This window comes from Hippocampus guttulatus, chromosome 13, assembly GCF_054856545.1.
Source record: "Hippocampus guttulatus isolate MCC_2025c chromosome 13, RoL_Hgut_1.0, whole genome shotgun sequence".
Classification (NCBI taxonomy): domain Eukaryota; kingdom Metazoa; phylum Chordata; class Actinopteri; order Syngnathiformes; family Syngnathidae; genus Hippocampus; species Hippocampus guttulatus.
Genome location: NC_141273.1, coordinates 5,838,153 through 5,910,241, shown reverse-complemented (window position 1 = coordinate 5,910,241; position 72,089 = coordinate 5,838,153). Strand labels below are relative to the sequence as shown.

The 72,089-nt window shown below is 40.9% G+C and overlaps 2 protein-coding genes across 3 annotated transcripts; one reads left to right on the top strand and one right to left on the bottom strand.

Annotated features, from left to right (window-relative positions):
• The first annotated feature begins 7,716 nt into the window (after nt 1-7,716).
• On the top strand, nt 7,717-10,422 carry nkx2.4a (NK2 homeobox 4a). Of its 2 annotated transcripts, none has more exons than XM_086128214.1 (2): nt 7,717-8,246; nt 9,165-10,422. In XM_086128214.1, exons 1-2 carry the CDS (start codon nt 7,874-7,876, stop codon nt 9,827-9,829), a joined length of 1,038 nt encoding a protein of 345 aa, XP_085984340.1. In that variant the 5' UTR covers nt 7,717-7,873; the 3' UTR covers nt 9,830-10,422. The 2 variants fall into 2 exon arrangements, with proteins under 2 accessions (XP_085984340.1, XP_085984339.1); XM_086128213.1 differs by having other exon boundaries at nt 9,138-10,422.
• Nucleotides 10,423-33,048: 22,626 nt separating this feature from the next.
• On the bottom strand, nt 33,049-68,067 carry kiz (kizuna centrosomal protein). The gene is made up of 15 exons (XM_086127986.1): nt 67,905-68,067; nt 67,432-67,497; nt 66,934-67,096; nt 66,105-66,167; nt 64,233-64,821; nt 63,918-64,107; nt 60,847-60,966; nt 58,876-59,040; nt 57,926-58,070; nt 50,717-50,876; nt 50,244-50,306; nt 49,197-49,298; nt 48,642-48,699; nt 36,580-36,626; nt 33,049-33,214 (listed from the first exon to the last, which is right to left on the bottom strand). Exons 1-15 carry the CDS (start codon nt 67,976-67,978, stop codon nt 33,111-33,113), a joined length of 2,109 nt encoding a protein of 702 aa, XP_085984112.1. The 5' UTR covers nt 67,979-68,067; the 3' UTR covers nt 33,049-33,110.
• Nucleotides 68,068-72,089: the final 4,022 nt, after the last annotated feature.

Here is a 72,089-nt window from a genome sequence, read left to right as displayed (position 1 = left end):
TGTGTTCTGTTATTTTACTTCGTTATTTTATGTTAACGGTTCTGTAAAGCACTTTTTTTACATATAAATAAAGATGCATAGTATTGTATATTGGATTTATTATTATTATTATTATTTACATATTTTTGCTGAAGCGTTATGTCTTTATCTTATTTTGTTAAATAAAATGTTTTTCCCCAATTTTAGTTGTAGTTATTAGATAATTTTTAAAAAACGACATTACATGAATAGGCCTGAGCATATTGTTTCGTTAATACCTCTGATGTGTGTCAAACACTGCTGAGCATTCTGATCTATATCCAGACAGAATATTTGATACTGCATTTCTCATGCATGAAGTAAGAACAAATGAGGTGTCTGCTGGATTTAGAGTTGACCGTCATTTATTGGGGATATTGTTGCTCGACAATCCAATTGTGACCATTTTCACCAAAAATGATTTAGACCACTTTGCGAAAACCACTCTTGCTTTCCTGTCACCTGAGCAGCAGTCATGGTCGAGAGAGAGAGAGAGAGAAAGGCCCCTAACAGCGTGAAAGGGTTTTCCCCACTACTTTCTGATGGTTGAAAAGAAGAGGCCAGCAAAGCATTTCAAGTGGCCGAGCAGGTAGTGTAAGGATCAGCCAGACAAGATGGAATCAAGCCTCCTCAGAGATGGCCCTGCATATGCGGCTGACGTCCTATAAACGTGAAAAGAGCAACTGGAACAGTGTGTGACAAAAATAGCAAATAAGAGAGTCTCAGATAGACTTGACGGAAGTGGTCAGACACAAACCGAGATCAAGATGATTCAGTGCAATGGCAAGTGATGGACAGCATCATGATGGATAGTTCTGGAATTTTCCTTTAGAGGGCAAGTACTCTTGTGGACAAATAAACATTTTATTGGCTTTGCTTCCCAGTCCAAATGCTGCAACGCGGATCTTTTGAAGAATGGGGAAAAAAAACTTGCAATATATTTCCTGTTGTGTAAAATGTTGACATGGACTATTTGTATTTCATTGATATAGCTCACATTAGATTGTGCAAGTGTACCTAATGTTGTGGCATTTGGGTGATACTGCATGCAAAATTTGTGTTCCATTAGTTTAGCATGAACACCGAACAACATAATTAAAATCTTCAAAGGGTATTCGCTGAAATCAGCCACAATTTGATCTTGATACTAGCATTACTTTCAATTACTTATTTTCAGCAATTTTCTAATTTATATTCAGTTTTTTTTAAACAGTAGAAATGTGATTTGGAAAGGTTAAGTGTGATTATGTATCAACACAAACAAACCATTCTCCATTATAATTCTGTTAAAACAGATAAAAAGAGTCCACACTGCTCAGAGTAGATGCACACTTTATGCTTTTTATTCTGATTCACTTGTCAATGACAATCAGTGAAAAGTTGTACAAGATGAAGCACATAACTATCCATTAATTTTCTGATCGGCTTATCCTCACGGTCGCGGGCGTGCTGGATCCTCTCCCAGCTGTTTTCCCTCAGGAGGCAGGGGGCACGCTGAACTGGGCACACATAGACGAATGACCTTTCGCGCTCACAATCTCAACAAGTTAGAGTGTTCCATTAACCTGTCATGCATTTTTTTGAAATGTGGGAGGACTCCGGAGTACCCGGAAAAAACCCACGCAGGCACGGGGAGAACGTGCAAACTCCACACAGGAATGCTGGAGACGGAATTGAAACCTGCACCTCTGCACTGGGAGGTGGACATGCTAACAAATTGCTCACTGTGCCGCCCAGCACATAATTAATATTTTGAAATTTTGATTTACAGTATCTTTGGGAGCAGACAGTTTGAGTCTTCAGTGTATGTTCTAAATGCATTGTGTGTGTGTGTGTTTGTTTGTATTCAAGCAAATAAGGCACAAGCTGGGTTTTAAAGATATTAAAAACACTCGAGAGAAAATGACATGAATGGAATTGACTCTACAGGCAACCCACAACACGTGATTCATTGTGACCTTTGTGATTGCCCAGAATTATTGTTCAAGAAGATGAAAATGGCATAAAAATACAATTCTAAATCTGGGATACAACTTTGGACATTTACATTTCAGATAAATTGGAAAACTAGGAAAATGTGCACGTAATTAAAGGGGAACTATAATTTCGGTCATGTGGATCTGAAAATGGATGTTAAGAAATTCTGGTTTCATTAAAAGAAAAAAAACACACATCATACATGTCAAATTCAAAAGAGAGCACATGCTTCATTTTGTTATAGTTCATGCTGCTTTAGAACCCTTGTTGCTCGGCTGTAGATGTAATCATCGGGGAGAAGCCAAATTATTTTTCTGTGTATTTTCCTCCATTTACAGTCAAACTTCCTATTACAAATTATACAACATGAGTTTGTACGTCTATCGGTCAGGTTCAATACATTCATAGAGAAGTCATTTTGCGATGTGTTTATGTGAATTATAATGGCAGACTGCCGGTATGGTTTCCTGCATAAAAGCACTCAAACGTGGAGACAAACACAAGTGAAATATGCAGCTTCTACAGACACGGTTTGACTGTCAAATCATTTCAAGTTTCAATTCAAAACTGACACACAAAGTGCTCAGAAAGTTTGGACAAAAAGATGGAGGCCTGTCTCTTGACTGCTGATAGAAAAACACAAATTAGAATCTGGACACAAGGAAACACTTGAGACAGATTGCTGCTATTTGCATTTATTTCTGGTAGTGGGACCAATACGTTTTATTCTCAGTTTTCTTCAATCACACAGGATTTGAGGGAAAATATTGCAAAGTCCCAGGCTCAGCTGTTTCTGGACAAAAACAAAGAATGAAAGACAAATGGCACATGGGCCAACAATAAATATGTTCCATTTAATCAGAGTGTAGAAATCCGCGTATCCAAAATCAAAAATACACTTTGAGAATTTCAAGTTGGCAAGCCTTAAGCTTGTGGAATTTGATATTTCTTTCCTGACGATAGATGGATCATTTGAGGATGTGGCACCCAAACAGTTCATTACATCGCCACGGCTATTTACCATTGTGCAGCTGTGCAGAAACATTTTGCAATTTGAAGAATAAGTTGACCCAACTGAGGCTGAGTCACATGATACACTCAGTAAAACAGCTTTTGTTTACCTGGCCTCTCTGCTGCCGTGCACTATTCACACAGCCCACAAGTCCAACAAGCCATGCCGACACAAAACAAAAAACAAACAAACAAAAAAACAGTACATGGTGCTTGTGTGCATTTGCCATTTACACTGCTCTGAGTTTTTTTTTTGTTTGTTTTGTTTTTGTAATTAGCACAAAAAAAATTGTGCTTGACCCCACTGATAATTTAAATCAAGCCTAACCGACAGTTTTAGCCCTAAAAATATTTGGACTCTGAAATGTTGAGGCCTTGTTGTATTGTATTTCAATAAGTTATCAGAATGCAAGAGCCATTATCTTTATCGTACGCATTCACCTAACAATAAATTTAATAGTAACTTAATCAAGAAAATGAAGTGGTGGCCACGAACAATGAACTCACTAATCCTATTACACGATTTTGCATTCAACTATACTCGGCACTTTTCCCCGAAATGCATGATCAGCATCCACATATTCTGTTTTTTGGGGACCCTATTAGCATCATTTCTTCCATCAAGCCACATTAATTGTGAATGAATGAAAACTCCTGGAGAAGAATAAGGTCTTCAAGAGGCTTGTCATATACTTTCTCCACTTGGGAGGACCTTTAACCTACTTAGCAGAGGCACAGAACTGTTTCAAGTAGGCCAGCATGAATGATATGCACCTGCCCGCTTTTTACTCCCACATTGCTGGTCCGTTTGAGAGGTAGGAGAGAAAGCATTTGAGCTAAATGGGGCTCGGTCCACATGTGGAATTTCCTCGCTATTTCTCTATTTCCTCACTTCTTCCAAATGTGAAATCTTGGTTTGAGGAAAGTGTCAATCATTTGATTAAGGTTCACAATAAAAGCGGAAGGCTTGGTTTCGTTTTATATCCGCTTCTGCAGGTGATGCAGTACCATTGTGCTCGTTCGGTTATAGAGCTTTCAAATGTTTGGGTCGGTAAATAAAAATATGTCCGGAAACAATCTCTTTAATCTATTCGGACAGAATTATAATCCCAAAGAGTCGTTTTATTGTGCGGACTGCGTTTATACCTCAAAGCACGTTTTATTTATTTATTTAGTATTGGATTTTTTTTTCCCTCCGTGGCCTACCAAAAAAGTTGATATTCTGAAAATTAAAACATTTCTTTGCTCGTATTACTCCTTGCTCGTTTGGTTCCTTTGTGACGATATAACTCAAAAATAACAAATTAATGTCAAATATTGAAAAGTACGGGGCCACGTGTAATTTACGCACAAGACAGTATCGTATTTGAACAAATATATATGCATTAAAAAATGAAAATAAATACGGCAATATTCAACTTGACATTGTTTTCAAATCTTATTTCCACATTTTAATGTAGAGGGTAAAAGACATAAAAATCTTACCAGTTTTTTTTTATGTAAAAATTAATCCCATTCGCATTTGAAGAAGTGAAGTTGTGGTTTTGATGTTTACATGCCAAATATTTAAAAAATAAGGAACCGTCGCGTTATGTGGCATTTTTGCATGCTGGTGTGTGGCTGAGGTGGCAGGTCGAGACCTCGGCTCTTCAGTCGTCTCTTAACATCTCTCACGGTATTGAACCAGCGAGCATCCAAGTGATGGAGGAAAGTACTTCTAGCGCATTTCGTCCATCTGCTACGTTGACACCAACTGGGATTCGACGTCCAGCATCTGATACAAAAGCATTAATCGAATGGTATTTAGGTGGACCGAAACTGGCCCGGCGGAGCCCCTCAAATGGTGATTATGACAAGAAATTATCCGTGCGCAAGACGCGAATATATTTATTCGAGTCTTGTGTCATAAATTAAATGTATCACTGACTGATAATGACGGTTATTTTCTAGACCCAAATAAGGTGGAAATTGTCCTTAACTCCTCAAATTGAACAGTGAGGGTTGCTTTATTTTGTTCAAAAACAACGAATATACAGTGTATCACTGAAATTGACTGCAAACAGTCGAATTGTTATAGCGCCAGTGTTATTAAATAGTCTGCCGTATCGCGCGTGATCGAGACGAAATATTTCTCTACGGGGTAGTCCAGAGTGTGTGATTCAAAATAAACAGGCCTATTCTAAATATAAATATACTGTATGTCAAAATATTTTTTTAAACGATGGAATCGCCATCTTTGGTGATGTGTTGTATTAATGTCACGTTCGATTCCTCGGACATGGCACATTGTGTTTGAGCTCTCAACCAACCTTTCATGGGGCTTCTGTTGGTTCCGATCATCCTGCTGCAGCCTCCTGAGACACCCCCAAAATAAGAGTAACTCAAGTGAGATCTAGATTTCGAGGAACAATTGCTCTGAAACGCGTTGCACGGAGCCAACCAGCTCCAGATTTTTTATGACATCCTAATGTGGAGGGTCTGTGCTACCGGGTCCTGCTCTCTGACTTTGTAAGGCACAAGGTTGAGAGCTTTGCTTCATTTGCATATTATTCCAGTTCTTAGCCGAGGCCTCGCTTTCTGCTCCTCCAGAAAAAAACATATTACGATTGTTTTCTTTTAAACTAATGTTCATTTTCCGCGATTTGGTACTTCTCTTACTCTTTTTTTTAATATGTTAGGGTCATCTTTATTGCATTTCTGACAACTCCAGCTGTCGTGGAAGAATGGAGTGCGTGAGTGTTTGTATGTGCGTGTTTCCCAACTCCCTCGCAACAGTAAAATCCAAACACTTCATAATATATCCGAAGAGCAAATTTGTCTGCAAGCAGCATGTGCTCCAATCAGGCTAACCGGAGATTGTTTCGTGTTTCTTCACTTGTAGCCTTAATTGATGGCCGACCATGACACGTCTTCATTTGCTCAATTAGGCTAGGTAGCTCCTTTAGCTGCCCTGCCACGCTAAATTGCATTAATGCCTTGATGCAGACGAACTGAAACGAAGAAAGAGGCCCGTTCGTCTGCAAGGTAACCCGAGTGCAAGAAGCAGCACCAAAGCACCTGCTCCCATCGTCGCCTGCATTGAACATTCTAGCAAATTATGATACGATCTAATTTGAAAGTGAAGCTGACGAGACACGGATGAAATGAATTAACCGATTTTAATTAGCACAGTTCTGTATAACTTCTGCATTGTGACACCCCCCCTCTCCCGCGTGTTGTTTGTCCCCTTGCACTGATTCCTCCCCTGGCGCCTGCCGGTTTGCTGAGAGATTACAATGCCAGGTCAAGACTGCAACAAAGTGTCATCAATGCATGCTGGCTAGGCTTGAGGGTTAGAGGATTACCATGTCTCCAAATCGCATCGAGTCTGAAAGGCCCACTGGCGTTTCATAAAATCGTAGTCATGCAACTTTATAAAGTGTCGTTTTGCCCAAGGTGCAAAATCATGAGCTCGATTTCAAGAACTGTGTATAAAAATGCCTTGACAATGACAAAAATGCGCAGTTGTGATTGACACGGTCGGAGAGCACAGCATGTTTATTATTATGCATAAACTCAATCATGTGACTAATATCGTGTACTGTATCTTGTTTGGTCAAAGTCCGTTGAAATGATGGTTTGCGTCACGATAATAACACGTCTGCCTCAATCATCTTTTGTCTTTGAGACATGTTTTTTGCAACATCTGCATTGAATTAAAATGGAGAGTCATTTACTGCAAACATATGAATGAAATAAACGAGTAAGGAAGTTATGTGATTAGAGTGACGCTATTAAGAGCTCACCTCTGTTATCATAGTGTAAAGCCTGTGCGTTGTGCCTAATATTTTGGTTAGGATTCTGCTACTATGCTGGAGCTAAAAAAAAAAAAAAAGAATAAAAAATGCACAGTGGATTTTAAATGGATAGAAATTGATGTGCATACAATTTAGCTGTCCATCGTCCAGCCATAGTTTTCTTGTATTAATTCTAATTCGGTGATTCTGTATTTTAATCATGTGAACCAGTGTGCGAGTCCTCTCTGAGAAGTGCTTTGTAACATAGCATTCACTTCACTTACTAAATGTCATTGATTCTGGAACAATGACAATAAAGTTATATTCAGTGACATTTTGAACGCAGCTCAAAAGTGCAGTCATAAACTCCAAACATAATTAAAAATAATAATAAACACCACTCTAAAGTAAAATACACAACACCTGAATTGACGTAAATAGGCCACTTTGGATTATTATCTTTGCTATGGCAACATTTCTACCTTAGCTTTTGTGAGGCTGTACCTAATGTTGTGGCCAGTGAGTGAACAGTGCGTGCTGTTTAAGTGTAGATCCATACAGCCGTTTGTTTACAAAAAAAAAAATGCAGTTTGAGAAGCATGGAGCATGTTGTTGTACTTCATGTGCCCCTTTGATGATACTCGCTGGTCCAGTTTTTCTTCGGAGTGCTCTCAAAGTTTGTCCACCCCCTACACCCCAAAAAAGAAAAAAAACCCCAGCTGATGATGAATGGGTATTCTCCCTCTCCGACAAAATAAACCAAATATTTTTACTCTATCCCCGCGTCCTCGCCGGTGTAAATGAAAGTTTGTTTTCATGAATTATGCGAGTAAAACGTCAATGAGCATTGTTTGCCGGTTAAGGCGCGTGGCTCCGCCCCCCGGTGTTTGTCATAAACCTGGCTCCTGGCTCCAATAAACCCGGGCTAAGAGCGCCCTGGGCTCGCCTCCTTCTCCAAGGCGATCAATAGGATCTCAGGCGCACTCCAAGCCCTCTCTTACGTAGACACCCAACAAGGAGAGAGCCGATACAACAACACGCTTGATCTGCTGCAACACCCCCCCCAAAAAAATCTACCTGCTTTCTGAATCATGTCGTTGAGCCCAAAGCATACAACGCCTTTTTCCGTGACAGATATTTTGAGCCCAATCGAGGAGACCTACAAGAAGTTTAGTGCCATGGACGGCGCGGGGAACCTCAGCTCTCCGCTGGGAGCCTACCGGCAGCCGCAAGTGTCTCAGGGCGGCATGCAGCAGCACTCCATGGGCCACAACGGCGGCGTGGCGGCAGCCTACCACATGCCGCACTCGGTGTCCCAGTTCTCCCACAGCGCCATGGGGGGATATTGCAATGGAAGCATTGGCAACATGGGCGAGTTGCCGTCCTACCAGGAGAGCATGAGGAATAGTGCCGCTGCAGCAACAGGCTGGTACAGCACCAACGCTGATCCCAGATATTCCACCAGTAAGTGCGTGCGCTGCTGCGGGACTTACTCATCGCATCTTTTGGGGTTGTTGTTGTTGTTGTTGTTGTTGCTGCTGTTGTTTTTCCGACCTCACCTGTTCTCCTGCAATCGAAATACTAAAGCACGCTCACTTTACTAGAATTAAACACACAAGTTGAGCTACAGCATTTTAGTTTATCTTGCACACTAAACTTTAGGAATGACATTAATGGTCCTCGTCGCAAGTCTGACTTGATTATATTATTATTATTATTATTATTGTTATTAGTAGTAGTAGTAGTAGTAGTATTACGCATACGTTTCATTTATGTTTATAAATGTATAGATTTCACGTTTACAATTTATATGTAATCAATCAATCAATCAATTCCGAAATCTCTACGTATTTTTTGCAGTGATCGAATTGATCTAATCTCGTTTTTAATAATACATAAATAATAGAGAGTCCAGCATTTTTCTTCATATCGTAATTTTAGCATTGTCAATTATGGACCGTTTTTACTTTTTAATATTGTTTAAATGACACACGCGTGATATTAAATAAAAGAGCAGCGCAGTTATATTTTATATTTGTTCATTTACAAAATAGCTTTCACTTTTTTAATGGAAAATAATTACACGTCCATTACGAGTATTGAATTACGAAGCGACTTCATATCAAATTCTCAATTCCAACTTTACTCGATCTCACAGATAAACAATAGCGCATTTTATTAATGTCACGTTTAGTAATAGCAGGCCCAAAAATACAGCTTTACGTTAATATTTTAGAATAATAAATCATAATAAATGGTCTCTAGATTTCCGTTATTTCAAAACGAGCGTGAGGTAGTACGGTGATGTGCTCTGGCGTTGATTGAACGCACAATATATGTATGTATATTTTTAAGTTTCTAGATTCATGGGACCTTCCACAGGTATGAACATGGCGGCCATGGGGGGTCTGACGGGAATGGCGGACGCCTCCAAATCCATGCCGGCCCTGCACGCTGCGCCCAGGAGGAAGCGGCGGGTTCTCTTCTCGCAGGCTCAGGTCTACGAGTTGGAGAGGAGGTTCAAGCAGCAGAAGTACCTGTCGGCGCCGGAGAGGGAGCACCTGGCGAGCATGATCCACCTGACGCCGACCCAGGTGAAGATCTGGTTCCAGAACCATCGATACAAGATGAAGCGCCAGGCTAAGGACAAGGCGGCGCAACAGATGCAACAACAGCAGCAGCAGCAGCAGCAACAACAACAGCAACAGGACGGGACCATGTGCCAACAGCAGGCCCAGTCCCCGAGGCGCGTAGCCGTACCGGTTCTGGTCAAGGACGGCAAACCGTGTCAGAACGCCTCCAACACGCCGACGCCCAACCAACAAGCCGTGCAGCAGAATCAACAGAGCCAACAGCAGAATGGGGCCGTGGTGGTGCTCGGCCAGCACCAGAACCAACAGCAGGTAAACGATTTGGACCTGGAGGAGATGTCGCCCAGCCCCCCCTCCCTGCACAGCCAGCTCAGCATGGCCCAAATAGACACTTCTGCTGTAGATTACGCCACTAATATGGTCAGCTCGAACCTCCTATACGGCAGAACGTGGTAGGACCCAGTGCAGTCACTTTTTTTTTTCTATCAACCTGCGGATGATGAGCCCATTCCACACACGCGTATAGACGCAAAATACAATATATGGTCGGGAAGAAGGCAAAAGTGGGGGCCGCCGCCCCGGGCCACGCACACGCGAGTACCAGCTGATCAAGGCACATTTTCTTGACATCTCTAAAGAAGGGAGTCTATTTTTGAACATTACACACATGGCTGGCCCTTGAAAAGCAATCAAGACGCTTGGACCCCTTTTGTAATCTTTTGGACCTCTTTCGTGATGTTTTAATGTTAGTATGTTTGGGGGCGGGGTGGGGGGGGGCGGTCCGGGCGGAGGGAAGTCGATATAGAGAGCCGAAGTGACCAACATGGAAATTTTGTCATATGGATATTGTTAATCTAATGTATTGAATTAGAATTCTTCAACGACTTGTACATTTGGCTAACACGAGAATACGTTTAATTGTATAATAATCGTTATTTGCGTCCACTTTTATGTTTTCTTTATTCTTTTGTAAGTTAAAACGATCAAATGGAGCTGCTGTATATGTTTTAAACCCAAGTAAAAATGAGAATAAATAACTTGAAGTGTGAGAGCGATTTCTGAGGAAATTGTTTTTTAGGAAGCTGTTTTGAAGTGCATTTTCATTATGTCGAGACCGTGAGCATATTGAGAAAGAAAGCAAGGTCGATGAGGGAGCCACTAGGAGTCAGGTGACATTTTGGAGGACCGTCGTTTATACTTGATGTCATCATTAACCAGAAAAAAAAAAAAACTCCGGCCAACGTGTACATTAAAAAAAAAAAAAAACAATTTTTACTGAACTCTTTTACCTTGTTTGAGAAGGCGCTTTTCCGCCACAACCTAATTGGACAGTTCGATTGTGAATGAGACCTCCCGCGCACACTTATTATGACGCTATATTTGAAAGAGCAAAATTAATATATATTGATTATTTTCAAGTGATACATTGAACCTATATTAAATACAAACATAAAAGTAATGATTGCTAAATAATAAAAAAATATATTAAAAAAAATCGAGTGGGTAATACAGAAATGTAAAATTAAAAAATATATAAACTATGTATCTGAAGTACTGAATTTAAGCAAAGATGAGGCTGCAAAGACTTAACTGCTATGTGCATAATATCAGTTAATAATAATAAAAAAATATTAATAATAATAATAAATCATTTAGTATGTTCAAGTGTTTTGATACACCGCTATATCAGAATATTTTCATTTCAACGAATGGCACAGAATTCCTGGATTGTGTGCGCTTATTACTGTCCTTGTTCTTATATTAAGCTTGATAACGCAGTTCGGCGCCTCGTTTTCCGACCCTGAGACTTCCACGGGCGGACGCAAGCGCACACTCGCGCACACTGCCTCGCGCGCGAATAGACACAAGTATCATCGCGATCGATCTCTCGAAAAGATAAATGATTTGCGCAAAGCAACTCCAAAGTGTTTCAGCTCATCACTCGTGTTGGCGTGTCCTCCAAAAGCAGCGACTGATCTCGCATTTCATTTCCTGTGGTCATTTTAAACGTGTTTGAAAATGACTTGCGGAGCCCTCTCGTGTGATGACACCCCGCAACGATGATGATGGCTATCAGTGTGTCTCAATGGAGACCTCGGAGAGCCTCCATTTCCCCAAGCCCTCCACATACCTGGCAGCTGTATGTATATGTGCTATCATGCCGACACTCCAAGGGCGATCAGAGCCAATATGCACCTGACATTTGAAATTGGCCGCAACAAGTCTGTCTGGAGGGAGCTGGATAAGAGCATTAAACAACGACAAATGCATTCCTGGATGCACTTTGATGCTGCAAGATGTTTCGGATAGATTTTGTCCCCAAATTGAGGGCATGAATGAGCTGTCAACAAAGCTTTTGATGGTGGACCACATGAAATGAAAGTGGAGGTGAAGCCATTCTTTTCTCTTTTCAATGGCCATAGTTATGGCGCTCTAATAGGCTATGCTTGGTAATCACTGCCTATTGTGTCTGTTGCTTCTTTCACATCATTGTGAGGTGGACCTCTCTTTGGAAGGAAATATGAGTCTGACCCGGTACTGTAATTGCTGTTGGAAGCATCATTTCGGTCTGGAAAGTTTGGGGTGACGGTGTCACTTCCACACTTAGCGCGGTTCATGGACACACACACACACATACACGCACACACAGAACACAAATGCACACACACTATCTTGATGAAAATTCATTCCTCACACGCACATTCACAACTGAATGATACATTTCATCAAATTGCCTCTATTATATACAAAGCAGATATTTCCATAAAGGCCAGATGGACTCCATAGCTACATGCCTTAAATGCCACATTTAGGTTATTATAGAGTTTGATAAGACAAGGATAGTCTTTTTTTTCCACGCATGCAAAGGATTTTCCCCGTCTATTCTTGTCAGGTAATTGCAGGTTGCACTCCATAATGTGCACGTCGTTTCTGCAGCCCTGCAAGTCCCTCCAACCCCCCACCCCCGCCCCCCTCTCCAAGACTCTCCCTAACCCCCTTCCCTCTCTTTATTCTACTTAATATGTCAGAAGGTCTGATCACAGAGGAACCTTTTCAAGTCCTATTGATGTGTTCCTCAATTGACCGTGGCGACCTAGCAACCTAGTGAGCGCTAATTGGCAAGGGCTTAACATTATTGGCTCTATAGTTTACCTATCAACATCCTTGTTCATATATATATATATATATATATATATATATATATATATATATACTGTATATATATATTTTTTTGTGGTATTGGTCTTTGCTTGACAAAGAGATGCGAATATTGAGGCCGTCGTTCCCTCGAATAATTTCTTTCAGGCAGCTCCATTTTTGTATTATGTTCAATGAAAAGAAACATGCCGTATTAACTGCTGAATTAGCTGTTCATTATTCGTTTCACAAGTGCCAATTACGCTGGTTTAAGAACCTTTCAAAGGAAAAAGTGGTGTGTATTTTCTTATGTAGTTTTCTTGTAACTAGGTGACTGTTGGGACATTATGTGAAGGATGTTATCGCAAGATGCTACAAATCCATTGATGAATTGTTTCTTCCACTGAGATGCAACTAGGAATCAATACAATAATTTAATGTTGAGAATTCTGATTATTATGTATAATTGATATTTCTTGTCGCTGCTGAGGCCAGCGGAGTGCACTTCTGGGTCTAGTCTAGAGCCACACACACCTCCACTGATGTCATCTTATTCCACTATGTACAGGAGTTCAAAACATGCCGAGAGAGATTCTCCTCATCCAGCCATCGATTGAAGCAACTGCTGAGGAGAGCCAGTTTATGCAGGGCAAGTTAGCGTCAATATTTCTGCATGACTTCAACATCGTTTGCTGTTTCATGTTGACAGGGATGGAGCAGTAAGATGGAGCGGCTTGACTTTGTTTGATGTGGTGGCGGGGGGGGGGGGGGTGCATGTTGGATGTGAAGAGGTTGAATTTAGCCTCACTCAACTCTCTCTCAGCTGCTCTGTCTTCTGTTGTTGTTATAGTACAAGGCATTTAATAGTTACAAAAACTTTTCCTTTTCACTTTATATTCTGCCATCTAACGTTAATAGAAACAATAGCCTGACAACAATTCATTGATCATTCCTTTTTCATGTGACACTCCGATATGTGAGCTTTGTTGCTATTGGAATTTATTATTTTAATAGGATTTCCTTGTGAAACTTTATTATTATTATTATTATTTGGATTGAGCTTGATAGAGCTCATCAGTTTGTGCAGTTTTGCCTAATGCTGTGACGGGCGATTTAAGATTGACCTCATTAATGCAGCGTGTGCACAAGGGAATGGATTTTATGACAGGCAGGCAAAATTATTCACATTTAAGTGAAGGTGCTAAATTGGAAAGTTCTGATTTGAGAGCGTTATGTGCGTTCTGTTATTGAGAGACAATCTTTCATGCATTAAAAAAATGTTTCTTTATTATTTTTTTAAAATCCCGAATGTCTTAAAACGGGAAGGAAATGCGAGGCACATCATGAGAACCGATCAACTTTGCTACGACTCTCTGTATGAGAAACAGGCATTGGATGAAGGATGGAAGAACTGTGTCAAGAGTGTGTGTGCCATGTGTGGTCGAGGCGGGGGGGAGCATCCCTTATTAGAAAACCATGTCACAATCTCTTCTGACTCGCTGTAATGCCAATAATCCCCCCCTTGAAGTCTCCATATGCATGTTTTTTTACTTGGCCATAAGTATTTAAAGAAACTGTTTTCAGTTGCCACTAATAACTACTGACCTCCAGTGACACGGGCCAACAATGGGTTTGTCAGGCCTCAAACGCACAACCAAAGAAGCTGATTAGGAACTCAAGTGGTTTGAAGCAAGAATCAATGGCCGCTCTGTCCTGCCGTGGCGCTTCCAGCATGGTGCGGATGATTGTGGGACTTCCATTAGTTCTGCTTCATTAAGTCGCGCAAACTCTTCTTTAAAGAAAATGAGTTCAGACAATCCTACAAAAAGTCTTTTGGCGCCATGCGGCGGCGGCGGCGGCTCCTGCTGAGAAGCACGCGCGCTTGAGACTGAAAGCAATAATATGTGGAAACTTTGCATTAGAAAAGCTGTTTTAAAATTATGCGGATGTTTCACTGAGTTCCTTAAAATTAGGTGGGGAGTGTGTTGATTTTATTTTTATGGCGAACCCACATCACAAAATATTTATGGTTTATATGCTAGGATTACTATCAGTGAGTTTCACTGAGTGCTTGGATTTTTTTTTTTGACAAACTTTGCAGAATGGTTGGATACTAAAAGTATAAGTAATAGTTTTGCACTGATTCAAGATCTTGGTGGGCTTGCCTGGTTAAAATTTGCCCTTTAGGATAAAAGTGACCATTCAGTGATCTGTACAGCATTTATACAAACTATTGTATTGTATCATAATATTAATATAAACAAAACTTCACAAAACAAAATGAGACAAAAAGACACTGCTTTAAGACACAAGGCCAATTACATAAAAAAACATTCTGAGATTGGTTACAGCAAATTACATTGTTATTACTTCAGGTACAATATATAAAAAAAACAACAACAACAAGCAAAACAAAAACAAAAATCGCAAGTGAACGCAACTTGGAGACAGCATGTTATGGGCTTCCATAAATGGTGATATCAAGGTCCCGTCTAAAGAAAGGAAAAAAATCTAAAGCATAATAAGGCAACATCAAGTTAGCAAAAAATAAGCTTTCCTTCACACGGGATTGTACAATGTTACATAGTAACAAAATGAAGTTAAGAAACCCGCCCTCCCCAGCAATTATCGCAAACTAAAAAATTACCCATAACACCAAAACAAATAACAAACATATTATCAACAATTAAATTAATGACGAACTCCATAGTGGCTTTTTTATTTTATTTATTTATTTTTTACATTGTAATAAGGTGCATTTTAAATGGGGGTCTAGCTACAGTAAAGTTTGCCGTGAGGTCTTCCGTCAAGGTTCAGCGCCTCTGCAAAGAAAATTTCACAAACGTTTAACCTCAGAATTTGAAGTCAAACTCATTTCAATCAGGAATATGAACATGGCTTGCATTTTTACAAATGAAAGCACATTGGCCCGATGATTTCTCAAATGTCTGCAGCAGTTTTCAATCTGTCCTGTGGATAAATAGTGTGACAGAGTGAAATGGTTATTGACTGCAACCATGACTTTTTAATGTGTGAAGGACAAGTGTTATTTTTTTTCATGCGACAGATTTGTAATCCATTCAAGAAAAGCTCTCTGTGGTGCACTTGCATGATATAATTACACTCCATCCTCAGAATGGGTGCCAAGCGGTCCTAAACAATGCCTAGAAAACGTGAATTCAAGACTTTTTAAATACCAATTTCGGTTACCAAAGCTTTTCCATCATGCATACGAACATTTAGAGGGGGAAGGAAAAAAATAAGCTTAACACTATCCTTCACAACACTCCTTTTTCACTTGGAACCAGAATGCAGCCCCCCTCCCCAGACACCCCCCTCCCACTTACGGTTACCACGGTAATGGCCAGCTGCCAGTCTGCAGATTACTGGTTAATAGGGCCGGGCCTGGAGAGCAGTGCAATGGATACAATCCGTGTGCTTAGGTTGGGGGGGAAAAAACCCCACAAAAAACTTCGCCTTGTCCCAGGTGAGTGACCATTCCTTAAATCAACTGAGAGTTGCAGTCATTTGTCAACACACCCGAATGTCCAAACTAAAAAGAAAACATTTTCACAAGTGACTGAGTGGATTTCACAGCCAGCAGTCAGACATGGAGGCACACAAACAAAGATATTAACATGAATATCAACAGGCAAAGCGCTAGAGCAACCTTTCACTCGCTACGCCTGACTAAATGAAGCCCAGAAGGACATAATCATTTCTTCAAATATAACATTTGGCCCATTCAAAACAAGCCACAGTCTCAATCGAACTGTCCCGGAGGGCTAGCGGGCCAAAACAGGACCACCCACTTTCTTTTCAATTATCATCTTGCAGCAACCTGTCTCCACTCCAGCATTCAGCAGGAGACACTGACTGCTCTCCAGAGGGAATTACAATTAGACTGCTTCCCTCGAATAAACTTTCAGACTGTAGCAAAGCATGTGACCCCGAACACAAACAGGATTACATCCAAATCCCACGTTTCTTTACTCCTTCCTCTCTTCCTCTTGAGAAGCTGCAGTCAGGGGTCGCCCTCGGTCAGATTTTTCTAAAAATACAGCGAACAGATCCCACAAAAAGCGAGACTTTTACCAGGGATCTAGGATAGGTTGGCTAATACGATTTTTCACTATTTCAAATATGTTCCATACAAATGATATAATAATACACTTTTAGATAATAATGAAGTACAGTATTATGAGAACCAAAAAGGAAAAATACAAGATAAAAGGGCAAGATTATGATTAACCCTCCTGTTGTCCTCGGGTCAAAATGACCCATCACTGTGTTAAAAACGCCCCAAAACCCCCCTAAATGATATTTTTTTAACTTGAAATTTTATGACTTTTCCTAGATTGGCCCGAACTGCAGAAAAATTGAAATGTTGTTTTTATTCACATTTCCATGGAAGCTGTACAAAAAAAAGTACAAAGGTGGTCTTCGGGTCAAAATGACCCATGAGGCAAATAGGGTTGAAATCAAGGTCACAAAGTTATTTACACACCATAGAATGTTTGAATGTATTAGTTGTGTCTCAGATCAATTAGTAGAACACGTGAACAAGACAGTAGCAGACATAAACAATACAAGATAGGTGGCGTTCTCGTAGATGGCAGAACTCTTTTTTGTGGATTTCAAGGGGTTATAAAAGTGCTACAGATGACAGGACTCCGAATTCTCTCTGTGCTGATGCCATGAGTGTGCGTTATGACATTGAAGAGGCTCTAGAGCTGATTTTTTTTCTGCTGTCCAGCAAGACAACTGATACAGAAGAAGTAGAGGATGTATCAGAAGAAGATGGGGAGGAATATAACCCAGAGTATGATGAATCATCTTCAGACAAAAACAAATCCTTGAAGCTGAAGGAGAGACTTTCCTTTCAAAAATGGCAAAATAAGATGGTCCTCAGCAGCATACAACCAACAAGGCAGGCATGCAGAACAAAACGTACAGGAGCTCCTGAGAAACCTGATGATCCACCTTCCACAGCCACTTCCCCAGCAAGGGCAAGTAAGAAGAAGAAATGCCAGTTCTGCCCTCAAAAGAAGGACTGTAAAACACATACTGTGTGCTGTAGGTGAAAGAAATATATCTGCAAAGGCTGTGCACTTGCATACTGCACTACATGTGCTAAGTAGTTGAATGGGTTATCTTATTTTTCATATTTTTGTCTTGTATTGTATTGTCCTAAATAGTTTACTGGAGGAAAAGAAAGAAAGAAACTTTCGTCATTGGAATGAATACAAATGTATCACTAACTAATTTTCGCACGTTTTTTTCCTTTTCTTAAGCTATAGAAATCCAAGTGAAGAGGGAGAACTATATCACACATAATGTGGTGAAGGACAAGTTGTTTCTTCAAGTAATATGAAATTTGGTGTATAAAATTCAATTTAGCTGCTTATTTGGGGGGTTTAGAGAAGATGGGTCATTTTGACCCGGAGGACACAGGGTGTGTACAGGAAATGAGGACAACAGGAGGGTTAAATGCCAACGCATAATCGGACCAGATCGTTATCGGATTATCTGATTGCACGTACTGTTTATGGTCACGGTCATAATATTTTCACTTTATTCTCATGAATTGCAACTCTATTCATGGAATAACTTTAATCCATTAATAATACAAAGGAACAGAGTACAAGTAAGTCAAATCACAACTTTTTTCTACGGGTGGAAGGGTGGTTAGCACATCTGTCTCACAGTACAGATGTCGTGGGTTCGATTCCGGGTCCTAGCTTTCCTGTGCGGGGGCTTGCATGTTCTCCGTGTGCCTGTGCGGGTTTTCTCCGGGGTTCTCCGGTTTCCTCACATATTCCAAAAACATGCACGGAAGGTCAATGGAGCACTCTAAATTGTGTCTAGGTGTGATTGTGTGTGTGAGAATGGTTGTTTGTCTATGTGTGCCCTGCGATTGACTGGCAACCAGTTCAGGGTGTACTGCCTGAAGACAGCTGGGATAGGCTTCAACACGCCCCGCGACCTCTGTGAAAATAAGTGGATCAGGATGGACATATAGAGGGTGCACATAAAAATGTTGGTGTGGTTACAAAATGAGCATCGGAATATGTTGTCCAAAGACAGCTGGGATAGGCTCCAGCTCGGCCATGACCCACGTGAAGATCAGCGGCTCGGATAATGGATTGATGGGTTATTAATGTTGTTGTTGTAAAATTATGATTTTAATCTAAATAAAAGTATGACTTTTTTCTCCAAATACTACTTTGTACTTTATTCTCATTACATTGTGACACTTTTCAAAACTGCCATGATATTTATTTCTATGTTCTAATGTAAAACCAATGTGGTTTTACATTTGTTCGACAAGGAAGAGGAAGGAAGAAGTGCAATCTATTTCAATTCAATGTCAAGATGGAAAATGAAATCATAACCTCTTTGATTTCTGTTGTATGATTTGATGCTTTGATGATAAAATATTTATAGTATGCTTTGGATTCTTGAGAGAAGAGTTTGTCTCAGAAAGCGAAAGACAAGTTTTCCAGAGTTGGGGGTCCTTCTAATCTTCTTGCAAGACAACATTGGTGTTGTATTTACTTGTAATTTGTATTTTGTCTCCATTAAAACCTCATCAGTTCAAACAACAATTTGTCATGACAACACCAATTAGAGTCCAATCCACATGGGACAAAAGCTCTGTTTCGGTTGGGAATCATATAGCAACCAGTAGATCTGGAGTGTTTATTTGGCCCTCTGTAGCCAGCTGGTCATACGAAGACACAGAAAGGGTACATTGACTTCACCCCACAGGGGGTAGTGGCACAGCCAAAGAGAAATTGGACTCTTTTTCAGCTCGACTTTCCACAATGCAGCAGACCCAATCAAAGCTGCAGATCCTTTTGTGGGGGTGGTAGTGAGTAGACAAGAGAGGGAGAGAGTGGGAGTGAGTTGAGGCTTGCTGCCCCCAACCCTCTCTTTCCTCCACCTCCATCTCCTCCTCCTGCCACTGTCCTGTCTGTGCGGCCAACCACACTTCAGAGCTAATTAGTGGTCAGATCCACTGGGTCCTAATCAGCACGACATGTTAAAACTGCCCTAATCAGGCCTAATCCTGGTTTAGTGTCTCACACACATCAGCGTTACTGCTCTACTTACTCAGCTGTATTGACTAAGGCATCACTTGGAGGTTCCGTGGTCAATACACCAAATGTGTGGTGGGTTATAGCTGTGTGGATGTGCTTTGCATACTGTTGTAGGATGTCTGCTTTAAAAATGTAATTCTAACACAATCGTATGCGACACACACTGGCATTTTTGTCATTGAGACAAAAAAGAAGCGTCAAAACAGAGAGGAAATCAATGAATTAAATAAATTCAGGCATTAAGCTTAGCGAGTGGCAATGCAAGATGGCGGTCAGTGGCTTCACTCCTCGTTACGACAAGGAAGTGGCATCACATATCAATCCATAATCACAGAGCACATATACAGGTAGAACCATTTACATACAGACTGTCACTGGCTGGGACCCACACTGCCTGCACACCAGTGTACCGCTATAATACCATATACTGTGTGTGTGTGTGTACACACACAGACACAGTGTATATATATATATATATATATATACTGTATGTATGTATGTATGTATGCATATTAGACTTTGATGGTAATGTTGCACCTGCAAACATGGCCGCAGCATAAGCATGTCGGTTAGCTGGGCCGCTGCAGTGCACTTGCGTATCGAGCCTTAGATGATGACACACCGCGATCACAAAAAATGCATCCATCCATCCATTATCCGAACCGCTTATCATCATTGATATGGAAAATAAGCTCTTATATCATAACAGTACATTTATTATGAGGTATAAAAACATGATCACACTTCCCTGTATGTTGTTGTTAAAATAACCGAGTGTTGAGACTGCTGGGATCAAGATGTTTAAACATTATATGTAAACCTGACAGTCACATTTGACAAAAATCAAAGACTTGGAAGGTTAACCATTGAAATTCCAAGGATGCGCTTGGTCCACCTCACCAATGGAAAGTTGTAGTACTAATAAAAAACAATAATAATAATAATTACTTAAAAATAGATGAAAAATACAAATGATATCAAAGACAACCTATTTAAGGAATACATGGAAGATGAATCAATAAAAATGTTAAATGACAAACATGGACATTTTTTACCCCACTTCTGCATCGAAGGGTTAGTTTTGTAGGAGGGGGAAGGGGAGGTGGCTCTGAAAAGTATCCTTTGTGAACAAACGAGAACACTTTCTTTCTTAGTTATTTGATCTCAGCATTCAGTTTCAAGATTCATATTTCCCTACACGTTTACTAACGAGTTCCCAGATAATAACTTTTGCTACTCAGCATTCTGATCTAATTTAGATCAGTCTTTTGTCAGTTAATTGGTTTTTAATGTTAATTAGGTTTTAATGCAGAAACACTCGAAGATGGGTTTGAATATTGAGGTGTTCTTATTCATGCAGATTACTCTGTGGCCATCAACGAGTAATGAGACTGTTTGAGCCAACAGGCAGGCACACTCTGACTTTAATAAAGCTACCGAGTGCTACTTTAAAACATATTAAGGTTATTTGTATTAGGGCAAGTCTGCCACTCCTCATGTCAAATCACATCTATGTATTCCATCTGTGCCCGCTGCTCAGCTATTCCTTTGGATTCCATTCAGTTCGAGATTAATTTCATATGTTGCTAAAAATAAATAAATAAATTAATCAATAACGGTTGTCAACATTGACAGCCTGAACAAATTTCAATTCAAGTGCGACACGGAGAATGGATTAGGTAATTACCATGCTTTACAGCAATATAAAGCGATAAATTAAAATCTTCAACAACTTCTTAAGTGACGACTTATCTATTCAGGGACACAATCATAAAGGGGCCTTGATGTTTACTGATTGCTCCAATCAAAAATGGCTGCTTCACACACAGCTGATTGGTCAGTTTGCTCACTGTGCAGCGAGGCAAATGCTGAGGGGCTACTGTTGTGATTTGAAGGACCCAAATATCTCCCATTTGCATTGAGTGCCACCAGAATACACTTGACTCCCACAAGTTATCAGCAAACCAGACAATTATTCATCAGGCACAAATTGGAACATCAAAGTCAAATCAGAGAATTACCATCAGGAAGACCTTAAGGCAAAGGCGGAGAGAAGACGGGGCAGCCTTTGATTGACCGTACTGCCCTTCACGCTTTCTCAAGCTCTCAACTCCTTCAAAAGTTCTCCACGGTACAGTAGCACACACACAATTAGCAATGTGGGGGCAGCGAGGAAGGTAAGACGACAATGGTATGTATAAGATATGAAAAAAAAAAAATTTTAAATTTTAATTTTCAAAGACACCGTACATATGATGACAATTGTAACTGTTGAAACCCAACAAGTGGATACCACCCTGGCAACGAAATTGGATAAAAGACATTATTGCAACCAGGGATGCAGGATAACTATTGGACAGTCCAATAGTTATCTGTCAGTCCAATATTGGGACAAAAAGTCACAATTATCGACCTGATATAAACAAATCTAGACCGACAACAAGTGATAAATCAAATACACCAACCGTGGTCGGGTTATATTGACACTTGAAGAGCATCATGTGCGAAGCATTAACCGCATGACGTCGCAGGTAAACATACTGTAGCTTGGCCATCACGACTTATTTAAAGAAAATGTTAATGTCTATTTCATTCGAAGCCGACAGTACTTTGCAGAACTTTAATGTTGTCGCTCCAAATGTTCGTTCTTTGGTAGACGAACGAGACATACTGTAAATTTCACCAAAGACATACTGTATGGACCTCTGGTGGCGAGTCAATAGTGGATGAAGATGCCGGTCCAACCTGGTATTTGGTGAACTTTTCCAGTTGTTAGAAACCAATAATCACGATAATACGGTCCATTCATTGACGTTGTGATGTTCTTGTACTAATGCTCAAATTGATGTGTCCATCGTATCTGCCGGACCTTTTTTTTTTCAAATATCTTCCATACAATGAGAAATCAGAATATCAAATTGGTATGTCCAGGAAAGTCAAAGCGTCTGCCTAATGCTCACTTTACTCTGTGCTAATTCAGTTCGGATGGAATGACTGAAACAATACCAGGAAGTCATAGACATAAATCCAGGTCACTTTTTTAAATGTGAGCTTGAAAAATTGATAGAATAAAAAAATGAGGATGGACTATCCTAATTTTATGTTACATGTATAAACATCACCAGATCATAGTTTGTTTAAAAAAAAAAAAGGTCTATCACGCAATCTAAACCTCTGTCTTTTGTAAAGTAAAAAAAAAATTTGTTATTGTAAAAAATAATTTGCTGGTTAAATGGTTGTGATCAGGTACTTGAATGTCAACCTGAAGCACAGTTTTGTATTTCAGTATTTATGTTTAACACAATGTCCCAAATTCATTCGAATTTAGTTTATATTTAGTATATTTATACATTTATACAGAATTTAGTATATGAATACATAGAAACAGATATTAGAGCATTGTCAGGTATTTTCTTGTCATTTTAAGGTCTGTCTGGATATATATCAATACCAGGAAATAAAATGCTTTCTATAAAGCACAGCTCCAGTACTGAGTATACGGTACTATAGTTGTGTGAAGAGAATGACAGAAAAAGAATCTTGAATTTGAATTGTACATCAATTCATAATTTGTTGTTTATACTACAAGTTTATAATTGAGTTTAAGTAGAGTGTCTGGCCATCTTCATTATTCTGCATTTTGCTGGCAATATCCATTGTATTGTGTCATTTTTTCTTTTAGTCTCTGACGCTGTAGTGTGCTTGTGCGATTTATCAGGATGAAAAAAACGTGCCAGCCCTATTTTCAGCTTGTGTGAAACAAATATGAATAGCCCTCCATGCGCCGCTGTAGAGGGAACCCAATTTTTATTGCACTAATTGTCAAAATACCCCTTCTCGCACAAGCACCGTAAGACTTGAGGGCACTTGTTAGCCTCTTGTGCTTGGATGATGCAATAACACCAAACAAGTTTACAACCTCGGCTTGATGGCTCTCATTGTGCGATTTCACTCTTCCTTTTACCACTGACAGCCGACATGCGAACCTCTCAGCCATATGCTGCAATCTAATGGGAACTTTTAAATTCTTTAGATGTCACAGCTCATTCACTGCCAATCCGTTATTTGTTACAATGCGTATGTGGCATTTGCAGCCACCATTGTTTTTTTCAATTTTTTGTCTGTTACGTTTTAAGCTCGGGTACGATTTTGAAAACATTGTTATGTGTGTATGTGGTTTAAGATTTTTGAGCAATATCAACAAATTTATGATTGCAAAGTAAAAATCAATCTACATTTGATTCACACTGTCTAAGACAGGGGTGTCAAACTCATATTTGTCGTGGGCCACATTTCAATTACCGTTTCCCTTGGAGGGCCATTATGACTGAAACCAAATAAAAACGGTTTCTTCAACTATTGTTTAAGTTACTGTAGTGAGGGGTTTGGTTACAAAAAATGCTTACAATATGTCTCTTGTTCATTACATATGGTATTTTAAAATGTTCGAGATTTTAACAAGCATCATGGAAGTTGACATGTTTGATTTGCTTTCACGGGCCACATAAAATGATGTGGCGGGCCAGATCTGGCCCCTGGGCCTTGAGTTTGACACCTGTGGTCTAAGAGATAAAAATTACCAATACTGTGTGTTTATTCTTGTGGCTGCAGCTTTGGGATAGAATTGGGGGTGATTTCTGGAAGCAGATTCACCAAACACTTAATTGAAACCTGAATTTTGGGTTGACTTCCTCATCCATCCAATCCGAGTACCATGGCGTCGGTTTGACTTGTTCTGAAATAGAAAATTGTGATTATTCACTTCAGTTCCACCAGCTGATCTGAATTAATTCCATCAAGTCTGAGTACGCTCACCTTGAGCTAAGCACATGTACGACCACAACAAAACGACATCATCAATGGACTACCGATATGGTCATTCACCATGGCAACAGAGAGAAAAATGTGATGTTACTTACTTCCCCACCTTGGAAATGGAGGTACGATTGCGGCAGTATCGTCAAAAGTAAAAACACAATCTCGTTCAGTGTTTTTTCATTATTTAAAAATTGTACATCGATACTGAAGTAATCACAATTCTGAAGAAATATTGATGGAATAAAAAAAATGTTTAGGCACCAGATTACAATCACTGCCAGTATAAAAAAATATGACTTCTTATCTCGAGTTGCGCAATTAGAGCCACCATAAATAGCACAGATGTTCACCATTGTTGTGAAGACAAAACGGACTGTGCGAGTGTTTTGCCTCTGTAAAATAACTCAATGAACTGCGCGCTCTCTAACATGACATGTCCAGGTGAGTTACCAGACAAAACATGGTTCATGTGAGCCCTTATGATGAAAAATACGAATGGATATCATTTTCCCTTGCCTGGGTGCAGGTCACCGGTACCACATGGAAACATGGGTCCCTCTTCTCATGGACTCACCACCTGTGGGAGGGGCCAAAGGAGTGGCTCCCAACCAGCAGTTCACAGTCCCCGACCCCTTCTGAAGTCCTTGTAGGGGGTCATGGAGAATGCTGCCCTTGGGGGTTCCCTCATTCTGCTGAAGGGCTTCAATTTATCTATTTTATAAATTGGCGACACCATTCTTGGAATTGATGTATATATTTGTAAATTTGAGCTTTATTGCATTTGTAGCAAATGTCCCCCAGCCATGCAGCGCTGCCTAGCGACGCACCATTCCGTGCTCCCCACATACACAACGAATGGGGTTAGTAATGGCATGCTATGCCCAGCAAGTTCATTGTGAAAAGGGCTTCAAAAGCCGCATGAAACTGGCCAAAGAGCAGCAGGCAGCTTGCAAGTCGCAGGTTGGGCAGGCCTGCCACAGATGTTGAGCTTGTCTTCAATAGAGGGCTCCGTCCTTTTAGCAATGGAGCCCTCTATTACTGAACATGCTGGACTCTGATTGGCTCTGGCTACACAGCTATCAAGCGATTTTTACACTGGTTCAATTTTGTCCGACAAGAGGCTGAGACAGATATTAGTTTTTTTTTAGCAGGAATGTAGACAATGCACACACACACACACACACACACACACACACACACACACACACACACACACACACACACACACACACACACACACACACACACACAGAACACACACACGCACACCGTATTTTCCGCAGTATAAGGCACACCTAAAAGCATTTAATTTCCTCAAAAGCTGACAATGCACCTTATAATCCGATGCGCCTTATATATGAATCGGTATTCTGATTTCTTGGGCGTAGTATTTTGAACAGCTTTGTTACAGCTGCAGCGGTTGTGAAAGCTCTATATAAATAAAGCTGTATTGTATTGCATTCCCTTTAGAGTAGCTCCATCTACTGGATCCATAACACAACCACAGTTGTGGCTTTTAGTCTATGCGCCTTACGATGTAGTGCTCCCTATACATGAAAACAGTTTTAAAATAGGCCATTCACTGAAGGTGCGGTTTATACTCTGCAGAGACTTATAGTGCGAAAAATACGGTGTGTGTGTGTGTATGTATGTATATATATATATATATATATATATATATATATATATATACATACACATATACAGTATATACATATATATACAGGTATATATATATACATATATACTGTATATATATATGAGAGAGAGAGAGAATTGCGAGCATGAAACATGATATAGCGAGGGATCGCCGTAGTTACAGCTTAGTCACAGTTCATGTTATGTTATTCCAAAGAAGAACCCCAGCAATAAACAAATCATGGCAGGCAATTCGTAGATTCCCGTTGTTCCTTTGAATCAGTGCTAATGGCTAACCCTGTATTCCCGTGTGAGTGCTAATGAGCATGCTACATCGCAGATAATAGGCAGTGTTAATGACAGGGGGTCCAACCATTCCCCCAGCTGAGTCTTGGGCTAATATGCTTTGGTCACCTTTTGTTAACATTTCTGTCATCAACAGATTGCATCCATCAACAGTGCATTACATTAATGCCCCTTCCTGTGACTCATCTGCGCAAAGCATGGCTGTGTTTTCTGCCGAGAGGCAAAAGGAAGAAGGAAAAACATATAAAAGCAATACAGCAGGTTGTGTCACGTGCAATGAGCACAAGATCATCCCATTTCTACACAGATACTGCAACCACTCCTTCATGTCAGTTAGCATTATTTGTGCACTCGGGGCAAGATGCAGAGCAGGAAATATGGCATATCTCTAGTGCCTGTGGGACAGTGTACCATGAATAAATTGTTGCGGCATCCCTAGGAGATTGCATTCAATCACAATGCATAAGGTATCAATGCTGCATCCTGTGTGCATGTAACATGCAATTATCTTCCACAACATTGCTGACTTGGGGCTGCTAAGAATATGGATCTGGACTTACTGTAAGTGAAAGGATTACTAATAAATGTGGCCAAAGGTGAGGTGCTAGTCCAGCTGAGAACTGCCCTAGCTAGATGAGGAGACCAAATGGGCTCAGTACATAGTGAGAGTCATGATTGCCTTCTAATTACAATGTCTACAGGTTCCAATTTAGGCAATTTGCAGAGCATTGGTTCACATGGGAAACTTTCATGTGCGATCGGTTCAATCAGACCCATTCACACTGCTCGAATGGGATTTCATTACATCCGCTGTTTCCACTCGGGCTGTCACAATTCTCCCCACAATTGACAATGTCATGATAGAAACTGCTGTTGAACTCGTTGGTTGAGCATATTTATCCTTGCCATATCATTATACCTCTTGACCAGATCTGACTGGAATTGCCAAACAAATCAAGTCACACTCTAATGTCAGCTTACCCTGTTCTGTTCCTCAGCTTTGGATGCTGCAGAAGTAGTAGAGATCATTGCCCCCACTTTGCTGTGGCACTCTGTTTTCCTGTTGCCCTCAGTCTATCCAAATGATTGTTTTGTTTTTACAAATGAGGCGTGGTTTCTGCAGTTGTCCCAAGATTCTGGAAATCTGGCTAGCTCATACTGAGGTGAGCAGTGCTGAGTCGAATTGGTGAAGTGCTATAATCATGTCTGTGTGCCATCGGCATCTTCTTCCTCTTGCTCTTAATTATGTGTGTAAAGGCAGCAGGTAAGTTGGGACGATGCATTGAACATACTGTATATAAAAGCCTGTAAAAAATACTGTACAAGGATATGCAAATCTTGTTCTACCTGTATTTACCTGAATAAAATACCAAGACAGGATACTTAAAGTTCAAACTGATAATTTTGTTGTTTTTAGCCAATAATGATGAACTTTGAATTTTATGGCATCAACACATTCCAAATAAGCTGGGACAAGTGGCAAAAAAGACATTTCTACAAGAAAGTTGAGGAATGCAAATCAAACACCAGTTGGGAACATCCCACAGGTGAAAAGGCGAACCAAACAAATATCGGACCATGTCCTTGGCTCGCTTAAATGCATATAACCTTTATAACTGTTTTGTTAAGCGCTTTGTTACAGCTGCAGCTGTTGTGAAAGCGCTATATACATCAGGATGTATTGTAATGTTTTGCAAAGCGCCGGAGCTGCAATCCTTTGCAGTATAACAACCTAAATGCGGGTTGTGAACCAGTCTATATGTTGTATCCAGTTCAGTCCTTGCTGAAATATTAACATGCCAATTTACCTTCATTTTCCAATGCATCTAAAAGCAAAAATTTCTCGATTTAAAATGTGTGCGTTGTGAGGCCCGGTTGATTGACCAAAAAAAAGAAAATAAAAATGCAATTGCATTAAAGCAATTGTTTATTTCCAGTGAATAATGGTACGAATGATGCATAATGTTGGATACATAAATTCCGAAAACAAGAGCTTGTATGGCAGTAGATGATCCTCCCATTACAGGCCATGTTTTCTCGCTCATAGGCAGGGTTAAAGAATCATAATGTAGCCTATTGCATTTAGCAGGTCACAGAAATTGATTTACTTTGGCTTTTAAATTTTTTTTTTTTTTGGAAGCACGGCTGTGGTGGTATTTTGCTCATACAGTCAGGAATGAGCCTTTGCCATTCTGCCTAATCTACAACCATGTCCCAGTGGGGAGAAATGACTTGCAACAGGAAAACCTGCATGAATACTAATTTGTCTACTTGGCTTTAACAGCTTTTGCATGCCTGTCTCATAGGAATATGTAGAACACGGTCTTTCCGTCTTTTCATATTAATTATTCCAAATGAAAATTGGGATATCAAAAGATGAGTGTGTGTGTGTGTGTGTGTGTCCGTCCTCATGGGAATAGGTCCAACCAGGAACTCTTGGCTCTCCCTCCTAAATGTGGTTAATGAAAAAGCGATTTGAAGCATCTCAAGCAGGAATGTGGCAATCTACATTTTGGAGCTCTCTGGCCACAGTTTCAGTTTGACTCTTCATTATGGCCTAGCCTTGTGGCCCCCCACCCCACACCGTATTAGCCTGCAAGGTCACGGAAAGAGACCAGAGTGTGTGGAACATGGTTGGTATCATTACAAAATGGAAGAATTATCATGACTTTTTTTTTTTAACTACGCTTCCATGTTTGGTTTTTTAGTGCATAACAAAGTTCTCTGCATTGACTGGATGGTTCTCTGTGCGCCATGTTTTGGCTGTGTGTGTGTTTGTTTTCAGCACCAGCTAGAGTGGAGGGCGTGGCTCTTCAGCAGGTGCATCTGTGACTTGTTACCAATCAAGCCCGTCATGTATTTAGGGACTGCCGAGGTGCTTAGTCACTGGCGGATTATTGACCTTGCTTGCTGTCTGTCCTCCGTCAAGAGATATTTTCTAAACCACTGGGAGGGAATTCCGGTTCCTCGAGAGCCATATCATGGCTGTTTTAGATCTCTCCCTACTTCAACACACCGGATTCAATTGATGATTGTTTCGGGCTTCTACAGAGCTTGCTGATGAGCTGATTGTTTGAATCAGTTGTGTTGAAGTAGTAGCCTTTTGTGGATTTTTGTTTTTTTTTGGTAATGTGTAAGTTTTACATATTCTGTGTTATTCAGCCTACTTTAATATATTAGAGAGCAATGCAAGTGTCATACAACGAGCAATAGCTGCTAACTAGTGGCTCTTGGAGTTACATGGAAAGCCCCATGACAACCGGTGGGAATTCGCACACTGAAGGTTCAAAAATATATTTTCATGGCCTAACCATGCTGGGATGTGGAAGCAGAAGAAGGATGCTACACATTGGCCTCTATTTTCATGGACAGCATGCGTGCACTCGGGCGTAAAAAACGGTACATTTTGTGCCGGAGCCAGACCCTTTTAACGTGTTTGGGAATTTGCCGGACTGCGCTGTGCCATGCTGGGCATTCGAGCCAACAGAGGGCAATTTGATGGCTGAGAGTAGACTAAACATCAGACAAGCATCAGACAAACATCAGACCACACTTCTAAGTTGTGGTGCAGGTTGTGTAATATTTACTGTAGTAGCGTAATAAAAGACACTATACGATATATCTACATTTTATACAAACATTTATACCAAAGACACTTTCTATCTGTAGGCAGAGAACGTTTGTATATGTCTCTCTCACACACACACACACACACACACACACACACACACACACACACACACACACACACACACACACACACACACACACGGACGCGCGCTTCCTATAGCATTTCCATAAAAAGGCTCCCTGCTGAACGCATTTTCTCCTGGGCCTTTTGTACACCAAAACCTCACCTGTTTTTTTAGAGTGGGGGCAGAGGGGAGCCAACCTTCCAGGCCCGACTATGGGGACACAGCCGTTGTCTATAACCCACTCTCATTCATAGACATCATTCATATGGAAATCACCCGTGGACCTATTGTTCACCCGCTGCACTTTCAGATACTTGATGAATCAAGTGATAAATGCAGTGGCCCCATCGGAGATGTTCTCCTTGTAATGAATAATATCCAATATGTTCAAAGTTATTATGCAAATAGGATTCCAGTTAATTAAACATCACAGTTCTTCTTTTGCGATGGGAAAGTTTTTGGACATCACAGTATTCCTGTCTGTTAAGACACTGATATCCATCTCTGACGGGTCTTATACTGTAATTACTTTCCCATATGAGACTAATTAAAGGTAAACGTTTTTAAGGAGGTTGTTCGAACTGTTTAAGCAAGTCAGTTGTTAGGCATAAAGGCCTTTTCACTGGCACTCACTCAGAGTGAAAGTATTGCGCGGCTGAGCGGAAAGGCGGTGGCAACATTTGTTTGTCGGTCTGCTTTGTGATGCTACTTTTTCCACATGTGGACTAAGGACGACACTAAGGGTATGTAAGGTGAATCAGGTGATTCCTAACCTGTTCCTGATTGGAAGTTTTTTTTTTCAAACAATGTCGCCTCTAAGCTGCACGCTGCTCTGACACTCCCAGCGCATTAAACATTTTTTAACCTGAGTTGTCTTGACTTTTTGAAATTTCATATTTGCCAAATATAAAGAAATTGAAAAGTTTATTTTGTGATGATTGATCTGTTTGGGACCAACAGGTGGCTACGTAGGTCTCCTCCTACAGCGGCACACCTGTTGGTCATCATGTCATTAGCAGAGTTTCTGTTAAAAGGACTCCCGGCCCGACCACTTCGTGTCGGGTCATTGTTGCTGTCACTGGCTCTGTTGGTTAGTGTTTGTGTGTTCCTGTCTAGGCTGCACTGAAGAATTGTTGTCGCTTCAACCCTCAAGGATAAAAATCACAATTTTTTGCGAGAGATTATTTTTTTAAAACACCAACCGTGCTCATCGGTGGAAAAGATTGTTTAAGTCTCAGTTAAGTAAAAAATAAGTAGATAATGATGAGTTATCTGAGGAGGGGGAAAAAAACCAAAACAATCTTGTATAATTAAAAGCACAGCCTTTTGTCTCTTAAGCACACACACCAAAGAAGCTGCCGAGGAGGCCGCATCAGAATGAATGAATTTTTAATTGAGGCGGAGATACAAATGACCTTGCTGTAAATGATTACTTAGTGACTGAAAATTAAAGAAAGGTACAGGTAGAATGGAAGGCGCACACACTTCAGAACCTCTGGTTGTCGAGCTAACGGCAACATCTAGCATGAGAGCAAAACCATGGCATTGCTTGACAATGTGTTGAGTTGGATTTGCTTTCATCTGCACTTAATCTATTTTCAAATCAAATTAACTACGCAAATTCAAAAGTGGCTTTCCTCAAAGAACATACGAATTTTTCAATAATGTCTCCTGCATGCCCAAATCTAACAACACGGACGCTCTGATCAAGAAGGGGCAATGGCTCTTCCTGCTCAGAGAACTGCCTGGAGTTCAGGGGTCACTCCTTAAGACCTTCTATGACTCTGTGGTGGCCTCAGCCATGAATGATGGCAGTCTGCTGGTCAGGTAGCATCTTAGCCCGGGGACATAGAGAGACTGGACCGACTGGTCAAGAGGGCCAGCTCTGTCCTGGGCTGCTCCCTGGACACTCTGGAAGAGGTGGGCAACAGGAGGATGCTAGCCAAGCTAAAAGCTATGATGGACAGACCCTCCCCCGCCCTCCAGGTCACCCTGACAGGACTGGGCAGCTCCTTCAGCCAGAGACTGCTACACCCTCGCTGCGAGATGGAGAGGTACCGCCGCTCGCTCCTGCCGACAGGCTATTGAATAGACAGACCTGAAAACATGGACTCACCCCCACTTACCCATTTTGAATATGCTTCTATTTATATTTATTTATATACTTTTTGTTCTTCTACTTCTCCCTTTTTGCTGATGTAAATTGGGAATTTCTCCATTGTGAGGCAAATAAAGGTTTTCTTATCTTAAATCACTCCATGATTTAAACGTTACCTTTGGATCACATGTTGGCATAGTTTCAGTGTTTGCAGCGTTGTACTGTATTTCTTTCAGCGTTTTAGTTTTGCAATTGTTTTGTGTGGTTTTTAGTTGATATGTGTGTCAAGTTTTTTGGGGTTTTTTTTGCCCCTGTTGGCCACGGTAGGCTCAATACAACACAAAATACAGATGACTACTGTATATGCTAATCCCGAAGCATTTGCACAATTAAAGGCATCTGTAGAACCGACACAAGCACATTTGGGCCATGCTAACACTTTGTAACCTGCGGGGGGATGGGGGGGGGGGGGTTGTACGGTGCGGAGGGACGCTGCTCTTCAGATGGTTCATGGGTCATGTGGCAGTGTGCCGAGAGGCCATTGTGCTTTGTCATTTAACAGGTGACTCACATCACTACACTCAAGCATGCCGAAGGCAGAGCACTCGGAGATGCTTGCGGCATTCAAAATGGATGATTTTCAATCCAGTGCAAACAAATCGCTTTAAAAGATCAGTTTAATCTATTTCGAGCTGCTATTATGAGCCGGGAGAGTTGTTCACATAAAGAGACTGAAGCAGGGTTAACAGCACAGCATTGGGCAACTCTTCACATGCAGCGTGAGAGTTGCCGACTTTATTGGTTTTTATGACAATTGTACCAAATTTACAATGCAGAATACGATATTAGTAGTCCGAGTGGAAAATAACATTAACCAAGCTGTGTGAACAAGCCCTTTTATTGAAACGTAGAACTTTGAAGAACACATCACCGGGTAAGCATCAGTCATAGAAGTCATCCTTGTTGTCGTCGTTTGTGTCGAAAGTTTGGGGGCGCAAGGCTGCTTCGATCTCAGAGTTTGTGCCATCTGACTCCTCCCAGAGGTCTACAACAGGCAGTAAAAATAAATAAATAAATAAATAAGTAAGTAAAAATATGACACCACACGTCAGAGGCATTCAAGAATTTGAATGATATATGAAATGATAACTAAAGCAAACCTTGAAATAGCACAAATAAAATTTCAGTGCATTCTATTTTAGCCAGTCTTGTATATATAAATGCAATTTACCTTGACGAGCAATGTTATGAATAAATATGTCGTACTGTGGCTGCATTCAAATGAGCTCAAAGTGTATTTCATGTTGAAGGCTGGAAGGTGAATGAATTTCTGCTCAAGAAGAAATAAGATGAATCATGACACCAGTTGGCCATCCATTCCACCAGATAAAGGTACAATATATAATCACAAGACACAGGATTAGGTTTTACCTGAACAATTCAATATATCATTTGAGTTAAAATGGTGACAAAAAAAAAAAATCTTTTACATCTATTCCTTTTACAAAAATAATGCACAGGCATTTTTATGCTGTCAGAGAAGATTAAAAGGACCGAATGAAACAAAGGTCAAAATGGTCCATTTTTCACAGTCGAGCTTACTTTATGTATTTTATTTCTCAGAAAAATGAAACTGGAATCATTTTCAATCCCGCTAATGCCCCTTTTTCATCGCCATAATCGAAACCTCTGTGACTTACTGTAAATGTCGGCAACAGAACTGGACACCAAATTCTCTGTGTAGCCCACAGGTGTCAAACTCAAGGGCCAGGGGCCAGATCTGGCCCACCACATCATTTTATGTGGCCCGTGAGAGCAGCTCAAACATGTCAACTTCCATGATCCTTTCTAAAATGTCTACCAAAATTTAAAATTCTCATATGTAATAAATAAGAGATATATTCGAAGCATTTTCTTGTTACTAAACTCCTCATTACAGTTACTCAGACAATAATTGAATAAAACATTATTTTTGATTGCTTTACATAGTTTCAGTCATAACGGCCCTCCAAGTGAAACAGTCATTAAAAGGTGGCCTGTGCCAAAAATGAGTTTGACGCCCCTGGAGTACCCGGTGTGGACAAAGGCATGTAATATAATATTCATTAATTATTTTATGCATCGTTGCTGTCGGGTGGAATTCCCCCAACATTTTTTTGTCCTTCTCGGGGAGTAGCTGGCCTTTGGGTGGATGGCTTTTTCCGCCCATGAGCGCCGCCCGCTTCTGCCCCAGCGCGTCTGCTTGGCAGCGAGGCCGAGATACGCTGCCACTCTGGCACCCACCCACCCGGTCAAGGAGCCCACTGCATCAATGACAGCCTCTCGTCATTTGTTTTGAGTATGAAGTTCGACCCATGTGTGTGAATGCTTTCCAGTCAAAAACTATGCTTCCCCTGATGCGGATTTAGCTCTTTTAAAGCATTTTCTAAATTAATATTATTATTTTTTTTTCTTGCACTGTAAGTAATTTTAGTAAGCTACGTTTTATTTCTGCAGTGTGTTTTAATATCTTACAGTGCAGAGGTGCAGGGTTCGATTCCGGCTCCGGCCTTCCTGTGTGTATGGAGTTTGCATGTTCTCGGCATGCCTGTGTGGGTTTTCTCCAGGAACTCCGGTTTCCCCCCACATTCCAAAAACATGCATGGCAGGTTCATGGAACACTCTAAATTGTCCCTAGGTCTGATTGTGAGCATGAATGGTTGTATGTCTATGTGTGCCTTGCGATTGGCTGGCAACCAGTTCTGTGCCCGCCTACTGCCCGAAGACAGCTGGGATAGGCTCCATCAAGCTAACGTGACCCTGTTCAGAGTAAGCAGATTAGAAAATGGATGAAATATAACTATAACTATAAAATCCTTTCAAACGTTTTACTGAAATCCTGTCATGTACTCAAATACACAATTCGGTCGTGCGTGTGAGACAGCCTTTCACAAGTGCAAGCCATTAAGAGTGTTTCACTTGAGTCTATGAGAGCATTTCAGTAGGTGGTTAACTTAATTTCAAATTGTCCCATCGGGGTCGCCACGGTGAGTGACTTGCATGATTTGTTTGGCACAGTTTTTAGATGGATGCATTTCCCGACACAAGCCACCCATTATCCAGGCATGGGACCTGCACAGTGCGTGGCAGGTGATTCTGAATTACTCTTCATACAGTGTAGGCCAATGATGCTGAGCAGATTTACACTGCAATAATGAAAACGAACATGTCTCTTGACCGCCCACTTCAAGGTGTTGTCCACCTTTCGCTCATAGTCGGCTGCGATAAACTCAAACACCCCCGCGACCCTCAATGCAAGAGAGAATGCATGGATCACTGGATGTCTGTGACCGTGCAAATACAAATGAGTGTTGTCTAAAGGCAGGCTTGTTGATATACTGTAGCTCTTGTATGAGATCACATGAAATCACATGGGTGTACATAGAGTTAGCAGTAATGAGGGCATGAAAACTAATATCCCAATGATGGCAATCTTGGCCCATTCAAAAATGAGTGAAGGTTCGGGGAATGATTACTTCAAGATGGTTTCATTTAATCAGAAATGTAGGAGCTTACCAAAAATCAGGCCGATAATGTTTCTGATTCATGATTGTGGAAAAGTATTATGTACATTTTACTTTTTCAGTAAAAGGGCTTTACCTTCGAGGTCTAATTCTGGTTTACAAGTTCTCTCAAAGGGATTTAGTTTGAAGGTCGATTTCTGGCTGACAAGTTCTCAAAAAGCATACAGCTGCTTGGAAAGAAATTTTCACTTTTTTCACACAAACTTAAATTCACAGAAATATATTAAATGTCTTTGTCTCTATTTGCCTGTCCTACACAATTAACCACTTTTGACAAAGTCTTCACAGAGGGTTCATCCGTGTCACACTCAAGTGCAGAGAGTGGCCAAGTGGAACACACACATGTGAACAAGACTGTATTTGTATCCTTCCTTTGTAAGTGTGAGAACCGTGCACTCTACTTTGCTCCTAATTATTCTAGCCGAACAGAGAAACATACACACAAATTAAAAAAAAAAAAAAAACTTCCATTGAATTTGTAATGAAAAGGGAATTTTTATGATGGTTTTTCAATTTTGTGTGTGTGTGTGTGTGTGTGTGTATATATATATATATATATATATATATATAGATAGATAGATAGATACAGAGATAGAGAGATAGCATGATCAAAGAGATTAATAATTGCAATGCTAAACATAATCCTCATTGGAAGGAAAATTCTAACAATAAGATCCATCTTCTGCGTTTAGAGTTGTTGTAGTTCATTGGGTCACACCCCTGATCCAGCATGTAATCCATTGTAGGTGGTGTTTGGTAAATAAATAATACATAAAAGCCATTCATTTTAATATGTATACTACAAACGTTTTCAAGTGAGCTATGCGGTTTTCAATACGCTACTAACCTTTTGACTGCAGAGCAGAATAAATCTTGCGGTTCACCTTGTCTTTCCTACAAACACAAAAGCAATGATCAGATTTTGTCTTGTTGTAGTGATGGAAAGTTGCTTTGAAATGACAGAGTGTAAGAGTGGGAATTGTAACACTGTCTCACACTGGATTTCTAAACTGTAACACGTATTTGCAAAAAAGACAGTGAGGTTTTTATGACTATTCTGGTTGTACATCACCACAAAAATGAAGTTGGGGTGCCAAGGTATACATAAGGGCAAAGTATACCACAGGTTTGACACCTGTTTTCGAGATTGATATCAGTTATTCAAACGGGAGAAACACTTTCCCAAAAGAACATAATCTGGGGCAATAGTTAATACCAGAATTAACTCATTGTTACTTATGAACAATTCGGCTTACAAACAGCCTCTCAGAACTCATTGCGTTTGTATCTTGGAGACCTCATATACATATATATATATATCTCACACATACACTTAGAGTCAAACCTCATTACAACACACCTCGAGGGACAAAATGTACGTTATAACGGTAGTTTGTTGATAAAATGTCACCAACTACGATGTATAAACATGTCAATTACAAATACATGTATACAGTATGAAAAAATATATATTTTATTAGACATGAAACAAACACCTGTCTGTTCCTATTTCATCTCTGAAAACGTTCAGGCAGCAAATGAAAAGCTTTCAATCAGTTGGCCTCGGACTCTGCCATGATTTTGTTGCCAGTATGCGAAATCGTCGACTTTGCCAATTCGTAGTCTCGGCTGAGTGAATGTGAGAGACAATTTTAGCCTTCACAGACAGCGAGATATGCTTCTATTTACCAGACATGTTTTTAGACCATGTGCGCCGTGCCTCCAGAATTACAACAAAGTGCGAGTCGATCAGTACCGAAATTAGCTTTCCAGTGTCCCTAGTAACGAAGGCCTTTCCACTATTTTGTGAGAAAAAATTGGTCGTTATAATGAAGTTTACTTTATAAAGGTGTTTGTGGTCAGCAAAATCGGCAAATGGAAAATGAGTTACGTGAAATAGGGACTTTGAAATGTGAACGTTATCGGGGTGGAAATGGAAATGCATAATTTTGTGGAAGGGAATTTCTGTAGGTTGGCAACTATGTGTCATAGAGATAAGATTACTGGTTAAACTTGAACAATAAACAAGGAGAACTTGGCTGCTCCTGTCGAAAATGCGCAAAAATGACTTCTACAAGGTCCTCCACTGAAAAACAATCCAAAGGCAGGGTTGCCAGGTTCCCATAGCTTTGCTGATATCACTATGTAAATGTGTGCCCTTCGAAACAGCTTTGATCTAACTCAATGCATATGCAATTAAGGCCCCGGTTCCACTTTAAAAGGCCTCCCCTTCAAATTTACATCATCACAGATACCATTAGTATCCTCAATCTACCCTCTATCTCCCAAGTTAGCGCACGTTTGTCATCCATATTGCATATTTGTGTGCTTCTTCAGTTTTCAACCATTCAGATGTTCCTCCATTGCAAAAGGCAAATTTCCCCAGTGTGGGACAAATAATTTTTTTCTTATCATATGTATCAATTCAAACCAATGACCACTTAGATTGTCATCTTCTCACTCACTACCATCTTTTCACCTCATCTTCTTCGCCTCAGTTAATTTAGGCACAGTCAGCCGGACACCGAGAATTACATTGACTACATTGCAGTTCTTTGCTTCCAAAATACAGTGTACAGTATATTGCTGCTTTCTAAAACAAGACACAGCCATGTGTACTCCCAACAAATCATTTGCATTCCCATTTTAAATGTGTTTAACAGGGTTTCAATGATGTCTATTACCTGAGGTTATCATCTACTTACGCTCGTGCACACTTGTATTGAATAACTAACTTAAAAGAAACACAAATGGGCGCAAAATTCAGTGGGGACACAAAATAAATCTGGAGGATCATCTGTGTCTGCCAAATGGGCAAAGTTTCCATACTGTTCATTTTATGCCTCGGTACATGAATGTGCAAAAGGCTCGGTCGGAGCAAATGCAAAAAGATTAAAGGAAGGCTTCTTTAATTTTACACGCGTGTCTTGATTGGTAGTAGTTAGTTTTGCTTAGAAAAACGCAAAAGGTGTTTGGCAACATTTTCAACACACAGATACGTCCAAAGGTTGGACAGCAGACACACATTTTATAACGAGGGGGACACACGATATTGAATGAAGATGAATGACTGTTGGAAATAAATGTATCGAATAATTTGCACATTTATGCAAAGTACAAAGTTGGAGTTGCAGGTCAGTGCCTATTGTTCTATTGTCCTGTAGCACGCGTTGGTAGCCAGTTTTCATTGGGTGATCACGACCCGTTTTTCAACGCAGATCAGCATTCGCATGGCAGTCGTTACACGTGAGAGGGATGGGCGAAGCTTAGCGCACACATATCCGAATGTTTCCTTGCTCATTCTGAAGTTAGATATCCAGTCTGAATGAGTAAACGAACCGTTGACAACTCTATCCCACCAAACAGAACTGTCCAATCATGTCCAAGACTTCAAAACTCATACATGAGAAAAATATATATTGTTCCAGAAGGACAACCATCTCTGCAGCACTCAACTAAGCAGGCCAGAATGGTGGAGTGGCCAGACAGAGAGAAACTAATCTTTAGTGCAAGGCACATAGCAACCTGCCCGGAGTTTGCCAAAAGGTACCTTACGAACACTCAGACCATGAGAAATAAAAATCTCTGGTCTGATAAGACAAAGACTGAATTCTTTGGTGTGAATGCCAGACATTGTGTTTGGAGGAAACTACTCATCACATGACCAAAACCACACCGACAATGAACCATGGTGGCGGTAGCATCATGCTATGGGTATGTTTTTCAGCAGTAGGAACTGGAACATTAGTCGGGATTGGTGGAAAGATGAATGCAGCAAAGTACAGAGACTGGGTGAAAACCTGCTTCAGAATGCCCAGGACCTCAGACTGGGCGAAGGTTTAACTTCAAACAGGACAACGACTCTCAGCACACAGCCAAAACAATGAAGGACTGCCTTCAGGACAACTCTGTTCATGTCCTTGAGTGACCCAGCCAGAGCCCAGACTTGAATCCGAACATCTCTGGAGAGATCTGAAAATGGCTGTGCACCGACGCTCCCATTCAACCTGATGGAGCTTGAGAGGTGCTTCAAAGAGGAAAGTGTGAAACTGCCCAAAGATAGCCATGTGTCAAGCTTGTGGCATATTCAAAAAGTCTTGAGGTTGTGTTTCCTACCAAACAAGCATGAACAATGTATTGAGCAAAGGCTGCGAATATTTGATGATTTATTTATTTTTTCAAAATGGCAAAGAATGTTTAACAAAAAAACTTACTGTGCGGTGCGGTGTGGAGAATTTTAAGGACAAGAATGAATTAATTTAATTCCATGAATTTATTCCATTTTGAAATGAGGCTGTAACAACAAAATGTTGAAAAAGCAAACGTCATACTTTCCAGATACAGTACACTATACTTCCAGAGAAAATATGCTAGTACCCATCCGATTCTGAAAGAAAAACCTATTGTGTTCACAGGATTAAAGTGAACATGACACAAGTAAAATAAAATAATAAAAAAAAAAAACAAGTAACGTAACTAAATAAAATGAGACATTGCTTTTGAATTGTGGTTCAGATTACTCTGTTGAAATACGCATGACCTGTGACCTTCTGACACTGGTCAGTGACATTCAGACAGTGGAATACCTTGATAGTCTTGAGATTTCATTGGACAGTGCACAGATTCAAGACACCCGATACTAGTGGAAGCAAAGTCGCCTCCAGAACATAACCAGGCCTCCTTCATGTTTCACAATTGGGACAGAGTTCTGCAGCTGATATGTCTTGCACAAAAGTTTCTGTTTTGCCAACTCTGCCAGGGTATTGCCCCAGAAGCTTTGACGTATTTCCGTTTCGGCTTTTTATTCTTTATTTTCAGCAGTGATTTCTTCCTTGTCCACTCTGGCTCAAACAAATATGACACTGATTTGACTTTGACTTTCAATTTCTGCTTCAGGTTCGTTCTTGGGCTCTTTTACAACCATTCATATAATCAGTCTCTATTTTCTTCCTGCATGCTGGGACGTTGGTTATGATCCCGTGGATCTTGACTTTCTTAATATGGGCAACAGTGGGGCACAGGAAGATACCGTTTTTAGAGATGGTCTAATAGCCTTTATCTTAATGTAACTTCCCTTTGCTTCATTTGGTCCATGTTTAGTGTGGCACACATCATGTCACCAAACAGCACAGTAGCTAAGTATCACCCATTAAATAGGCCGACTGACCAATTACAAGTTTGAAGACACCTGTGATTCTAACACAGAAGTTGAGCATGTCTCTATATGGTCAAATTATTTTCATCGTTTCGAGGGGTAACATGATTTTTGACCAGTTCTGATTTCCAATGAACAACAACTCAAAAGCAATGTCTGATTTTCGTTAATTAACTTTCATGACAGTTTCCTTCATCATTACTTTTGTCTGATTCAAGTTATTCCTGTGACCACCCTAGGTTTCTTTCTTTCGTTAACACAAAGGTACCCACAATTTATTCCACTTGTGTCGCTAATAAATAACATCAAAAATAGTCTAAGAGCTATGCTATGATCAATTGAATATACTGTAATGCATTAGAAAACATAAGGTTTGGCAAAAATAATGCTTATATAGCATTTAATAATCGCTTGCAAATCCAGACTGAGTGACAGAAAAAAATGCTTTTGTTTACCGTAGTTCCATTTTTTTTAAAGCTCTTGCCACCCACACACAAATGTTAATAGCTCAACAGCACTTTTGCACAGCGGAGCTTGTCTAAAGGTAAAGGTAGCCCCATCACCTCATCATTCCCATCAACTCCTACACCCATCCCAGCTGTGACCCCCGCACAAACAATGTTTAGGCTAAGCTTGGATGTACTCTAGCGGGCCTGAATGGCAGGAGGATGTCACCCTTCGTGGGGGCAAACAACAAGAGGCAACTGTGAGTGCACCATGAGTGGGCACACTCTAACATGTGAGTGCACTCTGCTGGCAATGGGTTTGTACTACAAGTGAGTGGAAGCAGCTGTGATCACAACAGTCTTTTGGATAGTGGCAGGCAGTCCAGCGGGGACAACCTGTGACAGTGCTTGACTGCTAGTGTGACCAGCGGTAAAATATAATGATAAATAACAAAAGGACAATTTTCCCCAGCGTACAAAGCCACCACGCAAAAACACTAACCATTCACATTATACTGCACCTGCACAATCTAAGGAGATAAAACAGGAAAAAGTGTATTAAAAATAAGAAGACGACATACCAAGATTCCAATGAAGCTGCAAAATGTGCATAAAATATATCCATCCTCTCACCCATTTTCTAAACCGCCTATTCTCTCAAGGGTCGCAGGCGTGCTGGAGCCTATCCCAGCTGTCTTTGGGCAGTAGGTGGGGCACACCCTGAACTGGTTGCCAGCCAATCATAGGGCACACGTAGTGCTCAATCACACCGAGGGACAATTTAATACAAATCTGAAGTGTTCAATCAAACCGAAGTACCCGGAGAAAACCCACGCAGGCACGGGGAAAACATGCAAACTCCACACAGAAAGGCCAGAGCCGGAATTGAACCCTGCACCTCTGCGCTGCGAGGCTGCCATGCTAATGCCATTGGGCCACCCACATATCATACAATGATTGTATTTTAAATGTGTTTTTTAAGGAGACTGTCAATGTTTTATTTACAGGACATTAACAATATTGTTCAGAATTTCTGAAGGTTGATTTTTTTTCTGCTGAGCGCCTGCATTGGTTCTCATTATATTGTGTAAGTGTATTCAAATACAGTATGTGACTGGTGATTATATTGTGAGAGGCTTCATATCACACTTTTGAGTACTAGTATGAATAAATGCAACATTTAAAAAAATGATCAATTTAAAATCTAAAGACTTACATCTTCACTTACTGTTTGTCGTGTTTTAGATTGGTTTAAAAAAACAAAACAAAACAAAGAATATTCTTTTATACTGAACAGAGCTGGCCAGGGATGGAAGAATATATTTTAGTCATGTAAAACTCATTTTAAATTATTATTTTTTCTTTAGTGCAAAGCAAGCAGGTAACATGTTGTTGCCCTCTTGAAATCGGAAACCAAATTCTGTTTTTCCTCCCTCTCTATCTGTGGACCTCCCCTTCCCTCCGTTCCTTTCTCTTGGCTCTCCCATCCTTCCCTCCTCCCAGCGAGTCGTCAGAGATCCACACATCGCCTACCCACAAGAGAAAGAGAGCGCTTCTGATTTTGACACTGAGTGATTTGAGGTCGAATGCTTGAGCACATCCTGTTGTCCGTGGCAAAGCTGTAAACCACTAATTGTTGTGTCAAGGTTTTTGTCAAGCAGGCACTAGGCACAACAATAACACCGGCTGATGGTGAGAGGATCTTTTCCTTATGTGTGAGTGTGTGTGGTCATCTACTGACGATTAAAAAACGGGTGAAATAAAAAAAAATAAAAAGGTATTTCAAATTGCTAAATAAAAATAAGGACGGTGTAGTCTCTGAAATGTCCATGGGAGAAAGGAGCACAATGTTTCTTTGCACTAGAGGAAGCAGTGGCATGCACTTGCATACAAAGGGGAACAAGTGGTCTTTACATGGAGTGCAGCTGCTTATTAAGACTCACTCCTTCATGCATTATTCCTTTCATTCCCACTCAACCACAAAGTGATTTTACTTCAGCATTCAAAAAAACAGCAAAAGATTTGTAATGGGCAAATCCTGAATAAAGGTTGCAGATCAGTTGCTTCCCTAGCAGTTATAATACAATACACACATTTTATGTAAAAAGACTATTCTCTCAAACCCCATAATAGTGAAATGAGCACACATAAATGTGTTAAGAGTATCTCTTTGCATCTTCTATAGACTGCATGTATTTAATCTGTAAAGCTTATTAAGGCTTCGGTCATTGCTATGCAAAGCAGCACCCAGTGCTTTTCTCTCGCTTTTCATCCAAGTGCAGTGTTTGGCCAATGGGACTGGCCCCCCGCCTCTCATTCTGCATTCATAACATGCAACATTTGCACATTGTATCTCTCAAAGGCCCTGAATAGAAGGCCTTAATACTCATGTAAACAACTGCAAACCAATTACTTAATGAATCAGGCCCACACATAATGAGGAGCCTCACAATGAGTTATAAATGAATTTTTTTGCACTAAAGCCTCTGCTTTAAACTACAATCCCCTCTGCTGTAGTCTAAGCTTAACAGACAAATCATAATTATTGTCTAAGACAACACAGGGGAGGACATTTTTGTATTTGGAGTCCAGCTTCATCCGCTTATTGATGTCGCTCATCAGCTCACTGACAAAAAAAAATTAAACAAATAATGTAGAGAGGGAGGGAGTTAGCAAAGAGGAAAAAAAATGCTGAAGGAAGGAGTAAAAGGGGCAAAGAGATGGAAAAAGGGCAAAGTGTGACAAAGTGAAACAGAGAGAAGCTGGCAGAGCATCCTGCAGTGTTATGCTTCTGATTGAGTGCAAGGCTTCTGGACCACTTGTGGGTGCATTTAAGTGCAAGAAGTGACCGTAATAAGTGGGCCGCTTGAAACTGACATCCAGGAGAAGATGAGAAAAGAAAACTTGTGACCAAAAGGTGAATTTAGGGTTACTATAGCACTTATTAGCATTGCTGCTGACCATAGAAAGATCAACATGGATGAATCACCATTTAATCAGTGAATTTATGTCTATAATCCAAATCACTACAGTTTTGTACAATGCCTTTTTTGTTGTTGTTCTGCGAGTTGTGTGTAGTCACATGTATTTTGGGCTTCCAATGCAAATTAATGACATGGAGACAGGCAACATCTGAGAGGGTCTGGGTCTGAAATTGGCTCATGTTTATTAAAGAGGATGGTCCACACACTGTGGCTGGCAGAGGCAGGCATCGGCAGCTATATGAGGACCACAATAGAGTCAGCCCATTAGCCCTTTCCTGGGCTAATAGGCAGACTGCAGCGCCTGCTTGCCAGGCCGGCGACATACAGCCTTCAGCCCTCAGATCAACGTGCTGCCCAGTAATCACATGAAATCAGAGAAGATTATTCCTCATAACGTTTATGCAGCCATTACATGAGCCCAAATGGGTTTTGTGGCGAAGAGGTGCTCTGAGGACCTGGTAGTCAATTGCAGATTTGATGAAGTTGTGTTGATATTCAAATGTAAGCACAATGCCGTTATCTTCTATGCGGCTGTTTATCATTAAATGTTCTTGAACCAGTCCACTTAGGGCTCTGATTTCAGCGGCTTCAATGCATTCAATGGTGAAAAATGAAAGGATGCTCGTCTTTGTCAACACATCTTGAAAGTAGTTGCCCTTCATCCTTCTTCTTGATAAACAGTTTGTTTCTTACAGCTAGCCCAAAGGCAGTGACATTGTGGCACACATTTAGCATTTTGTTTTGGTTTGGATTTCTAAAATGAGTTTTGAACCTATCAACACAGTGGGGGGGGGGGGGGGGGGCTTCAGGTGCCTTTTGTCTTTGTGAGCAAGTTAATGGGTGATGCCCCTTGATCTTATGGAAATGAACAGGGAATTATTAGAGTGGCCATGCAAATTTACATCAGCCACTTGGGTGTCTGGTGGCCCATTTCCTGTGGTCTGTTGAATAACAACAATAGTGGCTTTAAGACTGCAGGAACCAATTCCAGAACTTCCCTATGTAGCCTGGTAGTTTGTGTTATCCCTTTGTCTGCACACAAAAAGGATACCTGGTCCGAGGGGTTGCATTATGGTCATCCTTAGTTCTGACAAGACACTCGGGTCTTCAGGTACAGTACAGTAAATATTCTCTAGTACGGACATGTGTTTGCGCTGTCCAATTTGTCCTGATAACGGAAATTCCTTATTTGGGAAATGAGCATGGTACATGTCCTTTATGAACCTGCAAGTATGTTGACAAAATGCATGTGTAACAACACAATCAATAAAATACAAATATATACTGTCCAAAAACTGTTTATATAACAACAACTGCAATACAGGTGTATCCAAAAAAATCACAACAGTAAAATACATACAGTATTTTAATGTTGATTCTTTTTCTGTCTTGGGAAAAACATTTGTATTTTGGATTGTTTTGTTGGATGCATTCTTTGGTTTATGACAATGTTTGCCTGCGTGTCATACAGTTTTCTTGCTAGTTGCAAGTAACTGTCCCGTTGATCACCGATGTCTGGTAATTCTTGTGCATACTGAAGGATTTTTATTGCCATTTGCATTGCTTCCTTGCTGGATGGTGGCTTGTCATCAGGAGTTGAATTGATGCCTTGTTTTTTTTAAAGTTTCGTAGATTTGCGTCTTTCCGACTCCAAGTGTCTGCTGGATGTTTTTAACTTTGTGTCCAGCCTCGCTCAAACGGATGCATTTCACTCGCTCCGCTCCGGTCATTACAGTTCTTCTACGTTTCGATGCCATGATCTACATGACGTAAGTGAATGAAGTTAAAATCTTTCGCAATTACAGTAAAACGCACGCCAATAAAAAGTCACTTACACGTCTTCGTTTCGAATCTGATGAATGAAAACGGCGAAGCAAACACGTTTCTTCGGTAGTGTCGAGTGGGTGCTGCTTTTAAGCTAGTGCCCCGTTCTGCAGGACGTAAGTGAATAAAGTTAAAATCATTTACAATTACAGTAAAACGCAGGGCAATAAAAACTCACTTACACGTCGTCGTTTCGAATCTGATGATCGAAAAACGCGAAGTGAAAACTTGTCTCAGCGTCGTGTCTTTTCTGTCGCATTGGGTGGGTGTTGCGTGTATTTAAGCTCCCGCGGCATTACGCCTCCATCCGGGTTACGGCTAGTGGAATTTCCGCTTACGTAAGTTCCGGTGACACGTAATATCGTAGTCAAAATGTTAACGCATTGGTTTTTATTACGGGTGAAGGATATTCCTTTTCATAGAATTCCGGGGATGGGAATATTTATTGTACTGACCTGGAACGCTTTGGCCGTAGGGGGTAGGCTGTGCTGACGGACGCTGATTGGTTGGTTGAACTTAGGAGTGTGCCAACTACTAACTGCTCGTGTACAGTATTCACCAGTTGTGCTAGCTTCTCTTGTCGAAATATTTAAGAATGGTAAAAAAGCGAATGGAAAGGTGAGGAGAAGAAGAGGTGCAGGCTCTTCTGAGCATTTTGGGGGGGACGAAGACATTCAGCAAAACTTTGAATCAGCCACAAGGCCTGACCATGTTTACCATCTTATTACTGCCGAGCTAGACAAGCAACATTGCTCTCGCAACAAAACAAGCCAGTGGAAGCTGCAAAGTTAAAGACTAAATTAAAACAGCCGTAATGGAAATGACTGCCGAGTGAACAAATGGTGATACTAACTCGACGGCCACAAGAGCAAAGACGTAGGTACCGTATTTTCCGCACTGTAAGGCGCTTCGAAGTATAAGGCGCACTTTCAGTGAATGGCTTATTTTAAAATTGTTTTCATATAAAGGTATATATAAAGGTGCATAGAATAGAAGCTACAATAGTGGATGAGGTTGCGTTTGCATCCACTAGATGGCGCTATGCTAAAGGGAATACAATACAATACAGCTTTATTTATATAGCGCTTTCACAACTGCTGCAGCTGTAACAAAGCGCTTTACAGAACATCTAAAATACAATGTCCAAGAAATCAGTATATTGATCCATGTACAGGGAGCATCGGATTATAAGGCAAATTGACTTTAGGTGGTGCACAGTAAATACAGTATATTGAATATCAGGTGTGAATTTGCCCGAAAGTAGACACTTGGACCATAATGTTCAATCACGGGAATGCATGTTGATCACGTCGCCGTCTCCCCTTTCATGCGCACTGCTCAGTGTAACGGAAATACCTTAATACTAAGTCTGCATCACCGCACTGTGTGCAAAACTTGTTGCACACCGTTTTGCAAAGCCTCCACTACTAACGAGAAGAGTCTGGAGAACGAAAGGCAAAAGTTCGCCATGAACCATCTCCTCAATGGCAGCAAAAAAAAAATATCTCTACTTATGTAAATGGAGTTATCACAAAGATGAAGGGAGGATGTGGAGAGAAACGGGAAACCATGCTAATGGCAAAGCTATTGAAATGAAGTCACAAAATACCAAAATAAGTCCTTGTTTGTCTGATAGAGTGTGCTTGGAACATACTGTAGGTCTGGCTGAAACGTGTTCCAGTGGAGTGGAACTAACTTCAAAGTTCAAACTACTTAACAAGTAACTCGGGAGAAAATAATACAGAATAACATACGGAGCTACTGAAGCCTGGAAATGATGGAGAAAGTCACCGCACACGTCGCTGGGGGGCTATGGGCGAAAAGGTAACAAGTATATCGTTGTCTTATTTGAAATCTAGCTTTTTGTTTCTGCCTCACACAACTTATTTTAACCAGGAAATCCCAGTACAGGGAACTTAACACTTTCTATGACTCTGTGGTGGCCTCAGCCATTCATGATGGCATAGTCTGCTGGTCAGGCAGCATCTCAGCCCGGGACAGAGAGAGACTGGACCGACTGGTCAAGAGGGCTATGTCCTGGGCTGCAGGTGGGCAACAGGTGGATGCTAGCTAAGCTAAAAGCTGTGATGGACAGACCCTCCCACTCCCTCCAGGCCACTCTGACAGCACTGGGCAGCTCCTTCAGCCAGAGACTGATACACACGCGCTGCAAGAAGGAGAGGTACCACCACTCGTTCCTGCCGACTGCTGTCAGGCTATTGAATAGAAGGTCCTGAAAACCTGGACTCACCCCAACTCACCCATTTTTAATATGCTTATATTTACAGGTATATTTTATATTTATCGTTATTTATACACTTTTTGTCTTCTATTTTCTCCCTTTCATAATTTTGCTGCTGTGAATCGGGAATTTCTCCATTGTGAGAAAGTTCTTCAGGTTTAAGGTCTGAAAACCCACAGCTGTACTGTGCACATGGAGATTTGTTATCCATATGTAAAGTGTGTGATAAATAAAACCTGTCATTATTATTGTTCTTACCAAGGATAAGGTCCTTGAGGTGAGGAGCAATTGGACCTCTCAGGGCAATCATTTTTTACTGAAAAGAGCAAACAAGAGCAGATACAATAACTTCATTTGGATATACTCCATACAATTTTCCTTTAGAAACTTTTAATTAAATCCACCAGAATTCAATGACGATAGTTTGTAGAGAAGTGGCTCACCAATGCTCAGGTTGTAGTCCTTTCACAAATATGTAACAGGGAAGTGTACAAAAACATGGCACTATATTATTTAACTGAACCATTGAGCATCAGTGAGGAGCAATATAATTTAAATAGTCCTGTTGCATCACATACATTTGTAAATTCATTGCATACGTTTTTCCCTTTCACCTAAAATGGTCAGAGGTTAGGCTGGGTCATTTTTCAAAAATTTAATGAAAAAAAGCACAAGGATTTTCAAGAAATTAAAATTTGCTTCAAATTTGGATGTGATTAATTATGGTGAGTTTGTTTTGGTACAAAAATCACACTATTTTGTCATGAAAACAGAGTGTCCCAGTTCTTTGCTACTGTGGGTCACATTCCTTACCTGAGGGTTCATCCTCCTCTCCCTCCATTTCCACCGCCTCTTCAGAACTCGGCAGGTCGTCTTGCATGGCTAATCGCTTAAGTAACTGATAGGCTTTTGTCTCTGTTCAGACACACACACACACACACACACACACACACACACACACACACACACACACACACACACACACACACACACACACACACACACACACAAATATTTGCTTAAAAGCCAGGTTTCCTACTTTCGGGTTTCTATATTTGATAAGCCAACATGCTTCAGGAGTCGAGTCTTAAAATCTCACTTGAATGCGTCAGCGAATACACCAGTTTAACTGTTGATTCAAGGAAAAAGTAGTAATCTCAGTGGCCCCACAAGACAGACATCAACAGTCATGTTTTTTTTTTCCCCCCTGCAACCTCTAACAGGAAGGTAATGGCTAACTTCCAAATTTGTAAAATTCCTGATTAAATTTTCGATGCACAAAATACAGAGGATATTAAAATTCTCCACACCCCTGTAGTATTGAGTATTTAGTAATCTTGCATGAATAAAATTCTCACATGAACTCATTTTGATGGCTATGCACCATAGGGGTTCTCACACATGAAAACACTCAGTGGGAAATCTGGTCACCGAGGGAAGTATCAGCTCACTTCACATTTCAGAGCAGCAAAGGGATGGGCAAACCAAATGCTGCAGGATGCCCTCACAGCTGGTAATCTTCAAGTGCAGCCGCCTTGCCACACCATTTTTAGATGGATAATGAGTACCTGTGACAGATCTCTTGCACTAACCACTGTTAGCCGGACAATTAAAGCAGAGTACATTATTCTGAGTTTTCCAGCATGTCTCAGCCTGGGACGAAAACATGGCTAGTATTTTGTATGAGCTAATTAGAGAGAACTAGCATCGCTCTTCAGGTGCGACTTTGACCCTGGTTTCATCTTGATCATACTGCCACCGCCACTGTGTAAAAGGGCCCATTATTCACTGCAGTAGGAAGCAAACAAACCACCACAGAAGGAAAGTGTGAATACTGGGACACAGGCGATGCCTTTTTACCTCTAATAGGAACACTTTCCACAGGGCTTTCGTCATGGCTCTCCTCCTCAGCACTTTGTAGTTCTGTAAGGAATGGAAGTCCATAGAGAGATGCATCGGGGAGCGGGGGAGTGAAATGGGAATGCAAGGTCTTTATTTAGCTCTGAATAGAATAAAGACCTGTATGAAAACCAGGGAGCGAAGGATTCATAATAAAAGGCTCAATGGTGAAATTGATTTCTTTCAGAAAAAAAAATGGAAACTTTTAGTGCTCTGCGGAGGTAATTTTCAACATAGAGAAGCAGCAAAACTTCCACTAATAATCTACATTGCAGTAAAATGACAGGTTTACTGACGAGTAAATGGGAGAATAGGTCATCGTATGAAGCCGATAGTAAGTTGCTTTAATTGGGAAAAAACAAAGTTCTCATGTTTTAGTGATTATTTTTCGTCACATACTTGTGGCGAAACCAACTTGAATCACTTTTCCTGACCTTGGATCTGTTGCTTTTGGATCCCACTGGCAGGCTTCACATCTCCATCATGAGCTAGGAATGAAGGAGGGCCAGAAGAACAAGTAGAGTCACTCTCCTCATCTGCTGAGGGCCACTCCTCACTGGACCGGGAAAGCTGTGTCTTCAGTAGCACTTTGGCCTGCGAGCAGCACAAATTAAAACCAAACCATTAATTGTTCCCATTCAGTTAAGGAAGTGTTAAATTAAACTCAGTCCGATTAGGCATTTCATTTACTTGGGCCACGGCTGCTCGCACAGAGGTGCAGCTGCAGTTTGTGTATAATTAACACCAAGAGGAAATAATGCCAAAATCTCTCACCCGTTTAAACAGAAAGATTATTTTGCTCACTTTTGTTTCCACTCTCCCACTCCATCACATTTTTTAAAATTCACACACCCTCTTCCTATCAGTGAGATTAGTCAAACACCCAAAGAATGCAATCATCCTGGTGTTAATGTGCAACACGTTTCGCATATCTCCCCTCTTGGCTGAGAGCAGTGAGACAAACTGCTTTTCCTCCCTCTCCAGATCAGATTTTTATCATCTCTGGGGGCATGAGGGCACACAGTGATTTCCCTCCTCACCACCGTTTCTCTTTTGCCATCAAAAGACATCACCATTTGCTATTTTTTAATGAACACGAATGTGGAGCAAGGATAAGGACAACGAACAAGATAATTCCCACCATGACGAACCAAGAGTACATTGTAAATTCTTATCAGCGGGGAGATTGACAAATGTACATTCTCTTATTTTCTGAAGAGCCACAAACCGGTTTGCCACTTGGTAATTGATGTTACTGGAGAAAAAAAAACTTGATACAGCATGTCCCTGATATCAGACTTTGTTCCTTCTCTACTCAGATTTTGTTAAATGTACTGTGGGCTAAGGGCTGTTACAGACCCGCGGCATTTTAAACAAATGATTTCAACAGTTAGCACTTGAATATTCAAAGAGCTTCTTGAGTGTGTAACTGCGAGCTACAGGATCCCGTTTTCCAGAGTGGCTGTGCTGTGTCCTAAGAAGAGAATGGAAAATTGTAGTTGCTGTCATTTGTGCAGTTGTAAGAGGAGCAAGAGCCCAAACATGGGGGGGGATAAAAATGGAGGGAGTGCATAAAGTAAGAGAGAAAACAAGAGGAACATTTTTACTCAGCCTTTCATTTACGCACTGAGATACAGTAAAGTCGTACGGCAGTGTCCCTTATGTTTGTTGGTTCATATTTTCAAGTGGCTCTACAGGTTCCTTCTTTGCCTCTTCTCATTGTGTCCAAGGTACTGAAGTGACATCTTCATCCTATATGGACCTCAGTCATGTTGTGTGCAAAACTCACTCACAAAGGCAGACATGTATACAGTACATAAAAGCACTTCCATAGGATAACAAAAGGTACATTTAATGGAAATTGTTGTTTGTCTTTTGACAAACAACAATGTTTGCTAACTTAATGCTGTTTCAGACCTGGATGCACGGACCGTGACAATGCATCCTTATGTAGTAGTCAATAAATGGATTTAAAAAAAAAATAGGACGATGACAAAAGGTGTGTAATGAAACCTAACTAAAATCCAGTCTAATAATTGTGGTGTTGAAATTTTAAATTTCGGCTGACATAAAGAAAGCCCAATGGAAATTGAATGTGCATGATGAGAACAGTCAATGCCATTAACATGAAAAATTGGTCCTTCCATGAATCTTGACCAGCCGACTGCTTCACTTTTGGGAAAGATATCAAATTAAGAAAAATATATAAATAAATACATACAAAGAGTGCTTGTCAGTTGAATATGCTGTATGAAATGAAAGAAGACAAGCAGAGGGTGCAATTCGCTATTTGCACATGGGTCAGGGTTTCCCTTTGGTCTGGGTCAATGTGTGGAGCAATCTGAGGAGGAGGCAGCCAGGCTTTGGCATCAAACACCAGACACAAAGAGGGCTCCCTTCCAACAACACTAAACACGCAAATAAATTCCGTATGCGTGCACACACACAGGTATTTGCAACGTTGTGTGGCCCACCTTATTTGTGTCGGCCGCCACTTCAACTGTAGCTCGAATGATGCAAATCACATAGCTATCACTAGGGCGGTTGGAGAGTTAGTATGTCACTAGAGATTGCAGAAAACCTCAAGCAGAACCAAATAGAACTCCAAGTAGTATCAAAAATGTTATTTCTTAAGCTGTTGGGACCGACCCCTGATGCTAGGTGTATTTGATAACCCACACTTAAAAGTTTGCTTTTAAATTTCTTCTCTCAACAGAAGTCAAACAGTACATGCTAGAATTTTACAGGAACATACAATGCTGTTAAAGTAAGCTTTTGGTTCTTCATGGCCTGATTGCTTAGTAATAAAGATCCATCCATCCATTCTCAACACCACTGATCCTGAAGAGGGTCACGGGGGTTGCTGGAGCCTATCCCAGCTGACTTTGGACGTAAGGCGGACAAACCCCTGAACTCGTCGCCAGTCAGTCACAGGGCACATGTAGAGACGAAAAACCATACACACCCATATTCACACCATCACTGAGTGGGAACTGATCCCATGCTGCCCACACAAATGTGAGGTGAGTGCACCACTACACCATAAGCGACTTTCAGTCATAAAGATGTTCCTGTATTCTCAGATCATGTGAGACATCAGACTTGAGGGTCAAAGTTGGGTTGTTGAGTAAAGGTTGAAGAACAGCATTCTAAAAATCTGCAGGCACAGCACCAGTAGAGAGCAATAGGTTAATAATATTCAAGATGGAAGGTCCAACAATTGGAATTTCCCATGAAGATGTCACCCTGAACAGGTTGCCAGCCAATCGCAGGGCACACAGAGACCACCAACTCACTCACACCTAGGGACAATTTTGGAGTGTTCAATCAGCCTGCCATGCCTGTTTTTAGAATGTGGGAGGAAACCGGAGTACCCTGGGAATACCCATGCAGGCCCGGGGAGAACATGAAAACTCCACACAGGGAGGCCGCAGCCAGGATCGAACCCACAACCTCTGCGCTGTGAAGTTGATGTGCTAACCACCGGGACGTCCACTGTACTATATTCAGAAAAAAATGCCGAATGACTTAGAGGTTTTGGCCAGCCATGTTCAAATGATTGGTTGATTCTGATTGGTTCCCAGCGCAACGTCGACCAATGACAGCATGAGTGGATTTATACCGTGAGCTGAATGGCTGTGCATCTTCGCAGCAGGGCCCAGCACCTTCCCTTGTGCCTCGTCACGTGTTTGAATCTCTGATCAGTGTCTCGTCACATGGTTGTGTTTGCTATGTGTGCGGAGGGGGTAAAAGTGAAAGGGAGCACGAGAGAGAGAGAGAGAGGGGGGGGGGGGGTGATCGGGCTTGTCTGAGAAAAGCAGCACATCTCTCTTCGCCTCCCCCTCATCAATACCGATTTATTGTCTTATCATAAACATATTGGCTGTGAGGGGATAGCTGGCCAGGAGCTAGCTGGAGGCTAACGGCGGCTACACTGTCAGAGTGTAAAGTGAGATTAACACAAGTCTCTTTGTCTCTCTCAGAAAGCAATGCTGATGAATGTTAATGACTGTATAATATTTTATAATTAAAGATTAGTGGTGGTAGATACGTATACTGCTGTAGAATTTGTTTCAAATATGTCAAGTACAGTGAAACTCCTCTTCAACCACATTATGTTTGCAGCAAGACATTTTTCACAACAGGGGACTTTTCACTATAGCAAATTTTATCTCAGATGTAAACACACACACACACACACACACACACACACACACACACACACACACACACACACACACACAAAACGTACATGTGTACTCTTTATTCTTATTCTAATAGTGCATAAGTATGAACATCTTATTTGACACTTCATATAGCCAGTGTAGAAAGAAATACAGGAAAGAATTTGCAAAATTTACCATCAGCATTCACTTTCATCAATTTCTTACATAATGTTTTTTGCTTTGCTTCCTCCATCTTCATTTTTATTACTTTTATCCTGTCTTCAAGCGTTAAAGCTTTTCTTTTTTTAACTCTTTGGTCTGCAAAGGTCCGTTTTGTAGCCATTTTAGCAATGCAACTTTTGTGCTGTGTCTGAAACTAACACTAACAAATACTTCCTGTACGACTGCACATGTGTAAGTCAGTGTGGTGGTTACTGTTGCTGTTGTTGCTGTTGAGCACCCTCCAACTGGGTCCCAAAGCGGCTCCTAAAGCCGCATCGACACGGGTACCTGCAGACCCAGTTGTCGGCTGTTGACTGGGAACTGTTCATCGCCCAAAGGCACGCCCAACACCGTTTGGAGGTCATTCCCGAGTTGGGCTGCTGTTGCTGTTGAGCAACATCCAACTGGGTCCCAAAGCAGCTCCTAAAGCCGCAGCGACCCGGGTACCTGTAGACCCAGTTGTCGGCTGTCGACTGTGATCTGTTCGTAGCCCAAAGGCAAGCCCAACACTGCTTGGAGGTTGTTCCCGAGTTGGGCTGCTGTTACCGTTTCCGAGCTAAGCAGTAGCGGTGGCTGTGGCAGGCTGAGGTTGGATTAGACTTTTGTGGTAGGCTTGTTTTCGTTGTAGTGAACCTCAATGCGAGGCAAGGGTGGAGAAAAGGATTTCATATTTTGCAACAGGGGGGCTTTTCATTGTAGGGAGAAGCAGAAAAGCGGGAATGGCTTTAATGCATTAAGATTTTTTCACAGTAGGGGGTATTTTCGCACATGTACTGTTTACACATTTTAAACATGCTGGTACCCACATACACACAAAAATTCCTGAGGGGGGGGGGGGGTGGAGCCAACGCTTCATCGCAGTTTTTCTCTTACAGAGATCAAAGTGGACTTTTCTGAAAATTCTGGGAAAAAAATATATATATATACACATATATATATATACAGTATATATATATATATGTACACACACGCACGCACACACACCTGGCCGATCACGCATGAATTAGTTTACACAAAACGCTATTCAAATACTCGACATTCAATGATTAATCTTCCTTTTGTGTGCACATGTGCACCTTTTGTGGCTTCCGTTGTTGCCAAAATTTCGAAATCTCCGAAATATGGCGAGGCCATGAGAATGCGAGGCGAGGGTGTTACTGTTGTGGCGACGCCACTCAAGCTAAGCGAGCCTCAGCAGTCGATAGTCCGCTGCTCTCTGCTGTGCGTGCTTCAGCGCGAACATGTACGCAAGCGCGTCTTTTGCTTTCAACCAATCAGCGCCGACGCAACGACGTCACACACCCGACGTCACACACCCAACGTCACACACGACAACAGCTAAGCTAAGCTAGCCGAGACGACATTTTTTGTCCAAATATATTTTTTACGACAACTGTCTTGTCCACGGTGTCTTTTATTCATTGCACCGGGGTTTAGCAAGTGTGTTTATAAAGAGACGAAAATCTCTACTGTTACTAGTGCTCGTGTCAACATGGATATGCTCGTGAAAGCAAAACAACGATTTCAAACGCGTCTACGTTCAATGTTGTCAACTAATATCCGGATTAATTTGAGGCAATTTTTCCTCAATTCTCCGGAGAGATTTTCATAAAAATATGAAAAACCCGGAATTCCGGGAAAATCCGGAGGACTTTCATCTCTGCTCTTATCACGGCAGGGTCCTGGTCCCCATTAACTGCAATAAGTGAGGGAACACTGTATATCCAAGAAAATGATTAGAACAATTCAACAGTGTGCTGCAGCACCAGCGGACTGAGTGTGAATAAGAGTGCCTACGCATGCAGGGAAAAATATTTTCTGCTTCCTCTGGTCGATGTTCATAGTGCTATACATTATGTCACCAGAGAGCAGTGATGACTGGCCTCTGAATAGACAAACAATGTTTGAAGACACCTGTGATGCTTATTTGAGGAAACACCATCATTTTTGTCCAACCTGTTTTTTTTAAAGACTTTGCTAATAGATGTGTGTGTGTAAGAGTGTGTGTGTGTGTGTGTGTGTGTGTGTGTGTGTGTGTATGTATATAGTGCAAGTCCCCAACTTTCTTGCCACAATTTGAAACTTGTGGCTTTTAATGTAACGTGCTTTTTTCATGAAATTTTACTTACCATCTTCAAGCTGTCAATAAATTTACCCCAAGTCTTGTCACATCTGACCAATTAAATTACACACAAATCGCAGTGGACAAATGAAACTGTCCAGAGTTCTGAATTTTTATCTGCAATTTGTGGTTCAAGGATGCACGCAGGCTGCATGAGAAAAGCGGACGTCTGTGCAAAGATAGAGGATATAGTTTATTTTCCCCACTCTTACGAGAAAATATTCAAACGCGGTTTTGCATTGCTGTCTACTGTTAAAATTAATATTTTGCACCTCATTCATATATATTAAATAGCAAAACTGCGATGCGACTCAAACTCTTCTCAGTCCATGTTTTGCACTAGGATCTCTGCTTGGAGTAATGAGAGATTCTCAAAGCATGCATATAGGCATCCGTGCAGCCTAAGAGGAATGGCTCAATGTTAAAAGTATATTAATATGGTATGAAATATTTGTCATTTATCAGTAATGTTCTTTGTTTATTTTCACGTTAGAGTCCTGAGTTTTAACTGAGCGAAAAGCAATTGTTCATCACATATGAAATGTTTCCAGAGAGGTTTGTACAACTTTGAAATATGTGAACTAACTCACTAACTAACTACCACTTTGTGGCTTTTGCCTATAGTGTTAATACCGACGACCTGGCTCATTTCCTTCATTCCTGTGCAGGTCCGGTGTCATCTTTTCAAATGACTGAAACTGCCAATCAGAAAATTTCCCTGCCTTTTAGCCAATCAGAAAATTGGATTCCTCTCATCAAATTTCACGTGCAGTACACAAAGGTGTCCAAACAAGAAATGTCAAACACTGTTTTCCGAGTTTAAAATGTCAAGGAGGACATTCCTTAAGTAACGGGGCTGATCGTCAGCATTTTCTTTGGGAGGACCAGCCAAAATGTCCTCACAAGTAAAAACATCCTCACAGCAAAGATTGTTTGTCAGGGGTTAGTGCACATAGGCAGAAAAATACAAAATGCGCGCACCCACCCACTCACCCATCCACCCGCACGTGCGCGTACACACACACACACACACACACACACACACACACACACACACACACACACACACACACAATTGAGGAGTGTCACATCCCACTTGTGTGCAGTAGTATTATGTGTGACTCCAACGCTACCTGGTGGTGGTATGTTGCATGACGCTCTATCAGCAATGGCACGAACAGCTCGACCAAGCGCTCAGTGCTGAGGACACGGCTCTCCTTGAGCAGAAGGGCGTGCTTGAACCAGCGATCCCACAGCCGAGCAGCATCAGGAGGGAGGCTGTGGTGAGTGTGTGTGTGTGTGTGTGGTGGAGGTGGGGGGTGGCGTCAGACATTTAACAGACATAAATTAGCGCTACATTTATTTCAAGTTATAAGCCATTTCAACACTTTTAAATGCATGCAGCAGAACTATTTCCAGTCAAGGCTGAACTACCACACACGACAATAAGGACCACGATTTAAATGGGAAATTAAATTAGTCAAATAAAGTAAATAAAAAGATCTAAAGCCGTCTACACTGTCGAGGAGGACAACAACAGATGGCATTCTTTGGATTGGAAATATAGCAGGAAAGCTCGAAGCAAAATCAATATGGGAGAGAAGCAGAGCACGGATTTGGCTCACTATATAACTACTCATTATACAAAGGCCTGCAAGTCGTAGATAGGGCATTTTCATTTACTCATGACATTCACCCATGCTGCGTTACAGCGGGATGCGACACAAAAAGTGACCTTTACATTTGTGGAGTTAGACTGGGTTCAATGGCTGTGTCTGCTGAAAGTGTGTATCTCCTCATCCAGTCTTAAAAAAAACTTGTCATTACCTGAGCTATATTGCTGTCTACTTTGAGAATGAAATCAAGAGATGTATTTTAATAAACTCTAAAATCAAGCTTAATCATTACATATGATATACCTTCCTGCGCTTTTCAAGGCTTTTAAGAAACACAACACACAAAAATTAAATCTGAATCTGTAAATTACCAAATTACACGTATTGGGATTGTGTTTTTTTTTCTTCAAAATATACATCCGGTGAACATGGTGAAAAAATATTGGTGGAGGACGCAGGACCCGTACCTGACTGCCATATGCTCAGTGCTGGACTGGTGTGCACTCACGAGCTCCTCTGATAGCAGGCAACCCTTCTCTGTACTCAATGACAACCTCTGGAGCTCATGAAGCACCACTGCGCCGCATGCTTCAAGGTCCTCGTCATTCAAGTCCGCTTCACTGTCACAAAGGCTGTCCAACAGAGAGCAGACAGCCATTGCCGGGGACCGTGGGTCAGGTGTACATGGAGTAAACCCGAAAGCTGTTAACACCTCACACTCACACAGACACACACACACAAGCACGCATGCGCTATGCTATGCTTCATAAACATCACATCATAAACATAAACATCCATCCAAGTTTTCACGCGTATGAGGGCTGTGACACAAGATGACTAGAAATGTGGATATCAGCACAAAGTGGGAGAAGTAATTGCCTGTACTGGTGTGAATACATTACACATGACTTTGGTATGCATCACAAATGCATCAATCGAAAATGAATATGTGTATACATATATATATATATATATATATATATATATATAGAGAGAGAGAGAGAGAGAGAGAGAGAGAGAGACTGTATCTATCTATATACGTATATATACATATAATTACATACATACACACACACACACACACAAAACCATAAAAGGCATATATCAAATGAAAACTGGAACTATGTTTCCAACGGCTAATAAGCAAGTCATCAGTGTGGACACAGGGGGAAGAGCTCAGGATGGACAGTAATGACAGCGGCATGGCACAAGCTTGCCCATAATTGGCGGTGGTGGCTCAATGACCGAACAGCAAGTAGACTGTGAAGTAGGCTGCGCGTCAGCGATATGTATTTGTTGTACAACGGAAAGCTATAGCTCAGAATAAGGAGGAGGATGAGACGTGATATATAAGTGACATACGTCTGGCTACACAATATTTTAGTTTACGCTAATGCATTTCTACGTATCACTTTCAACCAACTTGGTACATTTAATGCATTCATTGCAGCCTTTTTCTTTTTTTCAAACCATGTCACAGTATGTCATTATCTCTGCAACAATGCATTGCTTTGTTGAATCCTTCATTTTCTCCTTTCTTTCTTTTCTATGAACTCTGCCAAAATCTCTGCTGTTATGATTCCAACACCATCTCCTCTATCGGATGCGCCCAAATGTTGTTACAGTGCACTGCCACATGAATCAAACATTGTTTTTCAATTTGGGACACTCCATGCCACGGCACTGCACTGTTGTGACGCTGCAGCACATACTGTACACAATAAATAGGTTGGTTAAATTAGGTGCAGCAGGCACATGTAAGATGTTGACAGGTTTTCAGAATTTCTGGTAGTAACTTATCCCCAGCCTAATAGGAAATTCAATCTTACAACTGTATCCATGTGCCATGTCTTCAGCCCCGACCTCGACCTCCACCTTAAAGTTCCTAGGGAAGGAGGTGCTCGCTTTACTTTCCAATCTGTCCAGTACAGAGCAACAACTATTTTGTGGCCACAATTTGTGTGTTTCGTGCCAAAGTTATATCATAGTTCATGGTCAGAAATTTGTATTTTGTGATCACAAATGCCCATTGTATGTGCAGATTATATCAAAGCTCTGGCCATAAAATAAACACACCCACACATACACACACGCACACATGTCATTTAAACTATGTACAAAGTACATTGTGTGATAAGACTTTTGAATTAAATAGCCAAACATTGTGCGAGTGAACGTTACAAAGCAAAATGTGTTTTTCTATAATTTTTCAACTCTTGTGCGATGTGTGCCTCTTTTAACTTTGAGCACCTTCCCTTCCAAAGATCTCTGAAGTCAAGTGTGACAAAGCTATGTGCCGCAAAAATAAAGATGCACAGATATTGGTGATGGCATTTCCTCAGAGGCACTGTTGGCCAGAAAAAAAAAGTTATTTTTTTCCCCACGTTATTTGCAAATACTGTACACTGCAACATTAGATTTAAATAAAATACATTTACCTGATAATTCGAATGAATTGTTTTTCATCAATTGAACAAGTCCCATACACTCTTGTCTGTTCACCATGGAGTCGCGCCTCAATGAAGTCGAGAAGTTTAAAGAGTCCTTCAAGAGCGAGTCTGTAAACAAACATTGTAAAGTATTGGAGATGTGCGATATGGAGAAAATGTGTATTCCAATACAGGCAATTTTATATCCCGATAATGACATACATCACAACATATTATTTTCCCCTAAAGTACATGACATTCATGGGAATATCTTTTTGCTGTTTACAATATTTATAAAAAAAGTTTTTGAAAAATGTATAAACCACAAAAGACAAAGGAAAAAAAGATTAATTAAAAAGATTAATTAAAAACACAGAGTAGTGGCCAAATTAATGCCACTCAAATTATATGGTAGAACAACCACTTTTCAAGAAACGCAATAAAGTGCCCAAAATATATATATATATATATATATATATATATGTATATATATATATAATATATATGCTCCAGTTTTTTTTCTTTTGCACAGGGAGTAGTGTGAGAGATTTAAACTCTATCTGGTTTTGTGTCAGACTGCAGATTGAGAAATGCATGCCTAATGCATGTGGATATTGGGAATCCATCTCTCTTTTTTTTTTTCTTGAGAATATAGCTGTGGGTGGCCCTCTTTGAATTCTCAGAGGAATCCCAATCCAAGAGACCTCCCCCCCCATCATAAAATGGACCAAAAAGAATTTATGACAATCTGTAATGGGCTTTGGGTTAGGGGTCAGCTAACAATTGTGCCCAATTTTTTGCAGGTTGCTTCCCGTAACATTCCGATTAATCTGGCATCTTCAATTACCGGTACATGTATGACATTTCTCTTGTGTGCAGTCTGCCTGGGTTATGAATCATTTTTAGTTTATCATCAGCGTAAGCCTGAAAATAGTCATCTGTCTCCACTCCACTTTGTCGGTGCTCTTCAGAACAAGGCCTTTAGAAAGTTAAAAAGTGAATGAGGATTTTTTTTTCTGCAAACCCCTCGCTCCTATTGTATTGTTAACAGCTTTAATGTCAAGGTCTTCAACCTGGTTTTCATGCTGCTGTTTACCACCGTCGTGACATTATCGGCCGCATATTGTTAGCTTGGAGGGAGGGGTCAGTTTCTCTGCTACAATATTGCTCTGCAGTGTACAGTGCACATTTTGAAGTGAGATAGAACTAACCATGAGAGTGATTGGTGTCAGGGAGGAATCTCGCAGTGTATAAAAATACACCACAAGTAGGGATTCCACCATGATGTCAGAATACACTTTCTAGCGCTGTGTAAAAATCAGTCAAACAAAACGGTGGATTCAACATTTTCCAATAAAATATGCAGGCATCCAAAAAAAAATTATATATACTGTATATATATATATATATATATATGGATGTTTTGCATGCTTTCAGCATTGGAGCAAAATCGTCATGCAGTTCATTGGTAGAAAGTAGATGAACGGATTGACCATTATGTTTCTTGAAGAAACCTGGAGGATATTTCAGGCATACACCCTGACTCACCCTGGCCATGGAGGAGAAAAAAATATAATGGGATAATCTAATGAATTGCTCTGGCTTGTTTTTCCCTGACTGCCGGTTGAATGGATGGAGCGATATAAACTCTAACCTCAGAGAACAACAAAGAAAAGAGGGAGAGGATGGAAGACTGCATGCTCTCGGAGCTTTACATCAAAGTCGCCGGTTTTCTCCTCATACACACAAGCCCTCAGTGTTAACAATGAAAGCTGTGGCCCCCACCCTTGTCGCCCCTGCACATGCGAACTGTGGCGCCTATTGAGGTCGTACTATAAACAGTGTAGCAGACCACACAGAAACCACCATGCACAAATAATATTCTGCACTGTCCAAAAGGAAAATAACTGCATTTTTATTTACAGTATCACAATAGTAAAAACACACAATTATGGTGGGGAAGGAACAAAACAAAGCTTTCTGGCTGCATGAAAATGGTTGGGGGGTTATGAGGAAAAAAACTTTTTGGGTTTCTACTTATTTTCAAAAGGGTGGAAAGTGCACTGTATGTATAGACTATATTTTCTGCAGGTCAAGAAAATATGTTCATGATCTGGGAGCGAACATCAGCTTGGTCGGCATCAAGCACGGGGAAATTCAATTTTAATTGATTGAAGGAGTGGTGGCACCAACTGGTCTGGATTGTATCTTTTGGGTATCAATTGCAGCTACGTAAAGGGAAGGGTGAGACACATCGCAGAGTGTTGATTTGTCGATAAAGAATAGCCACTTCCATGTGACAATGGGTCATGTGCGCTAAATGGAAGAATGCAATGCAATCTTGTTCTTAATTGAAGTTTGTCTTGTAAAAACCAACCATTTTGGAAGAGAATTCATTGAGGGGTGGGGGTGTACACAGTTTTGCATTGGTATGATGTCACACCATTTAGGTCATTGCTATCCTTATCTAGCCGAGTCTAAGTCAGAGGGTTGATTCTTCCAAAACCGTACATTGGCAAGTTAAAGTGAACTGTCCCGGTTGGTGGAAACGTGGCTTTATTCACATCGGACTGTGTGGTTTTTAAACCCATCCAAAATGATCCTCCAACTAGAGACCATCATCAGACTAAGGATTTGTGGCTGTAAGTGCTGGCCACATACCAACCCTCCAGAACACTCTGTGGTGCCACAAATTTCCTCCTCCACTGGGGAGTTCCTGAGGTCTCTCAAGCAGAAAATTGCTCTGTTAGGGCATTATCATGGATTACGCCAATATGGTTGGCGGCAGGTCCTGAGCTCTCTCTGTAAGATGCGTCAATGCCACCATTGTTGCTGAGCTACACAGTGCATGGCTGCCTATCTACCATGACTCCCACAATCCTCTTTGACAGCCTCGGATGAAATAGCGTGCTCCTATTATCAACAGCCCACTGTAATATGCATGGGAAACAATATCCCGGCCCCTATTTTTTTTAACTGCGTAACTGTCAACAACATTGCACTGAACTATGACAGAATATAGCACAATCAAAATATTTGTTTAATTTTGTAAAAAGCCGCATAGACCAAATGCTACATACAAGTGAGGTGCGTCCTTGAGGGCTGAGTCGGGACTGTGCCGATTTGCACCAGATCCAGTTTTCCTTGCAGTTGCTTCACCTTCGGGCTCATCATCCTCCGACTCAGATTGGGACATAGAAATGGTGAGGTCACTCACACTGCTCTCCGACAACTGCACATCAGAGCTGGAGTTGAAACTTTCAGATCTCCCTGAATGGAGGCAAAGAGGAAAGTTACAAGTCCTATTTTAAATCTACACAATGCAAGAATAAATGCAAGATGGAGCAGGAAAGACCTTAAAGTACACATGATAAGAGAAAAGCACATTTTCCAACCTGAGATATCTTCAGATTGTCTTGCAGAGGATGTTTCAGGCATCAAATGGCTAAAACCTCCCCCTTGATTTTCCATTACGGGTGTCTGAGGAGCAATCGCGGTGGAGTTAGCGTTTTCAGCAGGGGGATTCGGCAGCTCTGTTGGGTGATTGCTGCTGCCTGCAGACGGATTCCTCTTGGGACTCTTCAAGGTCACCTGGGGTTCAGGTTCTTGTTCATCATCATTTGCAAAAGGCACGGGTGCACTTTGAGTCACCCTTTTCTCGTGTTTGTCAGCCAAATTACGGCCGTCGGGAGAATTGTCTGGAGCTGAAATGTCATCTGATAAATGTGCACGGTTGGCGGCGGTGTCCTCTCTGACAACTGGAAAGTCCTTCAAAGCGCCACTTGGTAGTCGTTTGCCGGGGCACATGCTTCGATTGGGTGAACAGTCCACTGCTTGGTGTGAGAGTACACTTGTAATGCCGGTTGCACGGTAGGCCCCTCTGGAGGCTTGGCGGCCAATTGACATGACCGCAGGTGCATTTGTAAAATCCTCTGTGATGCAAGAGTGGAAGCCGTCTTTGCAATCGCCTTGAACAGATTTCAGCTGCAAATATGAAGGTAAAAATTGCATTCATACCACCACCATATGAAATGTTTATTTTTCAATATAAAACAGAGAACAGTTGCAAAATAACTTCACTTTTAATTCAGGTTAATGAAGTCTATTTTGAGAGTTTTTCGTCTCAAGTTGGCTAAATATCCACTTTATAATTTGAATGAGTGTAGCGTGTTTGGGCCAAGGTCAGAATTCTCTCGACAACATACTGTATCTCAAAAGAATGTCTCAGGATCAATGTTTTAACTTTTAATCGTATGAGAAATCCTTTACACAAGTTTTGATTCATGTCAATGTCACCAAGGGGAGGTGGGGGTGTGTGAAGGAGGCAAATCCCCTCCCTCCAAATACAATAACAAAAAAACATCACTTCTGTTTCTTTTCTGATAAGCGTCTTAAATACCAAACAGTTAGCTGCTTAATAACATTCACTGTAAACCATGCAGCCCACCCAGCAGATCCACAAAGTGAGTATAAAAAAGAGGAAAAGTTAATTTCTTGGCTGAGTGATTCCATCGGTAGCTGCAGGGCAAAGTAGAAAGTGACTCACTAAAGTAGCAATTGATTCTTCTATCAATCTGCAGCACGCGTGTGCTCTTCCAAGGAAAGTATTAAATATGAAAATCATATCCCGTTATCATCTGTCTCCAGCTTTCAGCCCGGTAAGCTTCCCTTAATGAATGCTGCAGCCTGAGGGACATGCACACTGCCATCCAATGGCTTGTATGCATAATGGAGGAACGGTACCATTTTGCTCATTACAATATCGACAGATTGAGGGGGGGTAGGAGCGGTGTTGCGGGGGAGGGGGCTGTACACAGTTACAAGTGACTGCTCGAGACAGAATGCTCCAAGTTATTATGAGATGTCTTAGACATTTCATCTAAAAGAGCTTTAACTGCTTTAAGTGAAAGGAGAAAACGGCGACGGGTTTGAACTACACTGCTTGCACAGATGCACTGGCTCGGATTAGACACCTGTGATACGACACTCGCGCGGTTTAAATGTGGCAGATTTACCCCGCTTTAAATGGTGTAAATGTTATAAACCGAAACACACACACACACACATACACACACACACACACGCACGCACAGCAGCCTTATGGAAGGGAGAATTAGAGGACCTTGAAAATATTACTAAAGAATATTTGGACATAAAGAACAATCTCTGGGATAGCAAAGCCAAACGACATGTTAAGTTATTCCATGTCCTAATATTTTATGGATCACAGGATTAGTCAAAATCATACGCTGAAAAATGAATGATACCTTTGAGTTCCCCGTCGTCTTCATTTGTTCCATCAATCTGTGAATTTTATCTGAAAATTCAGCCTGGAAAGGGGATTGAGACAGATATATAGTACCAACTTCAAAATAGCATCTCTCTTGCCAGATTCAACACTGACTTTCAGTCAAAACAAGAGAAGCCATATTTGAGGGAGGAATCTGCTCAAATAAAACAAAGTACATACTGAATAACAAATGTGGTGCTTATAAAACATCAAGAGGAAATAAACCAACTGCTTGAGGGGAGAGAAAGACTAAACCTCTGGAGCACTTCACAGTCTCAATATTGGCCAATTAACTCTGTGAGTCATAATTAGCCAATTTTGTTAATTTGATATTAAATTGTCAAGCACCGTTGTTGAGTTTTAAGCAATAATCTGACTGGAGCATTGTCTCCCCCTCGTTCATTTGGTTGTTGCGATAAATTGAGCGTTTGACGGTTTACTAGTACATTGCTGTTGCAAATAATGGCACAAATGTTACAACGCCCCGTTAAAATGACACGAAGGCTATTGTGTGTGAAATTGCTTTTATGTTGATACAACGGCAAGAAAAAAAAATTCTTTAGAAATACAAGTGATGAAGTGGGAGTTATTGTATATTGATGTTGATCACTATTTAAAAGAACACATTTTTGAGTGTCCAGCAATAAAAACAGCAAATGTTGAACAACATAAAAAAAAAAACATAATCTAAAGATGGATGAATTTTGTTATTCCATATTGACAAAAAAAATGTGTTGTGTGTGTGGACTCGCTGGGGGTAAACTGTAAAATTATCACTGTGTGTGTGTGTGTGTGTGTGTAATTACCTTTTGTTGATGTAAAGCGGAAAGGTTAGGCTTGTATTGTTGCATGCTAATTTGAAGGCGCTCCACATCCTTCAAAAGCTCAAGGTTTCTCACTTTCGCATGTGCCTCCCTGACACAGATTTGCTTGAGATAACCGTGCAGTTTGGAATCTTTTATCTGAGAGCTGAAGGCATGGAAGAGGTATTATTCCAAAGAAATTATTATCAAGGATTCTTGTCAAAAGAGAGCATGGCTTTAAAAAAAAAAGATAAGAAGAAAGAAAGAAAAGGTTAAGCACAAGATGTTCTAAATTCAAGGGTTATTTTCAACCAAGCGTTATAGGTATGAGCTAGAGAGTATTTTTATTCATGAGAATCACCTTACTATGCTCACTCTTCACAGTACGTGCACAACAATGTAATTCGGATAAATATACATTTCACACATATTGATGACAAATATTGCTGAAAATCAGTATTGCAGTGCTCCATAATTATTTCGAAACACATTTTAGCTTACCACGTTCGTTTTTGAGGTCTGGCGTGACCAAACAACTTATTTTCCAACTGCAGCCTCTTTTTCTCTCTGTAAGCACACGCACGCGCACGCACGCACGCACGCACACACACACACACACACACACTCATTAACGCCCGCACGAACTCACACACGCGCACGTACGAACTTACACGCGCACGCAAATACGCACACACTCACACAAACCCATCAGTGGAGGAACTGGCACCATCTTAACTGACAGAGGACTTCGCGAAATATTATAATAAACTCAACAGAGATCTATCTAACGACAAATGCTATGTAAAAGGTTCCGCCAGATATTTGTTTTGTTTTTTACAAATCCCCAAAGTCTATCATTCCAAGTCGGTTTCAGCACGCTGAAAGATATCTTAGCAGTCTGCTAGTTAGCTAGCTCGATAGCAAGTTTGTCGGAGGCAAACAGGCGATGTCGTAAACAAGGAAAGCCTCCGTACCGTTGATGGGTGGTCTGTTGAACGGACGTTAACCGCTCTAAATATCTGTCCTCCACGCGAGACTTGATGGCCATTTCACCTGCTTTGCCGCTGAAGGAGAGCAGCAACTAGCAAGAGGAGAGCCGTTAATATTTACAATGGTTGCCATGAGCACCACTTCCCAGAAGCCCTTCGCCACAAGCACGTTGGTCACGTGGGGCGAGGCGGAGGCGCCAGATTGAATCTTGGCTGTGTGTGTCGCAACAGTACACTCTTCAATTGCAGGGCTCGCCCACAACCAAAGCGTAATTTACCATTCGTCATTGCTTATACTTCTGTCAATTTTGGCTGCAAAGTCGAGGAGAAAGTGTGAAAACGTTTCGTTCCACTCCCGAAAATCATTACAAACCATGGATTTGATGGCCACCCAAAAGAAAAGCGTGATCACTTTTCGCCGCAATCAGTGTCGCCATTGCAAGAAAAGAAAAAAACATTCTCGGGCAAAGACATTGTAGTTTCTTGAGGATTTGTTTGCAATATATGTTGAACATGGATAGAATTAAGTCTAAACGTGTGAGTTTACATTTGAATAACTTTCTACTGTCAGGTAGATCTACTTTTCGATCAACCAACCTCCTGTGATCAACCCGTTACACGTACTTACACACTCATGTCATGATGAGCAACAGCCATAATGGCCCCTAAGATGAACAAAACAGAAAAATAAAGTAGACAACGTTTTGATGAGACTTGGCGCAGAGGCATGGGACACACTTTTGCAGCCTGTTAACTATCGTAACTCACGTGTCCCGCTTTAATGCTTCTATTGGACCTCCAGATTCCCATTCTTTACCAGTGCCCTTTCAGAATTGTACATGAAACAAATAAAAGATGTTGCGCGACAGCTCTGATTGCAAACAACTTCCGGTCAAGCATGTCACGCGTCACCATAGCGTAAAGGTGACCTGCTTTTTTTGTTTTATTTTTTTAGATACTTTTTGTGAAAGTAAGACTGATAGGATGCTTAGGGTGCAGGGTGCACTAACACAAAAATATATCCAATTTATAACCCGCACACAGACACAAATATTTTATGTTTTGCCCCCCCCCCCTCCCCCACCCCTCTCTACACCCCTCAAGACCGACTTGGGATCAGTCCGTGAGCTCCCGGTCGATCGTGATTGACATGTTGGTACCCCCGCCCCTTGCTACAGAATATATGTCACGAAAATTGATTTTTTATTTATTTATTTATTTTTGTTGCAACCTCACAGAAAATCGCGAGTAGACACCTTGTTCCCATGAGCAATGGAAGAGAAAATATGTATGCAGAACTGCGTCAAAGCAATGCTTGCTTTTTCCCTTGTCATAGGTCCTAAATTGTCATGCTATAACAAACAAGGTTACAGTAATACAATTTTCGTTGTGAAGTGCAACATTACATCAACTTCATTCAGCATAGTGACTGGTTTAAATACCAGCCATCAAAGTAAAATATTCATTTGAAATGTGTCTCTTTCGTTCAGATACAGATGTTTTATTAGCTCACATGGTTGCAGAATTATCACTTCATCTCAACTTTCATTATCAAAGTTCACCATTGACAGCTGTCCCAACGTTGCATTTTAAACGCTGCTGTGTGTCATTTTCTCATGCTTTCCTGGGATTCAGAATCTGACAGTTCCTCTACGTGCAAACCCTAATCAAGCAAATTCACCAATTTTGATTCAGTCAAATTGCTCTTTAGCTGTTGAATTGGGGAGTTGTGTTGTCCTTTTCTAATGCTAATCTGCCAGATTCAGTGTCCCTCTCAGAGGCTATTTTGTTGTGAAATGAAACCCCTTGTTTGCATCCTGCATGTATAATTGATATTGTTGCAGGGCTTTTTGTTTGTGCTTTTGAGAGGTGGAAGGCGGCTCTTTGGAGGCCGTGAAGAAAATTGGACTTGCAGCATAGCTGTTCCAGTTGAGCTCAGTAGTGTTTAATACCTTGGATGGATGTTTATACGAGTTTCTATTAGTAGCCCACAGACAGCATTTTCTGTATGTCTGTCAGATTACAATACAGAGTGAGAGAGTAAAATGTTTAGCCCTATATTTCATTGACATCCGAGTATACTTCATAAAAGAAATGTAAAAAAAATGTTTAGGACCATTTCTTGTATTTTTTTTCCACAGCTGACCCGATTCAAAGTCTTCTCATTTCTCGATGACAGGAGGTCTTACCAACTACCTGACAGAGAGTATGTAAGACCAGGAAGTTTGGTGTTGATTACCACCGGAGCCCCTCAGGTAACAGTTTTAAACCCTTTGGTCTTTACCCTGTACACTTCTGACTCTGCCTACAAGTCGCCATTATGGCATATCAAAAAGAACTCTGGCAACACAGATGTGGTTGGTTGTGTGAAGGAGGGGAACAAGAAGGAGTACAGGAAGGTTATTTCTGCCTTAACACATTGGAGCAGAGACAACAGGCTTGTGTTGAATGCAGCTAAGACCAAAGAGATGGATGTGGATTTTGGAAAGCCAAGATCCCAGCATCTGCTCGTCCAGATTGGGGGTGAGAGGACTGAGGTGGTCACCACATAGAAATATCTGGGTGTCCACCTGGAGCACAAACTGGACTGGTCAGAAAAAATACAAATGCATCGTATCAAAAAAAGGGGCAGAGCAGACCTCTTTCTCAGAAAGTTAAAATCGGTTGATGCCTGCAACGAGATGCTATTCCTTTTTTATAAGTTTGTTGTGGTCAGTGCAGCAATTTTTTGCTGTGGTGTTCTGGGCGAATGGCATGACGGGCGGGGAGGGCAACCGTCTCGACAAACTGATTAGGAAGTGTGTGTCGGTGTGGGGAGGAAGGTAGAGAGTGGAATGAGGAAGATGAGCAAGTCCATCCTCAGTTACAGCAGCCATCCCCTGTCGTCTGCACGACACTGTGGCGGACTGCTCAGAGAAGCAACTGCAGCCAAAGATTCCACACCCTGTGCTGCATGACTGATATCTCTCTATCTATCGATACTGCCAGCGTGTGTGTGTGTGTGTGTGTGTGTGTGTGTGTGTGTGTGTGTGTGTGTGTGTGTGTGTGTGTGTGTGTGTGGATCTGACTCTTGAATAAAATATCCCATGAATAAAATATTATGTTCTGAAACCCATAAAATATTGTTCCTGAAAATTGCATTAAAATACTTTCCAATGCCATGCTAGCGTTAACAGGCTATGGTGTAATATATTTCCTTCTCTCAGGCAGAAACCCCCCCAGGATGCATTGGTCAGGCTCAAACCATCTTTTTATGCCTTGTCGTTTTTTGCCATGTTTTTATTTGCGGCGCATGACATATTACTTCGTCCCAAAGAATGTGCCATGTCGATATTAGATTTGAAGACTAAATTAAACTATAATAATGAAATGGGCTCAATGAAATAATTCAGGGTCCAAAATAATCATTTTATCACTGACCAAAATGATAAATTATTAGTTGTCAGTGGTTTAATTTACACACAATATTTAGAACAGGTGCAAATGTTATTATCAGGCAAATCAGTGCCACCTCAGTGCAAGGTGTGTGTGTGTGTGTGTGTGTGTGTGTGTGTGTGTGTGTGTGTGTGTGTGTGTGTGTGTGTGTGTGTGTGTGTGTGTGTTAAATCAAATAAAACATCTGTTCAGCAATAATCATATTTTTCTTCCAAAAATAAACATTTAATACAATTTGTGAAAACAAGTTAAATATATATTTGTAGTATTGTGTGTACATGCATTTAAATTGAAATAATTTTTTGTTTATTTTTAAAATGATCATCTGTAACAACATTGTATTTTTAGTTTTGGATACACATTTTCTCAGATTCTTCTCATAGGACAGAGGTTGCATATATATGGTCAGCGATATGCCCTCAGAGAGGTCACAATTTGAATAAGAATTAACAGCTAGTAAACTAAATTGATATTCAGTGCACGTCTCCAATGAATCCTCCAAATCTTTTTTTTGCTTGGCTGGCAGAGCCCACGTTCAGCCCTGAGCTCATGTGTGCAGTTAATAATTTGATCAACAGTTTACACAAATGATGAATTAGTATTTTCAAACCTTACCTTGTGTAAGAAGGATTTGGCTCATCTTTGTGGTTTTCAGTGTGTCCGATCTTCCACGTCTCATTTTATTGCGGCGCCTACCCCAGCAGGTCTGCATTCAGACATTTTCGGGGGTGATTG

What these genes read in the sequence shown, in the direction of transcription:
- nkx2.4a (XM_086128213.1), top strand. Translation starts at nt 7,874, where the DNA reads ATGTCGTTGAGCCCAAAGCATACAACGCCTTTTTCCGTGACAGATATT. An exon ending in TGATCCCAGATATTCCACCA is followed by an intron (nt 8,247 to 9,137) that starts GTAAGTGCGTGC and finishes TATATTTTTAAG; the next exon opens with TTTCTAGATTCATGGGACCT.
- kiz (XM_086127986.1), bottom strand. Translation starts at nt 67,978, where the DNA reads ATGGCCATCAAGTCTCGCGTGGAGGACAGATATTTAGAGCGGTTAACG. An exon ending in AGACCTCAAAAACGAACGTG is followed by an intron (nt 67,097 to 67,431) that starts GTAAGCTAAAAT and finishes CCATGCCTTCAG; the next exon opens with CTCTCAGATAAAAGATTCCA. An exon ending in GGAAAGTGTTCCTATTAGAG is followed by an intron (nt 49,299 to 50,243) that starts GTAAAAAGGCAT and finishes GTGTCTGAACAG; the next exon opens with AGACAAAAGCCTATCAGTTA.